At 51.9% G+C, this 71,163-nt stretch overlaps 1 protein-coding gene and 1 long non-coding RNA gene across 5 annotated transcripts; one reads left to right on the top strand and one right to left on the bottom strand.

The window, feature by feature from the left end:
- Positions 1 to 27,479: 27,479 nt before the first annotated feature.
- Positions 27,480 to 59,748, bottom strand: STX2 (syntaxin 2). Of its 4 annotated transcripts, none has more exons than XM_059408174.1 (11): positions 59,668 to 59,748; positions 50,797 to 50,871; positions 46,953 to 47,052; positions 40,736 to 40,810; positions 39,004 to 39,077; positions 38,307 to 38,415; positions 36,403 to 36,476; positions 36,161 to 36,298; positions 34,622 to 34,646; positions 34,025 to 34,135; positions 27,480 to 29,574 (listed from the first exon to the last, which is right to left on the bottom strand). In XM_059408174.1, exons 1-11 carry the CDS (start codon positions 59,695 to 59,697, stop codon positions 29,321 to 29,323), a joined length of 1,065 nt encoding a protein of 354 aa, XP_059264157.1. In that variant the 5' UTR covers positions 59,698 to 59,748; the 3' UTR covers positions 27,480 to 29,320. The 4 variants fall into 4 exon arrangements, with proteins under 4 accessions (XP_059264157.1, XP_059264158.1, XP_059264161.1 ...); XM_059408178.1 differs by having other exon boundaries at positions 29,400 to 29,513; XM_059408175.1 differs by lacking the exon at positions 34,622 to 34,646 and having other exon boundaries at positions 29,333 to 29,513.
- LOC132023786 (uncharacterized) lies at positions 54,764 to 56,920 on the top strand. The gene is made up of 3 exons (XR_009406038.1): positions 54,764 to 54,920; positions 55,531 to 55,660; positions 55,797 to 56,920. It is a non-coding gene; the product is annotated as an uncharacterized LOC132023786 (long non-coding RNA).
- Positions 59,749 to 71,163: the final 11,415 nt, after the last annotated feature.

The raw sequence follows: 71,163 nt of genomic DNA, 5'->3' as shown, positions 1-71,163 counted from the left end.
CCTGTGGCATAATTTGATTCATCCCTTGAAAATCTATGCACCAAGAATTAAGACCCTAAAGTGACACCCTATCAGAGTCTGAAAATCACCCACAAGGAGAAATTCCTGGCTTTAAGCAACAGACCAGCTGATGAGTGGTCTAAGGGGTAAGTCGAGAAACCACGGCCCATGGGCTAAATCTGGCCCAGCACTTGTTTTTGTAAATAAAGTTTATTGGTACATTGCCACACCCATTTGTTCATATATGTCTGTGGCTGTGTGGACGCTCTAATGGCAAAGCTGAAGAGGCTCTATGGAGACTAGATGGCCAACACAGGCTGAAATATTTGCTCTTTGACCCTTTACAGAAAAAGTTGGGGGCACCTGGCTGGCTCAGTAGGTGGAGGGTATGACTCATGACCTCAGGGTGGGGAGTTCAAGCCCCATGGTGGGCATGGAGCCTACTTCAAAAAAGAAAAAAAGAAAAATGGAAAAAAAAAAAAAGTGTTTGCCATTCCCTGGCCAAAGCTTTCCAAACAGTTTGATCAGTAGTGCCCTCTTTTTTCTTTTTAAATATTTTGCTTATTTTTCTGACAGAGATCACAAGTAGGCAGAGAGGCAGGCAGAGAGAGAAGGGGAAGCAGGCTCCCCGCTGAGCAGAGAGCCTGATGCGGGGCTCGGCCTGGGATCATGACCTGAGTCGAAGGCGGACGCTTTAACCCACAGAGCACCCAAGCGCCACCGACCCATGTACTCTCAATAGAAGGATGAGACAAAAGATACCCACACAGCTTCAAAACAATGCCCCACACATTCCTTCCTACTTACAAAGGGCACAAGGGGAGTGTCAGAGGAGAAGATCTCCGGCAGACGCTACCTTCCCCACGAAGCCAAACATCCCCACAAGCAGAACAGACCCAAACCCCATGCGCCCTGGCATGACGCCCTGAGAAGAGTTCACAGCACTGTGTAGTGACCGCGCCAAAAATGCATAACCAAATCCACTCTGAGGAGACATCGGGCAAAAGCCAAACCACGGGACAGTCAGCAAAATCACTGACCTGTATTCCTTGCAAACATCAAGGGCCCAGGAGGCGAGGAGGGGCTGGGGTCCATTCAGGATTGAAGAGTGCAGAGAAATGAGAACTTGGGTCAGTGCCGGACCAGGGAAAAAGCAGCAAGGCAAGACGTTACCGGGCGCTTGAAAAAAAGTGGCATAGGGACTGCAAACTTGGTAAGATTTTTTTCCATCCGTGTTAAATTTTCAGATGTTGATCACTGTACTGTGACTCTGTAAGAAGATGTCTTTGTTCTTAGAAAAATAAATATTTAGGGATAAAAGGGCAAAGTAGTTGCAATTTACTTTCAAACAGAAGGTTCCCGGGGCAAGCATCTCCCTCCTCCTCTCTCTCTGTGCAGGATACACCGACAATAGACTAGATAGGTCAATAAATGAGGAAGAACTTGGGGCCATTTATAAACAATAGATGAATCCAGTTAAAGACCACAAAGGAGTTCTGTATGCGTTCTTGCTGTAGCGTTAAATTATATGCAAATAAAGGTTTTAAAAAAAAAAAAAAACTTTTTTTTTTTTTTTAATTTAGAGAAAGATAGTGTAGGGAGGGGAGAGGGAGAGAATCTCAAGCAGACTCTTCACTCAGCACAGAGCCTGACCCAGGGCTCGAGGTCACGATCTTGAGATCATGACCTGAGCTGAAATCAAGAGTCAGATGCTCAACCAACTGAGCCACCCAGGTGCCCTCCAGATAAGTTTTTTTGAATGCCGAAGTAGAATAGTATAAAAATCCAAGTAAAAGTAGAAAAATCCCCAAACGACCCCAAGGACAGAGCTCTTGTCTTGGAATCACTCCTGGTGACCCAAGCTCTCCTGGTCCATTTGTCTACAGGGCACTCATGCAGAGAGGACTTACTCCAAGACACACAACGGAGCCCTCGGGCTCTCATTCCATCCCCAGCGCTGACTCCTGAGTGCCCATCCAGCCCAGCATCCCTGGGTACCTGCTGCAGGGCTGGGCTTCTCGGTGGAACTCAGGACCTTGGGTTTGGCAGGGGATAGCCTTGAGGAATGTGCGCTACTGGAGGAGCAGAGGAAAAATCGCTCTCCTAAAACAAAGGGAGATGTGCACAATGCATCTGGTGTGGCATACGCTGATCCTTTCTGACGTGCATTCATCCCTTTTTCCTACATAAGCAGGATACTGATTAATTGCGGGTGGCAATGTACTGTTGGAGTTAGCAGAAGCTGAGTTCTACCGTTCCGGCCGATCAGCTATAAGCGGACATCTGATGGGTGTCAGGAGGGAGGAGTTCAGGGAAGTTTTCTTGCTTTCTTGATGACAGGAATAGATGAAGTTAGCGTTATCCCTCTTTCCCCTATGTCCTGTCCTGAATACAGATGTGATGGCTGGAGCTGTGGCAGCCATTTTGCAATTATGACAGAAAGACCAAGAAAAGCATAATGACAGCCCTGATATCCTTGACCCACGAAATCATGGCCAGCAGCTGCCTACATTCAAGCTTCCTCTCATGCGAAAAAAGTAAAGCCTTATTTGTTTAAAACACTGTTATCTGTGTATTGTTTAAAAAAAAAAAACCTTTAAAAACTCATTTTTAATGGATATAACAATTTTTTTTCCTTTTTTATCTTAGGCTTCAGAAAAGAGTTGTGCTAAAATATACTTCATTATATTCTCTTAGGGTTCCTCCCTGTTCTCTCTCCCACAAGAAGGTACTTTTCAGTTAAACTATGGACTAATTCTTAAGCCCTCATTCAGACAGAACTCCCATCGGGAAGGTTCTCTGCATAAAGCTGATGATTCCTGCTTTCCATCCCCAAACCGAACGTTTCCCACGTCTGTTTAATTATTAATATGCTGCAGATATATTTAAGATGCGACCCTAGCATGAAGTATATTTAACACTCTGGCGAGGATTTCCATTACACTGATAAATAAAGGATGAGCTGCTCCAGCCCGCCTTCCCTTGACGGCTCGGCTGCTCTCCCACACGCTTCTCACCCTGCTGGCAGCTCACCGCCTGGTCTGTTTGTCCAGCCAGCTGATAGTTTGTAATAAGGATCACACTCAGGAAAGTCACGAGCCCGGGGCTCTGTGGGGAATAGCCAGTGTTAACATCAACGAAGCAGCTGTGCATGAGGTTTGCTTGTCAACACAGGTCCAAGAAAGGAAGGCTGCTTCCTGAAGCAGTGTCTCCAGCCTATCTCTACATGGGGCACCGGAAACGGCTGAAGCAGTGCTTGCTGATCACGCTAGAGCCTAGTTCCTGACCCAGGAACAAGAAGACTGGAACAGAAGCCTCCGGACTTCTTGGAGCAGAAACGGCCAAAAGCAACAGGGGGGAGGGGGCACCACCAGAAGCCCCCCGATGAAACGTCGGTGCAAATGTGTCTCATTCAACAGCTGGTTTCTCGTGGGTCAAAAATTCTACCACTCAAGGGTATTCTTCTGGGTTAATGTATTATGATCCCCCAAAGCCCAAATAATTGGAAATTTATCTAGACGTAGGAGAAAAATGTCAGGAACTTCTAGTGCTTTCACCAAATAAGGCACAGAGCCTCGTGGAGGAATGGCATACGGAATGGCCAAATTCTGGTAAAAGTGGAAAAGGGACTGGCGTATGGGGTGGGGGAGGGCTCATGGCACAGAAGCTCCTGTGGCACCAGAGGGATAGGCATCACTGGCAGAGGTCTGGGGGCGGGTGAGGTTATGGGGACAGACCTCACCAAGAGACCCTGGGGACGCCAGGGCAGCGGGCCTCCCTGACAGTAACCCTTGCAGCAGCAGGGGCTGACCAGATCAGACATGTGAAAGGTGCTTACCAGCTGAGCCTCCTGCTCTGCATCTTCTGTGCCGTCCTAAGAGGACCATGCCCTTGATAGCAGCTTTGCCTTCAGCCCGTACCCCAGAGAGAGGTGACTGAGCCCTCTGTGAACCCCGAGCATGAGCCAGAGCCGTTCCTGGGCGGCCAGCCCGTGCCACTGACCTTCAGCCGACCTCCACACCCTTAATCTGAAATCAGATCCAATCTGTGACCGCTGGCCACGCGGCAGCCCCTACCCGGCACTGGCCCTTCCTTGGAAATGAGCTGCCCATTCTGGGGAAGGGGACGGAGAAGTCTCAATCGGTGCTCAGAACAGCAGCCCTACTTGGTGCCTCTGGCTTCTGTCCACCTGTAAGAGGCAGAAAATCATTACGTGGTAATGCTAGAGATGGTACGCTCCACACTGCGATTTCCCCCAGGCATGGCAGTATACTTTCATAAACTAAATATCTGTGTGTGTCACCCACATGTGTCTGCAAACAGGAGCTGACGTGGCAACATGCTGTTCGTGGATTTACTGCACCTGTGCGTCGTGGGACCGCGGGGACACCTCAGCCTCACGGGGGGCTGGGTCCTTCCCTAAGGTCGGATGGACCACCTCCAAAACACATGCACAGCCCTGTTGTCTCATGTCCTTTATTTGGGAACATGGACTCAGGGATTTGTGAATTTTTGCAACTTATTTATATGGGCCACCTCTCTGCACAGGCAGGTCTCACTCTGTCTCAACAATTCCTTCCTGGACAAGTCAGAAGCTCTGTGTGAAACTGCCCCCACCCAAGACCTATTCCCCATTATTTTACATAGGAAAAGCTAGGATATGCTACACACCAACCCAGATGCCCCAACCAAGTTCCCCCAACATAACTAAGAATCAGCAGAACTACCACATACGTGTGGCAGACTGTCACGTTCGTAGCCAGAAAATCATAAAATGTCACTCCCGACGATCAGACGATTTCCATCAGTGTTATTACTGTTGGCCTGAAAGCAGTACCTCTGGGGTATCTGAGGGGCTCAGCCCTCTTGCCGACACAAGGCAGCCTTTCTAAAACGTCGACAGACGACTTTGAGGTTCTGCCAATTGGATTTTGAGTGTATTTTGAGACTGTGTACACGTATTTTCCTTAAAATGTTAGATATTTTCTTGCTATATACACATTTGAGGAATGATTTATTTCCATCAGGTGCATGTATGTCAGATAAAAGTTGGCATTAAGTCCCAGCAGGTGTGCTTTCGGGAGCATCCTCACTGGCCAGGTGCTCTGGGGGCTGTGACGGACCTCACTGGCTGGACTCTCCCAGCACCAAGTGTGAGCCCCGTGACCTCCATCCCCAAAGTGTGCTGTGCAGACAGCTTCCTCTTGTGGAAAACAGAAATCCTCACTGTAATAACACATGGCATTGCGAAAGCTCAGTGAGATAATGCGTCTTTCCCGAAGTGCGTGCCTCCCTTCCCTTCATGCCTCTAGGGACTTGAGCAAAGCCACGTGCCATGCTCAGGCCAGGACTCTGGGAGGAGTTCTTCCATGTCAGTGCCGGGGAAATGCTTCCAGGGCCCACATGCAGCCTTCCATGATCTCCTTCCCTGGTCACTGCAACCACAGACAGATGGCAGAGATGGTGTTCCTTCAGCCCAGGGGAACTGTGATGGCCATATGACAGGAGGGAGCAGTCATCATATTTTTAAGGCGCTAAGATTTTCAGAATGCTTGTTACAGCAGCACAAGCTAACCTATCCTGACTGATTCCACAAGACTCATGTTCAGCGTGCACTGAATTCTAGCTTTGGGTAACCCTCCCAAGGTCTTTCAGGCTTTAAAGGATTCCATCCCTCCTCTGCCGACAACACCACACCTGCCTGCCGGAAACGAGATACAGCAGCATGGGAAGCATGTTCTGGAAATGACGGCAGTAATCGGAGTTGCTATTACCATCATCATCATCATTTCAAACATATTCCATGAACATTTCTAGAACTGAGCTGGCCTAGAAGTATCTGTTTTTATTAATGGAGAAAAACTCTATCCCATTTTTTCTGAGAGCCCCAACCCATGCATCTCCAGCCCCGAGCCCAGCTCCAGGTGCCCGAGGGGCCCTGCCCCGTGGACCGCACCTGTCCCAATGCTATCCTTGTTACGATCACAGTTCCTCCCAGGGAAGGGTCTAGGCCAACCAGGTCATCTCTTGGTTCTCCTGGGTTACTCTTCTTTCCCCTTGGCAAACAGAGCTGCACAAAATCCTTAGCAAAGCTATCCACAGTTTATCTCCACCAACCACTTCTCCCTCTTCTACCGGGTCGCTCTTCCACCGGGTCGCACAAGCCTGAGACTATCCCATTTCCAAAGGCAGGCAGGGGGTTATAAAGCCGTCGGTGCACCCAGGTACGCCTCAAGGTAACACTTTGTCCTCGCCTAGCTCGGCATTCCCCTGTGCTGGCCCCACCGCCGGCTCTACCTGCATCACAGGGACCGGGGACCACGCCCACCGCTTCTCACGCACCCCGCCACTCACGCAGCCTCCCCCTCCATGAGGCCCACCCCTTGAGAGGATCACTACCCTCTAGCACGGATCTGCTAATTCCCCTCCCCCTCCTCCCAAAGCCTCCTTGCACTCAAAAATAAGAAAAAAAAGTTTAGACTGAGCTGCTTGCATTCCCCTTGACCTCAGTTATGGGAGTGGGGGGACGGCATCTGATTCTTAAGCTAATCCATGAATGCACATCCACTGGGGAAAATACCAACAAGCCCAAAGAGAGGCAGTAGCTATGCCCCCCTCTCCCCGGAGAGCCCCACTTGGAAATAAGGCCTGTTCGTATTTTGGGTACCTATCTGTCCAGTGTGTCGCATTACATGTGATTATTTTGCCCAGTCTAAGCAAACTCAGTTTACTACTCTTAGTTTCTATACGTAATTTCTTACTATTCGCAGTTTCAGTAAGACTATTGCTACTTTGTTTCTCCTAGATTCTGCTTTGTAACCTGGTATGTGCTACTTGACACTTCCCCACAGCACAAGTTTTTCTGTGGACTCACGGTGTTTGAACACTGTCATCCCAGAAACATTCCCAGAATATCGCGGAGCCCGCAGGCAACATCCCTAGAGGTAAAGTTGGCGGCAAATGCTTCTCAGCAACGAATTCCTAGCAGGCAACTGACGGTGGCCTGTGACTCTTGCCTCACTTGGCCTAACTGCCTTCCAGCATGTACCAATTTGCATCTGGAGAACAGAGCCTGTTCCCCACACCTGCCCCGACATCTGGCATCGCTGGGTCTTAGAACTCACGGCCCACTCATATGTCAGAGATGGGTCCGTTTTCTTCCGTCTGTGCGGGACCCTGGTGAAACCCAGCCACCCACCAGCCCTGTGGCCTTGGGCAAGCCACCAGAACAATCCATGCCTCGGTCTTCCCGCCTGTAAAACGGGAGAATGGGTTTCTCACAGGTTGGCAACAGCCGGAGAGGGGTCTGTGCGTGGAAAGCCCCGAGACCCGGGCCTCATGTGTAGCACCAGGGGAACGTCTACCCTTCCTGGCATCCGTCGGGAGTGAGTGAGGCATGTGGGCTCTCAACGGCCTGCTTGGCGGGGCTGGTCTGTCACCGTGACCCACAGCGGCAATGCTGAAACCATATCGTTGATCTGCAAGCCTTGGGCCCTGTGACACTTGCGTTGAGGGAGACAGGATCCACATTTGACCCAGTGCAGTGGGAAACACGTTAGGGTGTTACCATGAGCCAGCAGCTTTCAAGCGTGGGGCATGTTAGAGTCTGAAAAGCTGTTTTTGATTAATATAATAATAATATAGTTATAAGTAATTATATATAATAATATATAACATAATTATATATTATATAATAACATAATATATAATAATAATAATAATATAATAATAAGACAAAGAATTCAGAGACAGTGGGATGGCTAAGTGATTAAACTTATGCGAAAGCATAAGTTTAGAGCGAAGTACCCGTTGCAGAATCTAGAGGGTGGGTGTTATCCGTGTCCCAGATGATGCTTTCACGTGTTTTATACATTTGAAAATTACCATCAAGAGGGTTGAACGGGGAGCCGTTTCATTTCTTTGTTCTCTGATTCCAAATGTCAGGGGGCCTGGCCCTTTATGAATTGGCTTCCTTCAGCAGGACCACTTCTCGGGGGGGCTCCAGCCATGCTGTCCTGTCACAGTGGCTTCCTGTCCCCTTGGCGACGGCCACCCAAGCCTCTCCCACCACTCGGAACCCGCGCTGCGCCTGCAGCCCAGGACCGCCTCCTCTTCTTCCCTGCAAGGAAATGACCCGTCTTCCTTCAGCCCTGCGGTCACCCAGCCCCATCCCCCCGCCGCATGGAAGAAGAAGCAAGTTCATGCTCTTGGCCTCTCGGAGGGAGGATGAGTGATTAACCAGACGGCTGTCGGGGCATCTGGTAAATTTATGTGGCACAGATGTTTTGTTTTTGTGTTTTTAATCCTGGGAATTCCAGACTGGCTCAGACTCCCACTGGACTCCTAAATCCTGTTCTCCTGCTGCGGTCACCGACGCAGGCCTCTCCTCATGGCCCATCTCCATGAGGATTACTGGACGCCAGGAAGCATTGTGGGAAACTCCCCCAAGCCACCTTCTCAGGAGGCCTTGCTTGCTAAAGCCCAGACCCAGGCTTTTATTCCACCCCTTGGTGGGCCAGAGTCCCTGCTGTCTAGGGATCCTTTGCAGGGCCTGAATGGTCCCGGGTTGACAAAAGCATCCTCGGCGGGGATCCTTCATGCGGGGCAGTCAGACAGGTAACCATTGTTTGAATTATTCATGTCCCACCGGCCCAGACGCCCAGGCTCGCAGGGGCCGGCCTTCAGAAACGGTGATAAACAGCTCTTAAAGGGTCACACAGGTCAGTGAGAAGATGGGATTTGATTGACGCAGATTCTCTGGACTCCAAGGTTTTTAAGAAATCAGTTGCCAAGAACAAAAAGCAGCCGCATTCCACCGCCGGGCACAGGGCCTGGCCCTGGGGCTGTGGCGGAGCGCCCTCTGCTGCCCACCCCATGCTCTGCAGGCCACCAGCAAATGCAGAGAAAAGTCTGGAAGGTGTCCTCCAGATGATGCCTACCCCCAAGTCCTGTGTGGAGGGGTGACGGTGGCTTCTTGAACGCACTTCAGTATGTGGGCTGTAAAGCCCAGCTCTCCAGCACCTCCCCCGCGCGGAAAGCCCTGTCCCAGCTGCAATCTGTCCCTACGCCTCGAGCAACCGCTAATCTGCACGGGCCAGGTTGCTTTGCCGGCCTTCTAAGTCCTGAGGACAGCAGCCTCTTGCCTCTGGCTCCCTTCACTCACTGAGCATGGCCCGGCAGTCCACTCCCCCCGCTGCTGGCAGTGTCTCATTGTGCAGAGGAACCCCGTCTTCTGTAACCTGCTCCCCTGTCCATGGGCAAAGGGGGTTGTCTCCAGTCCAGGGCTTCTGTGAAAAATGCTGCCACAAAGATTTGTATCCAGGTCTTTCTGCAGATGTACGTTTTCACTAGAAGTAAATTCTGGGTCAGATAAGACCATGTTTACCCTTTTGCTGTTGGAGTTTTGTTTAAATATTTATTTGACAGAGAGAATGAGACTGACACAGAGAGAGAGAGCACAAGCAGGGGGAGCAGCAGACGGAAAGAAGCAGGCTCCCTGCCGAGCAGGGATCCCGATGCGGGGCTCGATCCCAGGACCCCAAGACCATGACCTGAGCCGAAGGCAGACACTTAACCAACTGAGCCACCCCGGTGCCCCCATGTTTACCTTTTAAGGAACAGACCAAACCATTCTCCAAAGTGGCTACCCCATTTCACAGTCCCACCGGCAGCCCTGCCTCCAGCCGACCACGGACAGAGAACACTAAGTCTGGACTCTCCCCATCCTGGGGACTAGGGCACCATCCTGAGGTTACCCCCAGTCTGCCCCACCTGTGACCCACACAAGGGAGTTTTTCTTCAAAAGTAAAGCGGTTGTTGGGGCACCTGGGTAGCTCAGTCATTAAGCGTCTGCCTTCAGCTCAGGTCATGATCCCAGGGTCCTGGGATCAACCCTGCAATGGGCTCCCTGCTCTACGGGAGGTTACTTCTCCCTCTCCTATTCCCCTGCTTGTGTTCCCTCTCTCGCTGTGACTCTTTCTGTCAAAAAAATAAATAAAACCTTTTTTAAAAAATAAATAAAGCGGTTACAACAAGGAAAGCTCACAGTAAGATCCAGACATCCAGCTTCTGAAAACTCACAGGTGCTGGGACCTGACCCCACATCGCTGGCTGGCAGAACGAGCTGGAGGTGGGGGGCACCAGATGAGGCTTGAGTCTACCCCGATCCCCGAATGCACGCCGTTCCCTGCTGCCTCCCATCACTGGGGCTGGGCACAAGCCACTTGTCCCACTGTTTTATTAGTCTTCAGGTTAGAATAAAATGACATGTGTCCCATACTCATATGTCCATCAGAACTAGGAGCAGAACAGCCCCAGAGCACTGTGTAGTCTTCTAACAAATACACATTGAGTTTAAGAAATCCAATACATGCCCAAGAAATGCACTAACAGTGGCTTGTTCCATGCAGCGGATCTCGGCGACAAAACGCTCCTGCCCCCTCGGATGGGAGCCTTGCCCAGCTCCCTCCACAGCGCTCTGCCTCCTGATTCTCCAAGGAGACTGGTTGTAAAAGTTCGCTTTGGCCAAAGGTTATTTAAATACCATGCAGTGACTTGAAAAGCTTCGTGTGTAATGATTCACGCCTTGTTCTGCAGCAACAGGACTCATTTCCGTGGACAAAAGTGGGTCCCACGCTACGGACATGTCAGGTAACACAGCCCCAAATCCAAGGAGGGGGACTGTGGTTCTCGACACCTTCCACCCCGTCTCCAGCGAGTGCTGAGCGGCCCCGGCCGAGGCGCGGGCTCACATGATCATGGCCAGCCCAGGACACAACAGCGCCAGAAGCACCTGGATTCTGGATGGGACACGTGTTGCTAATCTGTCCCTTCTTTGGGTCTGCGGGTCTGGAATGGGACCAGGGATCACAATTCCTCTCTGGTTTTTTTTTTTTTTTTTTTTTTTTAGGATTTATTTTGAGAGAAAAAGGAAGAGAGCATGAGTGACGCAGGAGAGAGGGAATCTAAAGCGGATTCCACGGCCAGCACAGAGCCCGCCTCGGGGCTCGATCCTAAAACCCCTTACCACGACATGAGCTGATATTGAGAGTCGGACGCCCAACCGACCGAGCCACCCAGCCACCCCGGGACCGGCATCTCTGACACACTCAGCTGGTCCAGAAACCTCACTTTGAGAACCACCAACATAAAGGAAAACTGTACTGTACGTGGGTTTTCCCAGCAGAGCCGGGAGGGGCCGGGCCCTGGCTTTGCCCACTCGGAAAGGGAGGGTCTGGCAAAGGTGTCCCCACAAAGGCCGGCTGCAGGGCAGGAACAAACGCACACGTCCACCAGGCACAGGAGACACGTCTGAGAAGCAGCACAGCACGGCGGGGGTGTGTGGGGCTTGGAAACGTGGTGTGGATGCCAAGGGCTTGGGGTTGGGGTCCCAGCTCTGCCCCCTCCAAACCGAGAAGCACGAGGTGAGGCACTAGGCTGCACTGTCCCCAAGCTCCCCTGCCTGCAGGATGAGGAGGACGATGACAGCACCCGTCCGTCCCAGCTTGCAGAAGGACAAAGCCATCAGGAGGCTGTCGAGCATGCAGATGTCCTCAGCACGTCTCGAGAGCTGCCGTGAGACCACCGTTCCGGGGCCAGGGACCAAAGAGGACAAGCACCAAAGGGAGGAGGCATTACGAGAGGTCCTTAACATGTGAGGAGACACTAACATCAACAAAAACACGCAACAGAAACATAGGATGTAAATAAACAAGAAAGACAAGAAAAGAAAGATGTACAAACAGCCACCAATGGGGCCAGAGCCTTGAGGAGAGAAACCAGGATTTGATAAGTTTCTCAGCAGTGCAGACAGCACACCAAACATCTTCACAATGTCCTGAAGGGGGTATAAAAAAAAAAAACAACAGAAAAGACACACATGAAAATGTTTTTTGTAGCAGTGTTTATAAGAAGGGGGGGGAGAGAGGATGAACCAGGCTAAAGAGACACAGCGAGTCCACGCAATGGGCTCCCGCACCCTCTAAAGACAACTCTGTGACCTATTTCTCAACACGGAAAGGTCTTCACAATACACTGCTGGCTGAAGTTACATGTAGCGCATGCGACGTGATCCAATTATTTTTCTAAAAGGTCTGCGAACACAGTCAATAATCCTTGACTTAGGGCAAAAGGATTTTAGACCTTACAGCTTCTTCCGTACATGGAATCCGCCCCCGTGAAAATGGATCAGTTAGTCTTCTCAATGTTGGAAAAAACAGGACCACGACGTTTCAGGGAGACAGAGACACCGAGCAATAGCCACAATGCTGAGTGACCAAAGGGACGACGGGAGATCTGCACACTTCACGAGAAACAGGGGCCCCAGGGGCGCCTGGGTGGCTCAGCGGGTTAAAGCCTCTGCCTTCGGCCCAGGTCATGATCCCAGGGTCCTGGGATCGAGCCCCGCATTGGGCTCTCTGCTCAGTGCAGAGCCTGCTTCTCTCTCTCTCTCTCTCTCTCTCTCTCTGCCTGTCTCTGCCTACTTGTGTTCTCTGTCAGATAAATAAATAAAATCTTTAAAAAAAAAAGAAAGAAAGAAAGCAACAGGAGCCCCCTGAGCAGTGGGATCTGATTTCAGGAGCCAGGGCAGGGGGACGGAGGTGCCTGGGTTCCGTGGCTGGTGCTGCAAACGCTGTGCTCTCGGCCCCCTCCCTCACAGGGCCTTTGTGCCAACATGACGTCTCTGCAAAACCCCTCTTCCTAGAGGCCGCCAGCCACGGGTTAGGACTTCATCTTGACATGATCCTGTCTACAAAGGTCTTATGCCTGAATAAGGTCATGGATTCCTCCCAGCTTAGCACTTGCACATACAGTCTCACGGTCGGGGCCCCACTTACCCCCACATGACCCCCAGCATGGGTCATGGAGGTGCTGTTGGGAGAGCGGGCAGCCTGGGGGTCCTGGGCACCACTCCAGCAGCCAGCACTCCAGACAGATCCTGTCTACACCACCAGCCGTGCCCTGTGGGCTCTCCTTACCAGGGTGTCCCCACAGCTGCCATCGGAGGTGGGGTCTCTGCTCCCGCCAGTTGAACACAGCTGGCTGATGTCCGTACAGAGCTGACACTGTGGCTTCCTGGGTCGGAGAGGACAGCTGCTGCCCGGTCCTCCCGAGATGCTCCCGTTGGGGTCCGCCCCCACGCTGTGTGGAAGCCAGGCCACACAGAGAGGCCACATTCAGGTGCTCCAGCCGGGTCCCAGCGACGGCCACCAGGAACCACCCAAGGGGGGAAGAGGTCTCTATGTGGTCCCTACCCCAGCTGTCCCTGAGAGAGGTCAGCCCCGAGTCACGAGGGTGGTGAGGACAGGGTTTCCATGGTCACGTGCTCACTGGGTCCTGGCGTGGCGCTGGGGCAGGGAGCTCTCCGGGGTCTGTTTTAGGAGGCACTAATCCCCCCATGGGACCACACCTTCCCAACACCATCACACGTGGGTGGGGTTGGGGTTCAGCACAAATGTGCACCCAGTATCCGTCCCCTGTCTTCAGGACATACGGTCCCTCTTTCCTGTGGGAACCAGCTTCTGTCGCGCTCCATCCGTGAACCCGGGGATGCTGACCACACTCCCCCGCCCCAGCTCCAGGCCGAGCACAGGATCCCACGTCCCCCTGGAATCTTCCCGTGAGAGTCAGCCCCAGAATTTGCTGCCACCATCTGGAAAAGGAGCGATCTCCACGGGCATCTACTCAGATGGGGATGCCCGCTTGAGCAGCTGCGGCCCCAGAGAAGCTGTGAGCAGGAGGAGACCCCGGAGAACATGGAGGGCTCAGGGTGGGCGGGGGGTCTGCACCCTGCACGGAGCTGGCCTTAAGCTCCAGCCAGGGCAAAACCAAAGGGGCTCCTCTTGGGGCCTCTCTGTCATGCAAGCCAAAACCTCCCCCCTCTGGCTCGTGCCCTTTGACCCCAGTGTTTCACCCGCAGAACTCTGCGTGACATGGAGCACATGGGGAAGACCCTGGGGAGGGGGTCCCGGGTAGCCTGCTCCCCAGATGACAGAGGGCACTCCAGCTGCCCATTGGCAGCCCCAGAGCAAACTGGAGAGTGGCCGGGGGAGTCTCCACATGCTGGGGCTGAGCACAGAGGAGGAGCGACCTCACAGTCCCGCAGGCCACAGGTCCCAAGCTGGGGATGGGCCGGCTGGTTCCTCCAGAGGCTCCTACTTGGGGCCCACCCCCAGCTCCTCTCTGGCTGTGGGCGGCTGCTGGCATCCCCGCGACCCAGGCACAGGGACGCATCTCCTCTGTCTCTGCCTCAGGAGCCGCTCACCCCAGGGACCCGGGCTGAACATTACCTGCAAAGACGCCATCTCCATACGAGGCCCCAGTACAGCTACAGGAGCTAGACCCTGAACTTCACTTTTTAGGGGACAGCTGAGCCCCCAACCCAATCTGGCTGCAGAATGCCAGCCTGTTCGCTTCCCCTGCTGCACCTCCCCTTTCAGAAATGACGTGCCGCCCCAACCTCTCCTTGTTCCCTCAGAGAGGAAGCGTCAGCTTGGACAGGGCCTGGTTGTATGAACCAGGATTGAAACCCCCGGGCTCACAGCTCCTCCCCTTGTGAAACAGGCCCCATGCCCAGTGCCCGGTGTGGGGACTCAGCGAGGCCCGGGGACCCCGTGTCCTGGTCCCACCACCCCAACACATGGCCCCACTTCCAGGGCTCCAAGAAAGCCGCCTCACTTCCTGCGGGCCAAGAACCAGGAGCCAAGCCCACCCGGCATCTCCTGCTAGCCTCGCACCGGCTGGGAACAGCACCCGCCCGACCTAGCACGAAGGAAGGCAGGACACGGCCTGTCCCCGCCAACCATGGCAGCCCCTCTCGCAACCAAGACGACGAGACTGGATCTGGGGACGTGGCCTTCTACGTGAAGGGCTGCTCTGGGCTCACTGTCCTCACTGGCCCTACAGCCAGCGGCTGCTCTCGGCCCACACAGAGGGCAACCCGGATTCAAAGGGCAGGTCCCACCCCAGAAAGGAGACTGCACAGACCCTGACCTTGCCTGCTGGCCCAGGAACTCCCGCCCAGCTCTGAGCCCCAAGAGAGCAGGGGGCTTCCCAAGTCTGCACAGAGAACAGCCCATCCAGGAGCCAGGGGAAACAGGCGCCCATCTCCACGTGGGTGCAGTCATTTATCTTGTGAATGAAAGAGTGAGCGGATGGTCCCTCCGGCTCTGGAGGGGTCGGCACATCTCCCTGCCCCCACCCCTCGCCGGGGACAACAGAGACACCCCAGACAAGTACCCTGAGGCTGTGAGTGCACCACACTCGGCGTATGACTGTTCAATGTCTGTCTGCACCTCCAGAGCCCAGGTTGTGAGCAACGCTGCCTGGCCCTGTCCGTCCACGGGACCCTCCAGCCTAGCCCTGGGCCTGGGAGGTGGCTGGTGAGCGACATCCCCCTGCTGGGCGGCCCACAGACCCAGCGGTCCCATCCTACTGCAGTCAGAAGCAGGATCCACCAGGGGGCACTGTCTCCCGGGGAGGGTAGCCGGAAGCAGGTGCTTCCATCAGTGCCGCGTTGGCCCCTTCATGGACTCCTCATTTCACTCCTGACGTGCCACTGGGGTATGCCTGGTGGGAGGGGTGGGCACGCTTGGGGACAGAAAGATGAGCAGGCCCCACACGGCCACCCGCACCTGCTGTGATGGCGGACGAGCAGTGTCCGACAGGCAGCTGGCCGCCAGCTGGTGCCACTAGAAAGTGGGGCTCTATTTTTACTTTACCAACCACACGTGCCACACGCGGCACAAAGCTTCCCACGGGCAAAGTGCAGGGCTGGAGGGAGGACACAGACACAGAAACTAGGAAATGCAAAGAGAAGGCTTCCTACTATTTCTGTCCGTCCATGGTCCCAGATCTCCGAGAGCATGGCCCCCGGACAGGCCCCAGCAGGTCCCGCACTCCAGGCTAGGGGACCACAGCCAAAGGGGCGGAAGCAGCACCCGCCTTGCTCCTGAGGCTTCGGTTCCAGAGGGGAAGGGAGGGCCACAGACTTCTGACTGGGAAGCAGACCCTGGTGACCAGCAGGAGGGGAGAGTGTGGTCAGGAGGGCTGCTCGGGGGGCAGGACATTTAAGCAAGACCCCAAGGATGAGACAGAACCAGACATGAATGAGCTAGACCTCCAGGCACGAGAACGGCAGGGAAGCCTTGATCTAATGGCTGATGGCGAGTCGCCAGAGGGGCTGGCCGGGGCGCCGAGCGCACCAATGCACGGTCACAGTTCTCCTTCAAGGGCCACCCAAGCCCACACAGTTCCCCCAGCGGGTGGGCAGAGAGCTACCAACGGACCAAGACGATGTCAAGTTTATGGCCAAAGGCTACGAAGTGAACTGAGTCTTCTACGGCAGTGAGCGACCGTGCAACCAGCTCTGGACACTGTTTGCACTCCTGGCTGGAATGAGAAGCAGCTACAGAAGTCTGAAATCCCTGCCTGCTGGTCGCACCCTATGATGGGAATATTAGGCCACGGAGTGGGTGCAGCACCGACACAGGCTCTGCGTGGATGGGCCTTGAGGGCGTCCCACGCTGTGAAGGAAGCCAGTGTCGAAGGACACGGGCGTGTGAGCTGACACCGGCCACCCGAAAACCCTCGGGGGTAGATTAGAGGCAGCCAGAGGCAGGGTGACAGCTGTGGGGGCTAAGACCTCCCCAGGGGGCGGGCTCACACCTGCTGGGGCGGGCTCACACCTGCTGGGGCGGGCTCACACCTGCCAGGGGCGGAGTCTTCCCCAGGGGGCCCGTGGTCCCCACACAGGGCTGTGAACACAGAGTGCGGAGGAATTAGTCACTTTTCAATGGTGAATAAAATGTCTAATTGATGGGAGTCTCCCCCCAACAAAAACAGACGTGGACTGATAGTAAGCCTGTGTAACTCCGAGTCCCCACGCAGAGTGAACAGCAGTCCTCATGGAGCGCGTGCTGTGTCTGTGCCTCCGGCAGGACTCTCCGAGGTGGGGACCGCTGTCCCTATCAGACCCCACTCATGGATAAGAAAACTGAGGCACAGGGCGTCCGGGGGACTCAGCCCAGGAGCCACTTGGGCAGCCGTGGCCCATGCGGACCGGCAGGTGCGCGGCGGTACAGGGGACAAGCCGGCCGCGGGAGGGGAGGCCCAGGGGTCTGCACACCGCCGCTGGAAAGTTCCAGAGATCTCCTCACCACTTCCCATTCTCTGCGGCGGGTCTTCGCGGATCTGACCCCACGCTGACCTGTCTTTATTACTACCTCACAGCTCCCTTCAATGTTACTTATGGGAGGGCCTTCCTTATTAGGCTTTTTTGGTCAGAAATCTCCTGTTCGCTCTTCCTAGATGAATTTGAGAATCACTGGGTGACATTTTCAGAAATATTGGGAAGAAAAAGATTGCTCCTAAGATATTTGTCTTTCTGCCCAGAATGATGGTATTTAATCTCCATCCACTCAAAAGTCCTCTTGTGTCCCCTGTCGGATCTGGATTTCCTTTTAAACAAGCAAACCAATCCCTCCCCATGTACTTAGACCCCTTCCTACTGACCCTCGTGTCAGCAAGACGGTCAAAACTGAAAAAACGATCTAGAAACGAACAAGGGTGAAGCTCCAGGGGACGGAAGACAATCCTATCCGCACATGTGAGACCCAAACCCGTCAATTCTTAGCTTTAAAGAAACAGGCATGAATCACTGCTGGTTTTCTTAGATAAATGCGTCATTTCCCACAGGTTTCTGATATTCTGCAAAGGGACCCTGGCAATGTCCCCACCCCACTCAGAGCCTAGGGCTGCTCCCCTGAGCCCCACAAATGTGACAGCCGTGAGACCAGCTATGGAACATCGGTCCCCGCACACTCACGGATACACCAGGACCTTCGCTTCTTGAGGGATGTGGGGAACTGCACATAAGCCTGGGTCTGGCCACAGTGCCTCTTGAGGCCATGACGCAGGTGGCCTGGGAGACACAGGGACACAGGTGTCAGGCCACACTTAGCTCCTCCGTGACGGAACAGGGCAGAGGGTGCCTCTCCCTGGGGTGGGCAAGCACAGGGCACTGGGGGGAAGGCATGAGGGGCATGAGGGTTGGTCGTTAGCACCTGTTCCAGCAAACAGTCTCCAAGCCTATGTCCACTGTCTACGGAGACAGGCTGGGGCGGAAGGAGCCCAAAGGAGGCCGTAGGGGCTGGAGCCCTGTTCCACCCACAGTGGCCATCTGAGCAGCTTCCAAAAACCACTGTGCTCAAACGGCACCTTCCAGAAGCAAGCCCAGGGAAGCCCACCAACCCCATGTACCCCGAGAAGGGTTCGGTGAGTTCTCTTCCCTTACCGTTGTGTTCCTGCAAGGGCTCAATGCCCCTTCTGGGGACCAGCCCAGGCACCACCAGCTCCTCAGCCTTGGGGCCTGCGGCCGAGACAGACTCCCCGCAAGGACAGTGGAAGCCGGCCCTGCATGACCGCTCCCTGCGCCATATTTCCAAAACACACACTCCAGAGTGGGACTCTCCCAGGTCAGGCACCACACATACTCTGGGGGAGCTCTCTGTGGTTCCACATGCACTGCTAGCCAACACACGGAGAGCTGTCACCCTCCCTGGGCATCGAGGACACAAAGGGGACACCGCTGGGCCTCTGGTGGGTATGACCCGTGGACAGAAGGGCCGCGGTGTGGAAGGAAGACGTGGCTCCTCCTCGACGTGCTCACAGACCAGCCAGGGAAGGCCAGCAGCGGATACAAGCCTCTCCCAGAAAACACTGGGCTGCTTCTGTCCCACGGGACGGCTGTCTCCGGGGCTACTACAAGCTTTGTTTGGCTGCAGAGCTTGAGATGGAAGATTCCATGGAAGGAATTCAAAGAACAAACAATTCCTACAACCAGTAGTTTTTTTTTTTTTAAATCACAAATAAACAAGACTTAATGTGAAATATTTTAAAAACTGTCCTACCGAGCAAAGCAAGGAAAGCTAGGATTTCTTCTTGATGAATCTGCCAGAACCTGAGGTTTTCCCAGGGACCCGTGTCTGGAGTCAATGGAGGGTCCCACATCCCCATATGGTCCCCCCAGACGACGCCTCCTCACTGTGGAGACCCCAGGTCCTGCTCTGCAGGTGCAGGGGGGTAGGGGGGCTGGTGTGTGTGGGACAGAGTCAGCTTGGGATGCTGGCAAATCCTGGACATGACGGGGAAAGGGAGGCACCGTAACAGGAATGTGTTCAGTGCCCCAAACTGTGCACTGAAAACAATGGTCATAAAGGTAAGTTTTATGTTTGTGTGCATTTTACCTCAATTTAAAAAAAAAATAATTTATTTATTCAAGAGCGTGAGAGCGAGAGAGAAAGCACAAGCAGGGGGAGTGGGAGAGGGAAACGCAGGCTCCCCACGGAGCAGAGAGCCCAACACAGGGCTCCATCCCAGGACCCCGAGATCATGACCTGAGTCAAAGGCAGAAGCTCAACCGACTGAACCACCCAGGCTCCCCTTTTACCACAATTAATAATTAACAGATAGAAAAAAAAAAAAGTTTGGCTGCCCAAACCCTTTTGTTCACTGGAGATGAGAGCCCCCACCCTTTCTCTACTTTTCAAGAAGTAAAAGTCAACTCCTAGCCTCCGGCCTTGACTCTGGCAACTCAGGCTCCTCCTCCCCGCTCTGGAATTCCCAGACGACACCTTTTTTCTCCACCTTTCCTGCCTCCCTGGTCTAGGTTGCCTTCCCCCAAACCTAGCGGGGGTTCCACGTGATCCCCCAATACGCCTCACCAGGGCCGATCTCCACACCTGCCCCCCCATGCTCTGACCCTCACCCCTCCTGCCCCCAACTCAGCCACCAACCATCCCTGAGCCCCTGAGGGCCTCCTTCCCCCCGTCCAAAATGCAAACACACCACTCAGGGCATCACTCAGACTAAGGCCTGAGATTCTCCCTCTCCCTCTGACGCCAGCAAGATGCTTCGGGCTCTATGAAAACGTGATAGAGGGGCGCCTGGGTGGCTCAGTGGGTTAAGCCACTGCCCTCAGCTCAGGTCATGATCCCAGGGTCCTGGGATCGAGCCCTGCATTGGGCTCTCTGCTCAGCCAGGAGCCTGCTCCCCCCCTTCTCTCTGCCTGCCTCTCTGCCTACTTGTGATCTCTCTCTCTCTCTGTATCAAATAAATAAATAAAATCTTAAAAAAAAAAATAAAAGTGATAGAGACGATATTCGGGATGTGTTTCTGAAAACACACACAGACGTTTTATGAACATGACAGCACGTGAGTCCTTACTATCAACCAATGATACCCAGCCCAAATTCGCATGTATCTTGTTATCTCAGAAACACACCAGTGGCTTTGGTTCAGACCAGGATCCCAATGTCGTCCACACAATGCATCTGGCTCAGATTTCTCTTGGGTCTTGTTGTTGCTGGCTTTTTCCTACAGGTGCATTTACCTTAATTAATCAGAAAAATGTGAAAAGAGCAAGAGAGCAAGAGAGCCCTAGCACCCCTAGGGCAGGAACGTGAGGGCCCTGCATGTCCCCTTGTTGTTGGCAGACATGCGTCCTGTCCCCGGGAAGGTCACGAGGACCCTGGTGCACCCTGTTCAGGTGAACGGTTGTAAACCATCACTCTCCCCAGATGCCGGGAAGTGGGGACGTCATGTGTGGCTTGGACCAGGTGTGCAGACCACCTCCCAGGCATCACAGGAGGTAAAGAGATGAGTCCATGTACCCCAGTGAGGTGGCCAAGGCCAGGGACCCTGGCTGTGTCACCAGTGGTTTGGGTCATGCTCATTCGGTAGGAGCTGCTTGAACTCTCCTCCAAAAAGGAATTCTACAGAACAAAATGTGGAAACTCCTAGAGTAGAACACATTAATCGGCCCCTCGAGGCCAGCCACCCTGGGGCATGCTTAGCCTCTGTCTCCAGGCTGGCTTCTTAAAAAAGCTTTGGGGCATCTGACTCATAATCTACTTTTTATTTTGGAAGAACTGCAGATTTACAGAGACATCGTGGCTATCGCTTTACAGGTCTTTCCTAACACCCCAGCTCCTAGGCCCTTAGAAACCTCACTAAGGCCCACCCAGCCCATGGTCCCAGTGACACGCCTCCCGTCCCCCTGCTGTCCCCTTTCCCTGGCTCTCGATCTCCCTGAGCCTCACTCCCCGTGTTTCCCTCCGCAGGTGGGGGTCGCCTTTCTCCATCTCCTTCTGCAGGGGCAGCATGGGAACCAGGCTCTCTCTAACCCAGGAATGGGGCAATGCATGTGGCCAAGGGTTGGCCTGTCCACGGAGGGGGCCCAGCCACTAACCCCAGGAACCAGGGACTGTCTAATTCCGTGCTGTTGTGTATGTTCCCAGGAGCCAGACCGTGGAGCTCTGAGGCACTTGGTCCGCAGGACACGGTCCCCAGCAGGAGGAGACCCCTGCATGTCTGCTGTTAGACAATGTTCCACTGGGACCCCATTTCCCAGCAAGATGGGTGGCAGGTAGGAGGGTGCGGGGCTCACATCCTGGGTCAGCCAGCCGCTGTGACTACAAGGAACTGTCCAGCATGGGCCCCAGCCTCAGCAAGTGCCCCGAACCACAGCCTTCAGACCCCAGGCCCATGGCCTGCACTGCGTGTCTGAGGATCTCCATACACGGCATGGGGATCTCACAGACCCTCTCCCCTGTCATCTATAAAGGGCACTGCCTAACCACCTTACTGGCCCTTTGATAGGTCCCAACACCCAAGTCAGCGTCACACTTTTGGCACATATGTCAAAGCAACTATCTACACATGACCTTCCATGCTCCTGTTTTTGGCAGAGTGAGAGCCAGAGTCCGTGCTAAGGCCCACAGGGAGCTGAGTGATAAGGTCCCCACTCCCACCCTCAGCGCACATACACTAATGTCTCTGATTCACCTCCTGCCACTGGCACCCAGGGCAGCCACCTGTCACAGGGCCTTTGCACATGCTGCCTCCCCAGCTTCGAAACTCCTCCCACAGAATCCACATGGATCCCATGCTCCCCTGTTTCATGCCACCACCTGGGTATCACCTTCCAGTCTGATCTTCGGGACCACCTACATGCCAACTCATGGTGTCCACACCCACGCCCCTTTGTCCCCCTCTGAGACGTCCCCCACACCCAGCACACTACACTGTCTACCTCACCACTCCTCGAGAAGATGACCCTGTCGGTGCCGGCCCTTTCCCAGGACAGCTCACCACTCTGTGCCCATCCCACAGAACGCTGTCTGGCGCACAGGGGTCCTCTAGGTACCGGGAGCAAACGTGTGGCTTGTGTCATGAAAACAAGGAAGGGGGAGCGTGCCCACATCTTTGTTGAGGGAGGAGGCGGAACAGCCCTGTTTCCCACGTCAGAACACAAGCTAAGGGGTCAGTAAGCAAACCACACACAGGCTGAGACAGAGGATCAGAGGCTGAAGCTTGGACAGAAGGACCCCAAACGCCATGTGCACAGCACCAGGCAAGAGCTGGGGGAGCGGGAAAGAGCAAGGGCCCCGCCCTCACCTCCCCTGCAGCCTGCTTGGAGCCCGTCCTCCCCTCCCCCTGCAGATCACCATCTGAACGTCCCCTACATGGTTCAGAAGCACACATGTCCCCAAATCTTCTCCAGAAAAGTGTCTCCTAAAGATGCATCAAAGTGAGGGCAAGGGTGGGAGAGGGATGCCCCAATCTGCCCTCAGAGTCCGGATCCTGCTGCCCACCTCGAGCCCCCAGCTCCACTCCCTCCAGGATGTCTCAGCATCGCAAGGCACATGCCTGGGGCCCCAGTCCAGGGGCACATGCATCCACAGCCCCATGACTCTGCCTCTTGGCTGCGACACGGGAAGATTATGTTGCCACATCCTCCCCCTGCACTGCGAGGACACCCCAGACGGGGGCAAGCAGACCCTTGCCCTTCTCCACAAGTGGAAACCCAGCACAGATATCCCTTCCAGCAGGGTCGACACCAGAAGCAGCCACAAATGTCCACCAACCCAGGGCCACCCCCAGCTCCACTCCCGGCGCACACCTGCGGGCTCGCCATCCTGGGGCAGAGGCTGGGCTGGGCAGCATGGGCCTGGCACCGCCCGTCTCCCTTCACGGTCCTGATGCAGCGCCCGCACAGCAGAGGGCTCGGCCCTGAGCACAAGACGGCCCCTGCAGGAGGAGAGAGGGCACCTGCTCCTGCCCAGCCGCACCCCATCTGCCATCTGCTGGGTCTCCGCCGCCCAGCTCCTGACAGCAGCCTGCCAACGGGCCAGAACACCTGCTCCCGGGCGTGTGCTCACCAGAACCAGGGACTAACTGTTGGGTTTACACACTTACACACTCGGCAATCTTTTCTAGTTATGGACGATCCCATTTAGGAATTAATCACTGGAGGGAATGTTTTTGTTTTGTTTTCTGTTTTTCCCGTCTGGGGGAAATGACTTTAATAGGCCTTTTCTTAAATACAAAGGTAAAGCCAAATTCCTACTCCACAACGATGAGAAAGTTCAACTAACCAGAGCAGAGCCACGTGTAATTAGCACACACACTCACTATGCGTCAGGTACAAATCCAAGCACTGCACCCTTATGACGCATTTACACCTCCTAGCCATCCCCTTTAAGAGACAGGAAGTGGAAACACAGAGTGGGGAAGTAACTTGCTCCAGGTCACACAGCAAGTGAGCGGCAGGGTGAGGATTCAGACCTGGGAAGTCTGGCTCTGAAGTCCGAGATATTGACGTTGACACTGAATCAGCCTTTAGCTCACAAGTAGGAAAAAGTTCCTCTTCACTGTGGGAGGACGGACATCACTGGGCTCACCCCTGGGAATGGGGGCCTGCACTGCCTAGGCCACAGTCAAGGGCACTTCCACTGGCAATTGGTAAACGAGCCCCCACAATGGCGGCACCATGGGAAGCAGAGTGGCTACCGTGTGGACCCACCCCATGGCCAACACCGCCCCCCAGAAGCCAGGGCCAGATCCAGCATTTGTAAAATTCAGCCCCTCGGGGGGCCCAGCGGGACATGCACTCCAGTAAGGCAGGCAAGGTGACGGACCACATGGAGCAGGGGAGTGCGGCCTGCGGGAAAGCCCAAGCACATCCAAGCTCAGCTCCAGCGGCCGGCCCCACGTGCCCAGACCTTCAGGGGTGGACGGGGAGGAGGAGGAATCTGGCCGTGTGAAAATCTACCAATTTGCAAATGGAGATCATTTTTTTTTTTTTTTAGAAAATCTAAACACAGACTCTGACAAAACAAAGCTTACCGAGAATATCTCAACAAATTGAAGAAATCAGATTTTAACGAGGAAAACAAGTCACCAAGGAATCTGTGCTGCTGGGGTCTAGTGCTTGCTGGCGTATAAAGGGTCCTGTCCCATGTCCTTCCTATATCCTCACTCCTGCAATCCCCACGGGAGGGAGGCCCCTGCGGGCTCCCCTGCCACCGTCAGAACATGACCCGGTACGGGGTGCTGGCAGCCGGCCCCCGGCTCAGTCATGTTTCATCAAAGCCAACCATTCCCCGTTAGGCTGAGTAGGAATGGGCATGTGTCCAATTCTGCCACTGAAACACTGGCGAAGTCTCCAAGGGCAGGGCTGGGGAGGCCTGGACATTTAGTAAAAAGAGACATTGAGGAAAACCCTGTGGACACTGGGTATCAGTCTATGCCTGGATCCCCGGCAACCATCTTATGGCCGTGAGGATAACCAGCCTGAGATACAGACTCAGAGGATTCACTACATCTGGAAATGTCCTGTCTCCAAATGTCTTACTCAGTGGAATCCTAGATTTTCCGTCTTCCAGGCATTTCAGCCACGTTGTGTATCGCTGCGGCTAGGAGTGTCCTGGACAACAGAGTGGTTCCTCCTCCTTCCACGGGGAGCCTTCCCAGGGCCTTCCCGAGGCCTTCCCCGGCCTCACCTGCTGGCGCCTCCAAGAACTAACAGAGCAGGGGTCGGAGGTCAACTTTTCCAACCCCCGCATCTTCCAATGAGCAGGACAGACCTCGAGGTCTGAAGGCACCACCATAATCACCTAGAGGGTAAGTGGCAGAGGCCTGGTGAGGAGCCTCTCCCCCCCCCCACCCCCCCGGACTCTCCACTTTCAGACGTGCCAAGTGTCCGGCTACCAACAAGGTCATGGGCGTGAGTGACAAAAGTGAAGCCCAGCCGCCCCCGTTTTAAACGCGCCGCAGGCCCGAGTGGCCGGCGCGTGAAGAACGGTCTGGGACGGCCAGGGAGCCCCGAGAGGGTTCCCGTCCCGCAGCCGCCGCGAAACGCCGGCGCAGCCGCAGGGAGGCCGCCCGCGGCACCGGGGCTGACGCTGCGACGGGAAGGCGGCCGGCACCGGTGTCCCCGAGGACGTGCGGCCTGGGGTCCCTGCACGTGGCGCGGGGGCCGGGGACCGACGGCTCAGCCGTTCCGTCGAGTTACACGTTCGCTGAGCCAGGCGCGTCCCCGAGAGCAGCGACCCTTCGGAGCCCCCCGACCGCACGCCCCAGCACCGGGGGACAGGCGGCGCGGCGGCCGCCCCACGCCACCCCGACGCCTGCCGGGGGCCCCACGGTGCCCTGGGAGGGGCCCGGCGCGCCGCGGGCGAGCGAGCCCGGGGGGCGGGGTGTGGGCACGCGCGCGAGCGTGCGGGCGCGTGCATGTGTGCGTGCATGTGCACGTGTGCGTGCGTCCGTGCGTGCGTGCGTCCCCCCGCGCCGCCGCGCGCGCTCCCCGTCTCCCTCCTGAGGCGCCGGCCCCCGCAGCCTTTCCTGGACCCGGCCGCGTGAGGAAGTCAAGGCCGAGCCGCCGTCTGAGGTAGGAGCGCGCCTGGTCCCGGCCGTGGCCCGGGTGCGCGGTGAGGACGAGGCCGCAGGCTGTCCGCAGCCCTGAGTCCAGGTGCCGGGAGACAGGGCCCCGCGCTCAGCCCCGAGCCGCTCACGTCGCCCCCGCGCCGGCACACGGCCCGGGCGAACCCCGGGCGCAGCGGGCGCAGCGGGCGCAGCCTGGCCTGGAGACGGCCGCAGGGGGGCCCGCACGCGCGCACGCGGCCCGGCCCGTCGCGGTTCGAGCTGGCGAGAGGGCGTGGCCTCCGCTGAGGACGCGATTCGACGCTGTGGGCAGAGGTCACGGAGAGGCCGCGACCCCGGCTGACCCCGGCTGTAGGCGGCCCCTCAGGCTCCCGCGCTTGGGGCGAGGGCGGAGGAGGGGGTGGGGCGTCCGCCAGTTCGCAGGCTCCTGAGGTGCTGGGCTGCGGCCCCTCCAGGCCCGGGCGGGCGCCGCCCCTGCCCCACCGGCCGCCGCCCGCTGGGGCCTTGTGCCTGCGTCTTGGCCGCTCCCTGCCGTCGGACGCGCGGGTTCCGGGGCTCGCGAGGGCTCAGACTAACAAAGTCCATTACCTGATCGTCCAAAGTACGCGTGACAAGTAGGAACTTGGCGCTGACTTCCGGCGCGTGCCTGTCGCGGCGGCAGCTCGAGCGCAGACCCGCTGTGCGGGGCATCAGGACACGGAGCGACGGTGGGAGCGGGCTCCACACCCGGCCTCCCGGCACGGAGAGCCCGAGCTTCCCCCAATGCGGGGGTGAATGTCACTCTCCAGTGTGCTTGGAATTGAAGGGCTGAGGGGCGCCTGCGTGGCTCAGTCGTTCAGCGTCTGCCGTCCGCTCGGGTCATGATCCCAACGTCCTGGGATCGAGCCCCGCATCCGGCGCCCTGCTCAGGGGCAAGCCCGCTTCTCCCTCTCCCACTCCCCCTGCTTGAGCTCCCTCTCTCGCTGTGTCTCCACCAAATAAATAACACCTTTAAAAAAAATAATAATTGAAGGGTTCTGAATTTAGGAAATTCCACTATCCCACTTAAAAATTCTGGGGGCGCCTGGGTGGCTCAGTGGGTTAAAGCCTCTGCCTTCGGCTCAGGTCATGACCCCAGGGTCCTGGGATCGAGCCCCGCGTCGGGCTCTCTGCTCAGCAGGGAGCCTGCTTCCTCCTCTCTCTCTCTCTGCCTGCCTCTCTGCCTACTTGTATCTCTGTCAGATAAATAAGTAAGATCCTTTAAATAAAGAAAAACAGAAAAATTCTGAAAGAGGATTAAGAAATAGAGGATGGGACGCCTGAGTGGCTCAGTGCTGCCTTTGGCTCGGGTTGTGATCCTAGAGTCCTTGGATCAAGTCCCCTGTCAGGCTCCTTGCTCAGTGGGGAGCCTGCTTCTCTCTCTGCCTCTGCCTGCCGCTCTTGCCTACTTGTGCTCTCTCTGACAAATAAATAAAATTAAAAAAAGAAAGAAAGAAAGAAAGAGGATAAACAGCTCAGAGCACTGGGGGCACAAGGACATCCCCGCCCACCCGTTAACAAAGGAGACTGTCGAATGGACGTAAGCACTGGAAGTCAGTAACTCTGACATGTACCCTAAGTTCCCTGAATTAGCATTTGTTGTGAGCAGCAAGAAAGACAGGCCCTGAGACACGAGTCACAGAGGCTTGTAATAATGACACAAATAACCCAAACCTATCAAAACCCCTAACACCATTAACTCACATTATGATATATAATAATGGCCACAGAGGTAAGAGTAGTTTTCTCAGGAGAACAATTTATTAATGGATATGCAATAAAGTATGTCCCCAAAAATCTTTCCAGAAGTGACAAGACTAAAAGTAAATTTGTTTTCAGTTCTCTGGCAGTTTTTTTTTTAATGTAAACATAAAATATTTGGAAAAATGATAAAAAGTAACAAGTGAATCTGTAAATATATTTTTAAAAATCCCATCTCAAACAGGTGCTTGAGGCTTACACATACAGACGTGCTATGTGATAACTGGATTATTTATCTAAACAGAAATCAAAAGGCACTTCTGTAACTTTGATGACAGCAGCACACATTCAGTCAGGCCTTCAGAGGAGGGAGGATGACCTGAATGAGCAGAACCAGAACCATGACGACACAGATGGACACACGGACATAATTATACAAACAGGTGCCCAAAAGCTATATGAATACAAGCATGATCGCTAAGTATTTAAATATCCCTCGAGGCGAGTCTCGACGTAGGCACACAGCAGTGAGCACACTCCACTGACCGGCGGTTTCAAGACTCTTAAAAACACGTGATGGCCAGAAGGTTCCTCTCGTAATTCCAAGAACACAGCAGTGATCAGCCAGCAAATGCAAATGCATTCAGATCTGAGTGTAAGCTAAGCCACCGCATGCATAAATTGGGAACAAGTGGGATTCATAATTGTAGGACACAAAGAACACAGTTCCAAATCGCTCAGCATCATTCACACTTACTGTGTGGAACCAAGAACGTCTCCATCTGCTTCCAGCCCAACGTCAGAATACAGACATGCTGACACGGTCACAGACGGCCATCACCAGAGTTAGCGACATTGTGACCATCCTTCACGTTCATTTACAGTTTGCCTAGCTGCTACCTTCCAGAAGTCCGCTCACTAGTGAGACCGCGTACACTTTACAAGTCAAAAAAACAACCGTATTATTATACTAAACAACATGAATAAGCAATAAAAATCTTTAATGAGCGATCCCTGTAAACGCTGGTAATTCACTTCTATAGTTCAGCAGAGTAGTAAGTACTTAACAAGAGCATTTGAGGACTCCGTACAACAGTTTACATCTAGAAGAATTAACGTCTGGAAATAATTTCCACGAGTTTAGGAAGTACTGAATCCTGGTCTTCTCAGCATCCTAAGCTCAGGCCTTAGGAATGTAAACAGGGACTCATAAGGTTTATTTCTAATGAACAAGCAAGAGGCCGTGGGCTTTCACAGTGCAGGAACTGATTTATTATGTCGAGCCGTGGAGACGAGCACAGTAACGGGGACTGTCCTGGAGGGTGTCAAGGGCACTGGCGCCCTACACATCGCTACCAACAGAAGGCACTTAAAGGCATTTCGGGGCCTTGGCACCCGACGTGGACTTTGCTGAAGGCAAACAATGGTTGTAAAGGCGGCTCTGACGATGTCGTGAACGTTCTTTCAAAAGGCGATATTAAATATATAAAAATGGAGCGAATTAAAATGTTAATATATTAAACAATTTATAAACATTAAAAGTTATCGATATCTTACAAAACAGCTGTGATGATAAACATTTTTGTTGCAAACAACAAACAAACACAAATTAAACACAGTACAAAAACATCTCTTAATTAGAGGGTTAGCTGGGAGGGGTGGAGAAGGAAAGCTCAGACCTCAATCTACTAGCTTCCTAACACAAAGTATTCCTAATTAAACTTCACATGTATTTTTAACACTGAAATATAAAAAAAATTGAAATTTTCAATAATTCCTTATTTTAAGGCCACTGAAGAAAGTTTCACATTGTTACATTGTTGTGATGTGCTGTTCAGAGTCCAGGGCTGTTCGGGGTAACTCGTCACACCTATCCCACTCAGACTTTCCCTGAATGATGCATCCTGTTGAGATATGCCCTCTCCTTCACTAAGAAACGGTCAGCACCCAGCGCCACAGGTCGCAGCATCTGGGGCTCAGTCATGGAACAGGAGGCGGCAGACTTGCTGCAGGTGTGGTCTGACTCCGAGGAGAGTGGCTCTCGGGACATGGTTGCTATGACAACGTTGTTGCTAGGACAATTCCAAGGATCACAAGCAAAACAATTACACAAATAATAATGAACATCATTTTCTGCAAGATAAAGAAAAACATTAATTAATTTGCAAAGTATCAAAAGAAAGAAATCACTAATGTCATTTAACAAAATATGAAAGAGTTTAAAATACGAGTCCCACAGGTCTCAGAAAAGGACGGAGTTCGGAAGGAAAGCTCCAGGGGCGAAGCTCTGAGCTACACACACGTCTATTAAATTAAGGGGATGTAGCTAAAATGGTTGTTGTTACAACGACACATGCTCCTGGAGGGAAAGGCAATGTCTACTCGGCACCGTGCGGGTTCTTAACGAACACTCCCTAGTGGTTAGACGGAAACAACAAACTTATTCCTGGACGCACTGCACATCTCCAAACCTTACCTGAATCTCTCGTTTGCCAACCTCTGACCTCCCCATGTTTTCACACTGAGGTGTGTGCACATGCGTGAGAAACTGGAAGCTGTTGACCCTTCCGCCTCATCTGCAGCACAGAGGCCGGGCTATGAGCACAGCCAGCTTTGTTCTCAGCTAACAAGCATTCCTGCACAAGCTAGCCCGCCCTTGGCTTAGGGCATCTGGTCTCATCCAGGGGACTCATCTGGGGGAGAAGATAGGAAGTCACAAGACTAAAGGCACCTGGTCCTGCATGACTCTGGGTTCCCTTTGTGGACGGCAGACTCATCACCTGTACCGCCAGCTCGCACACACAGGCCACACCGGTGCCTAAGAAACACGCCTATGAAGAGGGCACGGCTCTGAGCCAGCACCGGCCTGTAGCAGCTCCGTCCACACTTCATGCCAGGCCCACAGGCAACGTTCAGTCACTCCGAGGGCAGGGAGTGCCACCTTCAGGTCCCCATGTTCCTGGCATGAGGACTGCAGCCCCAGCCACATCCCACCATACGCCTGTGAACTCTGCTCAGCACAATGATCTGATGACAGCCTTTCCTCTGCCCTCTGGTCCCTTCTTCCTTCCCATCAGCGGGCACCCTTCAGCTCCAGCACCTACTGCCACCACTTGGGGCCCCTGGGAGACCCGGCCACCCTGCACGTGAGCTTGGACTTTCTGTACCCCGGGGCTAGCTCTGCGCACCTGTCTTTCCTTTCCCACCGGCTCGAGGTGGCGCTCCTCCGAATTCCATGATAGCTGAACTCCTGCGCTCCAGATCGAACAACCATTCTTGTCTAACACCCCGCCAACAGCACAAACCACACGTGGGCCTTCTCTCAGTGGGCAGAGCACACCCAGGGCGCCAATCCTGTTCTGAGTTCTGAGTTCTAGGCCTGGCTTTCCCAACTCATAGACACAAACCATGGGCCAGGCACTCTCTGCCTGTGTCCCTGGACCAGGAATCAAGTGCCCCCCCCCGCCCCCCGTGCTGCAGTGTTACTTCCACAAAGTGCCTACAGTCTGGTGCCTGGCCCCCCGGAGGGCTCTGCTGAAAACATAAATTTTCAGAAGTATAATTATAGACATCAACTACTGCATTTGTATAAAAGAACTAATTGTTGACACGCACTCTGGGGTGTTTTTATTAATGAGGACTGTTCTGTATTCACATTTGAAGACACTAGAGTAAACTGGGCCCAAGGCTCACAATAAGCCCACTGCTCCTCCAAAAATCACACTGAAAAGTCTGCTTTTACCCAATAGCATGACCAAACAGCATCTCTAAGTCCAACCTAAACATTAATTTTAACCTTTAGCGTAACCATATTCAAACAACCATATTACAACCAACGGAAAAAACTAAGAAAATATATATTTTTTAAGTAATTATAAAAATATTTTTAAATGCAATTATATTAGCAAAGAAAATCACAGACACCGTGTTAGCTCCAGCAGAGCTAACAGGACAGCATCGTGAAGATCACATAAATGTCTCAGTACAGAGTGCTAAGCCTCCTTCCTTCTGAAGAATGACCTACGACCAGCTCTGTGGCCAGAGCCTCTTCTGAAACCACATCCCGTGTGATCCTGGGGCACGTGGATAACGCGGGCTCGGGACCCCCAGCCCCGACGTCAGCGCGGGCCTCCTCTCCACTTGATGTCCATCCCGTGTCTGCAGTTGCCCTCCCAGCCGGAGAAGGGGCTCCCCGGGACCACCCACCATCACCCCGCTTCCGGGCGCTGCATTGCGGCCCTCGGGAGGAGGTAGCCAACCGGCCCGGGACACCGCAGCCCACCAGCCACATGCCAGCCAAGCGCCCCCTCAGGGAGGAGGGCCCCAGGTGTACCAGAGACCGGAGTGAAAACACAAAATGTACTGAAGCTTGGAGAGCGGTAAACAAGGCAAACAAATCTAGGGACCTCCATCACCATGAAGTAGAACCATATGTTCTACTCAGGACCCTTCACGAGCAGGCGGGCTGACCCGATGGCCTTTGCTTCAGCGAGGGGGCATGGGGAAAGCACCAGCAGCGGGCGCACATGAAGGACGTCCCTGGAGACCCCACTCCCACTACCCCCCAGCCCCCGGGAACCCCCGCAGTGGGGAAACCTCACAAAGCAACTTTCAGTTGTTGCAATTATTCACAAAGCTGAAACCTGGAAAGGTCCATGAACGCAGGAAGTGCCCGTTCACTGAGCAAGTGCCTCTGGGCTGCGGGTGCCCCGCAGGCAGGAAGGGGACCCCTGCCACACCTGCACACGGGCCACGTAAGAAGGCCTCCCCGCAGACGGCTGGCAGGACTGGGCAAGCTGCATAGCTGATAAGGACAGTTACTGCATGGACGAGCAGTCAGTTCCTCTCTGCCGTGCCAGCGGGGGTACACACACGGACATGATCCGCGTGGGCATCTGACGACTGATAAACCGATAATCAGAGCATTTACGGAAACCAGGGCACTGACACGGCTACAATCATCCACTGTTTCTGTCAAAGAAGAGCAAGCCAATTACATTACGGTGCTCTCCTGGGACCACGTTAGAAGACATCATTCTGACAGTAGAACCATCCCCAGGAAGCTGCTTTAAAATCCAAGTTACAGGACACCTGATAGTTTGACAGCTTTTAGTTCTTTAAAAGCGTGGTATTTAGTTGCACGAGGTGAGGCTGTTTGGAGATAAACGGTTCTAGAACTCGGGCTATCAGGTTCCATCAGTGCCAGGGATGAGGGAGGCCCCAACCCCTGTTCCAGCAGCCAGAGCTCCAGAATGAGCCCTGCCCTGTTGTTCCATGTTTGTTTGCTGTCAGCGGGGGACCCTCCGCTGCCCCTGCACCACCCCAGAAAGCATAGCACCCGGAGGCCGGCTGCGCCCGCAGGCCTTGAGGTCTGAGCAGATGCGGCAGTGGGGCGTCTGGGAACAGAGTGAGCAGTGTGGACAAGCTGTGTGACGTCAGGGGTCAGCTGTGTCACTGGAGAGGTGGGGACAGTACCGGACAGTAGCTGACACCAGACAGGGAGGCCTCCTCAGCGGCAGAATCTGTACTTAACAGGAGGCCTGCTGTCTTTGTAAAACCAACTTTTCATGAAAATTCTCACTGCACTGCTATGCTGGTTAGGCAAAGGAAGGGACCGGCCCTTGGCTAATGACCTTGTCAGACTAGTCCACAGTGTGCCTGGAAGCAGACTAAGAACTCACATGTGGACTGTACCACCTCCTTCACGCAGGAGTATTTTAAAGAGTGGTGACACAGACTGATGTCATGCTTCAAGGACAAGAGCATGCTCAGATAGGCCCCAGGAGATGCAGGCTGCAAGGAGAGCCCAGAGGGGCCCAGAGCTGCGGCCCGCGAACAGTGAGCACCGTGGCCTCTGCGCACAGACCCCAGCCCTTCCTTTCTTGTCTGCATTCTGTGGGCAGCGCATGGAAACCCCCAACCAGAAAGGCACCGTGAAGTCGCACAGCCCTCTCCTGGGACAGGAGGCAGCAGCGGGGACTTTGTGTGGCCCTCCCCACACGGGGGACAAGGACAGGAAGAACAGCTGGCAAGGACACCTGAGAAACCTGGAAAAAGCTTTCTTCTTCCTGAGTTAGAATTTAATTCCACCGTGTCGCTGTGTTCTTGGAAGAGCTTTGCTCACAACTCACGCAGGATTTGGGTACGGACAACCCCTTCACAGAGCCTGAACGGCAGCGGCTACAGAACCACAGTCCAGCCTCAGCAACGCTCTTCTTCCTCCAAACCAGAGAATCAGCAAGTAACCCGAGGGAGGAATCAAGGGTTCACAGCACAACATGTGTGACCGACAGCTTCTAGAATTCCGGTCCCATTGTATTTACACCCCCTCCAGACACCGCCCAAGACACAGAGGTCTCTGGAGAAACGTGGAGCCGCAGAACACAGAGGCCCATGGTCAACACATTTCCCTACACAACCTTCACCGTTTAGCAAACAGAATCACTTCCATTTGAGAGTGAAATAAGAATTTAAGGAATCATTTATTTCCTGGAATCCCTTTTAAGGAGGGCTACCTCCACACACCACCCTCAAAGCCAGCACAACAGAAGCGTGCACTCGAAGTCCGAGGAGGCAGACTCACCCGTCTGGCTCTGCTGCGGTACCTCACGGCTCTCTTCGTCTCCTCTTTTGCGCGCTCCACGTAGTCTGTGGCGTTCATCACGTTCTTTTCTATGTTGTTGATCATTTCGCCCTTAAGACAGAAAGTTCCAAGCTCAGAGGACACCCCTGAAACACCTGAGCGCATATCTTACAACAGCCACGGAGCACAGACAAAGGCTTCACGGGGACATAATGTGCACGTAATAGACACCGAATGTTTTCCAGGTTTACAGACAGATGAAACCACTGTACACATGCCAATACAAAATGATCAGAATTTATGTTTTAAAAAGAATGAGCACAGATGAGAGGGGTGGGCAGCAAGGCTGAGGGTGATGAAAGGCACGTCAAGGACACTCTGAGATGTGCTCTTGTGTGCACGCAGCCCAGCGCCTTCCTGACACGCGCACACACGCGATGTATAATGACATGGTTTGAATGAGTGGCACACTGCCATGGTCTCCTTAGAACACCAGAAAACCAAGAGCAGTGTATGTGTGACACTAGGCTGATGAGCTTGAGGAAGTGTGTGGGGCGAGGCGAGCGCAGGGAGGAGCGAGGGGAGAGGGGTCGGTACCTGCTCTCCGTCCATGGCAGACAACCTGCAGCAACGCCGGCAGCAGTGGAAAAGGACGACCATTACCTCCCATGCTCACTAGCATCTCTGACTACACACATAGTCTGAGCTCGAGGAGCCGACATAGTGTTACTAACACTCTTCTACAAGGAGACCATGACACAAAGGTGAGAACACAGCCCTTTCTTAACGGACCTTGATGCAACACATCTGCTGCAGAACCATCATAGTCGAAGGTGCTCTGAAACCTTCCATAATTACAGAAACAGTGTAGTGTCCTTACTGCAGAATCCTCCCTGAAGACAGGAAGCTGGCAGAAACTTCTAGTGTGGGAAGGCAAGGGCCCCACCCAAGCTAAACAAGAGTGAGCCCACGACCCACCCCCAACGCCCCTCCCCGGGGCTGTTGGGTTTTCCTGCCAATCACACAGTACCTGAGCTTTCCATGTTTTATGATAAACGTCCTCAAAAATAAACAGTGTTCTTCCAAAGGTCAGGGACACACATGGAGAATGAATCCCATACAAGGATGGACTTCCTGTCACCCCTCACATAATCCAGAATATAAGCTGGTCAGGTTCGAAACCTCTCACCAGACTGCTCCTGCCAGAGCAGACCCCGAAACCAGCCTTCAAAGGCATGAGGACGCGATCTACCAAAGATGGGTGACATGGACCCTCCCACGGTAATGGGTGTCACCAGAATCCTATCCCCTGAATCAACGAGCAGCCGCGTACAGGCCTCCTTCCATACTGGAAACATCAGGGAGGGCCTGATTCAGGTCCCAGGAGTCAGAACACACCAGCCTGTATTTGACACTGGATTTTACATTTTGTAAGGAACTGTCTACACTCCTTCCACCCTCTTCCCTGGGGTGGCCTGCCCTCCTTACCTGTGTCCTGGACAAACCAAGAATTAGACCACCATGCCGTGCACACAGGCTTCTGTGTGTGTCACAACAGTACCCTAAATTTAGGGCTTATTCTTTTAAACGTTTCTTCCCCTTACGTGCTAATACGTGCTCCTTGTAGAACACTTGAGAAATACATGGTTTTTAGAGAAGAAAACTAAATCCATACAGTCCCATGTTACCTTACTTGGTAGATCTCCTTCCTTCTGTGAACACTGTTGTGCAGAGCTGCATTCATGCCATGTACACACACGGGCGTGCGTGCGTGCTACTGGATTATGCTTACACAGATGGGTATGTACACACATAAGACTTTGTATCTCCCTCTTCATTCACAATTCCAGCTCAATATTTGTACGTCTCACTAAAAATCCTCCTGAACCAAAGTCTGCCCGGGTCTGCTTCGCCGGCTGTCCTGTGCACACACAGACTTCAAGTACGAAGCCAGTCCCTCTCTGTTGCAAGCTGAAGCGGTCGCCAGCATTCCTACCTCACAGTAATGCTGCAAGCCTCTTCTGACTTTTGAGACTGGACCCACAGCTCTGGCTTTCTCAGCCACGCAGGACTCTGCTAGGAGATTCCACAGATGCCTGCTGTCCGTGTGGGAGACAGGGAGCTGTGTGCAGTTACCTGGGTCTCCACGAACATGGCCATGTCCGTGAACATCTCGTGCAGCTCCCGGATGCTGGTCTCCAGCTTCATGATGTCCTTGTGACGAGACTCAATTTCATTGAGCGCTTGTCTAGTAATTTGAGAATCTGATATGATCTTTGAAAAACAAACACAAAAGAGAAATACTGATGAACTCAGGGCCACTTCGGGAGTGAGGCACAGGCAGACGCGTGTAGGCGCGTGGCCTCCCGGGCGCTCACGTCCGCCGTGAAGACTGAAGGGCTCCCGCTCTCCAGCATCTCCTCCAGCTCGTCATCCGTCGTGGCTCTTCCAGCTGCAAGACGAACACAAACTCCACTCAGGACGCGCCCACATTTGTAAACGACCCTCTCAGCCATATGTCACCAACTACCACTCGAGTTTACGTTTTTAAAGGCTTTTCAGACCTTTCAAATGTATCTTGTTAAATGAGTGTTAATGTTGAGAGAAACTGACCTAAGACTAAGAAACAGGAAAAATTGGAAAACTCTCAGAAGAACCTCATAACTGGAATGAATCATGAAATCTAACTTTAGTAAGAATGAGAAACAACTCTAAGGAGGACGTCATATGTATCTGGAAACACACGTGTTTCTAAAAGTTTACCTCTGGCTCACAGATAAAGGGTGTGCTATCAGCATAGACTAAAAGATCACAAATAAAGACTGAACAATTAGAAGCAGGGGCTTTAATACTCGCTATGTGTTAGTTGATGGTATTTTTTCCTTGAGTTAAATGTATTAATGCTCTCTAAGAAATACATCCACAGGTTTTCGAAAACACGCAACTGATAATTCTTTTTTTTTCAATTTGTGCCATGAAAGACAAAATTAAATGAACATCATAATAATGAAAATCTCATTTAAAGAGAAAGTTGACGGGGCGCCTGGGTGACTCAGTGGGTTAAAGCCTCTGCTTTCGGCTCAGGTCATGATCCCAGGGTCCTGGGATCGAGCCCCACATCGGGCTCAGCAGGAGCCTGCTTCCTCCTCTCTCTCTGCCTGCCTCTCTGCCTACTTGTGATCTCTGTCTGTCAAATAAATAAATAAAATCTTTAAAAAAAAAAAAAAAAAAAGAAAGTTGACAACAGCATTATCCATATTGTCATCAGGAAATGACCCAAACGTCCATCATCAGGGCCCCAGAGAGACACAGTGTGGCCCATCTGCACGATGGCACCTGAGCCAGCAGGCCGCGGATGGCTGCATCTCAAAAAATCTGTTTTAAGTGGAAGAGGCCAGTCATAAAAGGGCACATATTGTGAGACTGCACGTATATGAAGTGTCCAAAACGAGCCAGTTGGTAGAGGTCGGTGGCTGCCTAGGGCTCAGGGAAAGAGGGCCGAGGAGTGACGGAAGTAGGTGCACATCTTTGGAGCGAAGATGTTAGGCAACTGGATTTGTGACCCACTAGAGCCACTGACCTGTACACTCTGCACATCACTGGCATGGGATATAACTGAGTATAAATACGATGAAATGCTGTTTGACAAAGTTCACACTCGTGGCTATCCTGGGCTCCCCAAGTCCCTGAGAAGGTGCACAAAGCCCACAGCCCTGGTGGCCGCCGCACCCATCATGAGCTCACGCCACAACTGAGGAGGTGGTCTTCTCTAACGGGGAGCAGGCACAGCTGACTGACCTTTAAGTGGTCAGCAAGGTGCCTTCTGCCCGGAGGAAAACCGGAGCCCCACCATCCCAGGCTGATGGCAATGCACGGATCCTTGCAAGGTAGGCTGGAGCAAAGGGCTGCCCGCACTTGCTTGCCAGACACACAGCCCTGTGAGGCCCTCTGAGACTGTCTCCCCAGATGGGGCACAGAAGGTTGGGGGCAACAGAAAAGTCCTTGGGGAGATAACGGCTGGAAGTTTTCCAAATCTGATTAACACTCTAAAAGTAAAACTGATTAGAAAATAATTTAAAGTCCACTCACCAAGGATTTTTCCAAAGGATGTAAATAAAGAAAAAGTTCTGGTGATTCAATGAACAGGAAGCCATGAAAAGGTTTTAGGTTTTGCAATATTGACAAAAATAGAGATGGAATAACTCTTCTGAATTAGAGTACTTTGATGTCAGACATTAAAAATAATATGTTTTTAACAAAAATAGCATTTTCCTCTACTCACTTATTTCTAGCTGACGTTGTATCCGTCCTTTGCTCCGCTCCCGGAATAGAGTCTGTGCCTCATTATATTCTGTCATAACTTCCACAAATTTCCGAGATAGTACGGAATGCTATTAACACAGAAGAAATTAATATATAACGACCATTTCTTCTGCTGAAAGTGACATACAAAATATGACACCAGGAAAACTAAAGCCGTCATGAGAGTCCTTCAGACAGAAAGTGAGAGGACCAGCCAACTCTAGGACAGAACTCATACCGACAGCTTCCTGTGTGCCACCAGCCCGGACCCTCTGGGACCCCCACTGCATGGACGTGGATGCTGGGACTCCAACTCACCCACGGTTCCCGCCTCACTGGACGCGGCCGGGCCTGCACACCAGGCACCCCCTCGTCAAGCAGAAGCTAGCAGCCTGGACACCACCGTCCACACCACAAACCTTTAGAAGGTGTGGACCCCACCCCCCACCCTCCAGGGACTCAGATAATTCAGATAATACTATTCTTCAGAGCAGAACCCTGCTGATGGACAGAATACCCTTTTCCTCATAATAAGGAGGTCATCTGTAGATCACCCCCTTGTATGCAGAGATGTTGTAAGGATTAATGGACATAAAGATGAACGACTTCAAATCTGAAAGCAGTAAAGAGACCTATTCTACACATTGCTGCCATCTGGGCGAGGCCGACAGGCAAACCTGGGTTCTCCGGATGCGAAGATCCACCGAAGCCCGGCTCCCACTCTCATCCTGATTGACACTGTGCTCAATCGCTGGAGACAGACAGGGAAAGAGTCACCTCTCAAACTGAAACACAGAAGTTTCTCAAGCCAAACTTCTAGCTGCTTTTCTTTCTTATCTTTCCAATTCCTCATAGATGTATGGGTCTTAATAATGATCATCCGTCAGTGGTAATACCACCAAATAAAACCACTTATTCTATCTTAACATTTAAAAGAAAAACAAGCAAAAGAAATCACCTGACTCTGATGGAGTTTGGAGAACTTAACCATCCGTCTACAGGAGATACAGAGCTTTCAAACCCTGAAGCATGGAAACTCTGATGGACAAATGTCCTGGTTTCTCCAACCAAAAGAAAAAAGAGAGGAAGATGGAAGGAGAGTCTGAGTTTTAAAAACTTTAAGTGACACGCCACCAATCACAGGGTATGGCCCTCATCTGGAACCCAGTTCAAGCACACTGTAAAAAGAAACTCAAAGAACACTGGGGAAGCGTAAATTCTGATGGGATATTTCCTAAAAAATGTGTTTTGGGGCGCCTGGGTGGCTCAGTCATTATGCGTCTGCCTTTGGCTCAGGTCATGATCCCAGCATCCTGGGATCAGCCCCACATCAGGTTCCCTGCTCTGCCACATCCCCTGCTTGTGTTCCCTCTCTCATGGTCTCTCTCTCTCTCTGACAAATAAATAAATAAAATCTTTAAAAAAAAAAAAAAAAACAAACCTGTGTGGATATATATGATCATGGCACATGGTTGTATTGGGGGGTGAAAATCCTTCTGGTTTTCAATACACTGACATATGTGCTTATGAAGCCACCAGGGCAGGTGGAGCCCTACGGGTGCAGAGCTGAAGGGTGTGGCCACAGGCTGGGGGCAGTCATCTCCCTGCCCCAACCTGTCTACAATGTGCCAACAAAAGTTCTTTCTGATCTGTGAAGATTTCCTGGGTTTGAATGCTCCTTTGTAACAGATACAAAGTGTCTTCCTGGCAGCCCTGTTTATGCCCAAACCTCTCAGAAACCACCTCTTGGAGCTGAACCCGAGCACCACAAGCTAAACTCCTACAAAGTTAAGAAACTATTTAAGAACTAGAGATTCGTGGAACACCTGGGTGGCTCAGTTGGTAAAGCAGCTGCCTTCAGCTCAGGTCATGATCCGAGCGTCCTGGGATCAAGTCCCGCATCGGGCTCTTTGCTCAGCAGGGAGCCTGCTTCTCCCTCTGCCTCTGCCTGCCATTCTGTCTGCCTGTGCTCTCTCTCTTCCCCTCTCTCTCTCTGATAAATAAATAAATAATTTAAAAAAAAAAAAAACTAGAGATTCGTATGGAAGGCTACTCACCTTCTGAAATACCTGTAATTCAGCAAAAATTGTCATAAAAATAGGCCTCAATGAGAGATTAACAATTTATAAGCAAATGTTTAATTAATCTTGATGAATACAAACTAGTTGTTCTATCCTGAATTTGCAGATTAACACTGTTAGCTTTAGCTCCCTGTGTGCAGTCCTTAGAGCCAGCAGCTAAGAATTCTAGAACAATGAATAATGCAAAGGCCACTACCCCAAGTTCATACAAATTAAAGTGCTCACACTTCCGACTTGAAAAATGTCAAGAATCAGAGATTATAAAGGAAACACAGATTACCCACATGTCCCCATCACCCATTACATGCAGCCAAAGCTGTAAACTCACACTTCAACTTGGCTCGGATTTTGTTCGCAGTTTTCTTGATTTCTTTGTTCAGATCTTCAAGTTCTTCTTTTATTTCTTTAAAATTAAAAAAAAAGGGGGGGGGACATCTAAGCTATAATACACAATTAACTTAAATGGAACGACATTCCTGGTAAATATTTAAGTGTTTGGGTCTCAAAGTGGGACTCCCAGACCAAGGAGCCTCAGCACTAGGTGGGGTCCTGGTAGAAATGCACATTCCTGGGCCCCACTCAGACCGACTCAAGGTGGGACCTGCAGCCTGCAATCTGACCTAACCAGCCCACAGGTGACTGTGAGGGAGGAACTGGGTGAACATTTGGGAAGAACTGGGTGATAGCAATTAACTGCTGAAACTGACTCTGTTGCTAACACCTAGACCTAAGGAAGGAAGCAGAAATTTAACCATATTCTGGAAAGGAGTTCTCCCATGTGTTTGATTTCCTTTGTGCTCATCCCTGCCTGATTGAAGCAGGTTCCTCACGGAAGTGGCTGTCCCTGCACTGGGAAGGCTAAGCCCCCAGACACAGCCCCTGGGTCTGGAGAGGGAGAGCAGTGCAGGAGTCGACAGGAAAATGCACTCGGGGCAGAACATGTGCAGGTGTGCAGCCCAGCTGAGGACACGGCATGGCAGACTTGGGGAACAGCTACGAGCCGCGCTGGGGGAGGGGGGGGCACCAAAGCCTTTGTAACTGAGAATGGAGCCTGGAGCCTCGGTTGGGTCAGAGCCCCGCCCCCAGCTGGTACTCCCCAGGAGCACCCCACTCTGGATACGAAAGCCCTGGGCTGTTCCAGGACGGATCCCGGACTCGCCGCTCACACAGGCAGGCAGGGGCTCAGGTGTTTGTGAGGGAAATGGAAGAGGCATGACCAGATCTGATCCGTTCAAGGGACAGAGAAGAGCCATAAGCTTATCTGTGGCAAAGGTGGCATTTCAAACCACTGGGGAAAGGATGTGGCACGAGAAACACTCCTGCTAAGAACCATCAGGAAAGCTGGACAAAATGTGTTTTAATCTGCTTGAAGGTATTTAAAGCTAACAAGGCAGGTAAGGAGATCCAGGAAGACACCCGGAGGGGGAGCCAGCGACTGGAGCGGCCTGAAGCTGGAGGCAGGGGAGAGGAGGGGAGAGCTGCAAAGCTCCGGAGGAGGGACCGTGACGCAGCTCATCTAAGCCTCCCAAACTACACCCAGAACTGCTGCTGCCCCTGGCCGTCTGTCAGAAATGTTTAAAAATCATCTTCTAGAAAAGGAGGACTCAAATTACTGCCACAAGCTTTTATGCACAAAACGCAGGGCCCAATCCCAAAGAGCCAGGCACACAAAGAACCACAGTGGAGGCACACAGACGCCAGGAGCACCAGGGAGTGGCTCGTCAGATACGGTGGGATCATTACATCCAAAGGGGTGAAATGCAAGATTAGGAATTTTGTCAGAAAGGAACGAAGTGAAATTCCAGGACTGAAAATATCTCACCCAGAAATCCCTCAACGGGTAAAGAGAGGTCTGCAGATGAACCGCAGACAGACTCCCCAGCAGGATGGTGAGACGGGGGGGAGAACAGAACAGGGGGTAGGGAATCACGGGCACAGGGAAAAGGCCCTGATCACACAGACTGCAGGTCTCCCAAAGAGGGAAGGTAGGAAACGGACCAGGGACAGATCATGAGGACAAAGTGGCCCAGGCAGCCATAGGTGCAGACCCAGGGGCCCAGGAGGCTAACTCAGGAAAAGCAGCGCAAACAAGAGAAAACCGCATCCAGAAACAGCAGGGCAAAATCGCTAAACCAAAGACCAAAGACCAAGTGTCTTAAAAGCTACAATTCAACAGCTGACTTAAAAAAAAAAAAAAAAGAAAGAAAAGGCACTGTAGAGATTACTTCAGAATCTTCAAGATGGTCAAAGAAAATTACTTTCACCACTCAATGAACAAGATTATAGTTGGAAAATTGCAGATAACTGCATGTTCCCTACTAAAAGCAATAAAAAAGAGTGCTTTTTTTTTTTATTAAAGATTTTTTATTTTTGGGCGCCTGGGTGGCTCAGTGGGTTAAGCCGCTGCCTTCGGCTCAGGTCATGATCTCGGGGTCCTGGGATCGAGTCCCGCATCGGGCTCTCTGCTCAGCGGGGAGCCTGTTTCCTCCTCTCTCTCTCTCTCTCTGCCTACTTGTGATCTCTGTCTGTCAAATAAATAAATAAAATCTTAAAAAAAAAAAGATTTTTTATTTTTATTTATTTGACAGAGAGAAACAGCAAGAGAGGGAACACAAGTGGGAGGGTGGGAGAGGGAGATGCAGGCTGAGCAGACAGCCCGATGCAGAATTCAGTCCCAGGACCCTGAGATCATGACCTGAGCCGAAGGCAGACACTTAACAACTGAGCCACCCAGGCGCCCCCTAAGAGTGCTTTTTAGAAAGAAACGATCTCAGATGGAAGTTGTGAGACTCAAGAAAAAATAAGGAGCACTGGTAGGGGTATGCACGTGGGGGGATCCGAACGGGCATTCATGGTACAAACGTTTACATTACTTTTACGCATCACGTATATACGATGACATGTGCATGAACAGATGTGGTTAAAGTTTCTAAGGTCCCTGTGTCTGGAAGTAGTAAAAACACAGATTCCTATTGGACCTTAAGTCAAGAATGCACGCTGTACTGCAGAGGACAGCACTGCAACAACAGAAAATAGGACTCATAAACAAGCTAGCAGTGGAGGGGATAAAATTCTTAAAACCTAAGCCAAAAGAAAGCCTGAAAAGAGAGAGAAGTAACGGAGAACAAGCAAGAAAAATGAAAAACAAACATGATTGTGAATGTCCACCCCAATATGTCAGTAATGCTTGGTAACAGCCTACAAGCACGTAGAGATCAAAAATGACCAGACTGGAAAAGTGACAAACCCCATAATACTGTACGTATAAAAGACGAGAGATACACATTAGGCACACGGCTATGGGAAGATCATCAGAAAGTGGCAGGGAGGGATGCCTGGGTGGCTCCATGGGTTAAAGCTTCTGCCTTCGGCTCAGGTCATGATCCCAGGGTCCTGGGATTGAGCCCTGAATCGGGCTCTCTGCTCGGCAGGGAGCCTGCATCCCCCTCTCTCTCTGCCTGCCTCTCCGCCTACTTGTGATCTTTGTCAAATAAATACATAAAATCTTTTTAAAAAGAAAGAAAGAAAGAAAGTGGCGGGGAGAGCGATCCCACAGCCACGAATTAAGGCAAACCAGGGAGCTCTGTTCACGTAAGCAACGTGGCTGCAAGGGCACAGAGAGCGTCTGTCTGTTCGTGGCAGTGGGAGGGACGCCCCCATGATGAAAGGCCCAGTGCAGCATGAGACCCTCCTCCGGTTGTGAAGGCCTTAATCCCCAGCTTTCTGTGCACATGCGTCTGGCCCCGCCCTGGAGGGAGGGAACGGCTGGCTACAGAGGGTGACACGGGACCAGGCTTGGGGTGGGAACAGGGCTGCCCGTCAGGCAACAGCACTGAGTTGGTGTGACTGTCCCCTGCCAGATGAATAGTGCCAGCGAGCAAGAGTGTCCTTCGGAGCACCCCAAAAAGGTCACTCTGAAAGGAGTCAGCACGAATAACAGCACACATGGAACACACGTATCGCATGCGACAGCACGTACACTGTGTGTCCGTACAGGCACACACACACAGGTCAGCGTGGCCAATGTGGACAACCGCTGAGGCCCACGGACCATCACTGCAACCTTCCCGTCGACTTGAAAATGTTCACACTGAAACTGTGGAGAACATGTCTAATGGTGCCAGTCCCTTGATCCAGCAGGAACAGACCCAGGAACGGGACACCAGGGTGCGGCCAGGTGGGCCTGGGCAGCCCGTCCACCCATCGTGTATCCCACCAGGGAGCCAGGCAGGGAGAGCGCCGAGGCACCCCCGCCTGCCAGGGGCCGGCAGCCTGTGCATCGCCCCAGGCTCCCCTCTCCCAGTTCCACAGAACATGAACTTATTTTTCTTTTCAAGGGTCAACTAAGTAGGCACTAGGACAGTGCCTCCCACATTTTGGTTCACACTCTGTCATGAAACAGACAAAAGACCAGAGCGATAGTTTTATTCAGAGCCCAGTAGGGACTACTGGGAAGCATTAAGAGTTCTGCCTGTGGGGCGCCCGGGCGGCTCAGTGGGTTAAAGCCACTGCCTTCGGCTCAGGTCATGATCCCAGGGTCCTAGGATTGAGCCCCGCATCAGGCTCTCTGCTCAGCGGAGAGTCTGCTTCCCCCACCCTCTCTCTACCTGCCTCTCTGCCTACTTGTGATCTCTGCTTATCAAATAAATAAATAAAATCTTTAAAAAAAAAAAAAAGAGCTCTGCTTGCATTCAAAGGGTAGTGTTATCCACGTAAGTTCTTTGGAGGTAAATTATCCAAAAGAAAAAGGAAAAAAAAATGCTAATATTCAAATTCAATTTTCCCCAAGAATCAAGATATTAATAGATGTTACATAAAAAGTTCTGTGGGAAAATAAGTGTGTGGAACACAATTGTAAGGTAAACAGGACTTATTTATGCCACACTGGTCAGGGTCTTTATTACTGAGGACATCAACTTCCCATGAGGGGATCTGGCATGACGAGGTGCCATAGCTCCTGTTTCACAGGCTAGTGATGACATTCGGGAAATGGCCTTCTAAACCATAAGGTAAGGCACCTAGTGAGGGTCAAATAATTATTTTACGAGACATGCAAAATCTTAAAATTAAGAACATGCTGGGGTTCCTGGGTGGCTCAGTGGGTTAAAGCCACTGCCTTCTGCTCAGGTCATGATCTCAGGGTCCTGGGATCGAGCCCCTCATCAGGCTCTCTGCTTGGCCGGGAGCCTGCTTTCCCGTCCCTCTGCCTGCCTCTCTGCCTACTTGTGATCTCTCTCTCTCTCTGCCTGCCTCTCTACTTGTGATCTTTGTCTGTCAAATAAATAAATGAAATCTTTAAAAAAAAAAATTAAGAACGTATTCATTTTCTGTGTAATATCTTTATCTTGTCAACGTAAGGCTATATACCAAATAATTCTCTAACAAAAAGTTGCTTTGAGCTTTCCTCCGAGGTTGAGAACAAGAGGGGACCACCACTTCCACTTAACCCCGTATTGGATACTTAACCCCGTATCAGAGGTCACAGAAGTAAGTCCACTAAAAATCGCACAAAGGAAGGGAAAAGCGTCATTATTTGCAGATCACATGACTGGGCGCAGAGCCAACCCAATACAATCTACACAGAAATTAACCGCATTAATAGGTAATTAGGCGAGATAATGGTCAACGTCTAAGAACCCACCGTACTTCTAGATGCAGAAACAAACAGCGAACACAACCTGCGGCAGGTATGGTCACACTGTTCACACTAGCCACCTCGTAAGAAACAGTGCAGGCTGTGTGCAGTCCCTACACCACACCCTGTGAGCACAACTGAGTGAGATCAAAGAAATGAAAATTGTAGAGGGACAGACCCTTTTATGGATTAAAAGATATAATATTGTAAAAATACCACTTCTTCCCCAAGATGATGGATGGATTTCAAGTCACAATCTCTGGCTTATCCCAATCCATCTTACCTTTATTTTTTTTTAAGATCTTATTTATTTGTCAGAGAGAGCACACACACAAGCAGGGGGAGCAGCAGAGGTAGAGAGGGCAGCAGACCCCCAGCTGAGCAGGCAGTCCGATGCAGGGCTCGATCTCAGGACCCCGGGATCATGACCTGAGCCAACAGCAGATGCTTAACCAACTGAAGCACCCAGGTGCCCCATCCATTGTACCTTTAAAGTTTTCAGGATTTATCTCTCCAGATCAAGCAAACACTCCCTTATAATTACCAAGGTCCTCATTCCGGGTTAACTTAAAATCACTACTTAACAGACATCCAGAACAGCATACTCCATACAAAAAAGCCTTTCCTGAACACTTAAGATCACCCGTAAACCTGCCCTAACAAATGCTGCTTTCCAACTCAGTCTCTTATTAACTTTCTTCTGTTTAAAGATCTACTTTCTCTTAGAGAGAGTGAGCGTGAGCAGGGAGAAAAGCAGAGGGAAAGAAAGTGCGTCCGAATGGAGGGGCAGCCTGCCAACTTCCAGGATCCGGACAAGTTCCCTGCGCCACCGCGCGTGCAGTCAGGGCTGAGGCCTGGTTCACAGGCAGTGAGAGAGAGGGGAGCACAGTTTTTAAAGCCAGTGACTTACTTCCTTCTGGGTTTGGTGCAGAAAGTATGATGCTGTGGTTTTTCTTTACTTCTTCAACGTACTGAGCTATTTTAGCTGTACTGTTCCTGATCTCCTCAACCTAGGACAGATAAAAACAGCCATCACTGTTGTGGCCAATTCCAATTTGCTACCCCTTCCTATTACCTAGAAAGGGAAGGAAAAAGGAAGGAAGATAACAATCACATCAAGAAATACCAGCCTTTTTCAATTCTCACATTGATAATTATTTATTTTAAAGATAAAGAAAATTACTGTGTTAAGATCCATACTCCCATGACTAAGGCGATATCAACTAACATTCACTAACAGAACTACCAGGTGGGAAAAACCTCAACGATCACAGCCAAGCGTCTGCACAGGTGCCAGTCACTGGAGGCACACGGCCACGCGCCCAGCGCTCCGAGCAGCAGAGGGGGAGGCAGCCACGCCTCCGTGTGGGGAGGTAATTGTGGTCCACAGGGCCAAGCCTTCATAGTCACGTTTTCACCTCTCATGATCTCAACTAGTCAACGCTTATTTCAAAATGTAAGGTACTCACCGGCGAGATTTATCCCAATGGATCCACGCATCCATAATTAGTAGCACACCGGAAAAATAGCTTAAATGTTTACTGATTCGTTTTAGAACAGTAATTACAAAACCACTGCATGTTGTGGCAGTAGCCCACATCCCAGTCCCGTGAGTGTCCCCTTACAGGGGACTCTGCGGATGGGGCCGAGAGTCTAAGATGGGAAATTATCCTGGACTGTCTGAGTCGCCCCCAAGCAGCCACAGGACTCCTCAAAAAAAGGAGGCGGAGGGTCAAATCTAGAAGACGAAGGTGTGCCAACTTGAGCAGCCTCTTCCCTAGAGCCTCCGGAAGAAGCCAGCCCCGCCGGCAGGCTCGTTTCAGGTCCGGCCGGGACCGCTTGATGATGAATGCATGTGAGGGAAGCCACTGGGCTGTGCTAATTTGTGACAGCAGCGGAGAGAGACTAAGTCCACGCACACACTCATGAGAGAATCGGAGGAAAGGAGGACTTCGAATCGCTATAAAGACGGTCTGGACCACATGGACTCCGTGACAGGGTCTTGGCTTCCCCAGAGGCCCCAGGGCCCAGCTGCAAAGCACATCTGGAAAATCCAAGTGTTGGAAGAGAGGGTAACACAGAACGCTGCCTCCCGAGAAGGGTGAACGGCCATACTGCGGGGCCTGGAGGTGATTTCCAGCCACACATAATTTCTGTAGGACTTTACGGACTTCGTGCATGAAAACAATTAATAAAATAAAAGCTGATTCTTTTAAACATCTGCTAGTTCATGAAGGTGTAAACACATGCGGCGATGCTCTGGGTTCAGTGCAACAGGCAGGCAGCCCCACCAGCGGCCCTCAAAGTGCCGTTTCTGCTGAAAACTACAGTCATCAGGAGAAAAAACACCGTTTGGCCCCCTACAGAGTTCTGCAGTAGACACCTCCTCAGCCTCTCCAACAGCGGCCCTAGTGTAGCCCAGAAAGGAAAGGAGGCTGTGATGCTCCCTGCATAGTGCCAGGGGGCAGCAACGCAGTCACGGTGGTGCCCACTCCCACCGACAGCCAGGAGGGACACGGCGTGGGGTCTCTTTCTGTCCCTTACAAATCACCTTCACAGGGAGGGAGGTTGGGAGAAGGGGGTGGGATTATGGACATTGGGGAGGGTATGTGCTTTGGTGAGTGCTGTGAAGTGTGTAAACCTGGTGATTCACAGACCTGTACCCCTGGGGATAAAAATAAATGTTTATAAAAAATAAAAATTAAAAAAAAATAAATAAATTTAAAAAGAAACAAAAAAAACAAATCACCTTCACAAAGGGGATGTTCACTGGCCACCCAGTAGGGCACCATCCCAAGTCCTTCACCAAATACCAGCCAGGTGCGAAATCCTATCTTTTACAATGTTCTGTATGATGTTTAAGATCTGAATGCCGTTCTCTAAAAACAAGTTTGTATTAACAATATCGTTGTCTATATGTGTAAGAAGTCACTCCACAAAGCTTAACTGTGAAATGAAACAACTATTTAACAAGTGAGAGTCTGACTTGCGCTGGGTTCTGCTGCCCCCGAGCCCACACACCATTCTCACACTTCTGGGGTGCCACAGCCAAGCTGGGTCAGCACATCGTTCCCAGAAACCAAGAGCCAGGTCTGCGATATACGAGTCTTCCGTCAGATATAACAGCAACATTTCATTAACACCAGGAGAGTCTTTAAGAACTACATTTTCACAAGGAATTGGCATGGAAGAATTAAGCAGATAAAGGGGGTAAAATATAAAAAAAAAAAATTTCACAGAGTAGGTAAAGTCAAGACAATACAGAAGGTCTCATTTCCAAAGGGAAACCAGGACATGCAATATCGTAACTGCTTCGCACTTTGAAGTGAGTCCCTGTATCAAACAATGACTTTCATGCTTTTCCCACTAGGTACAATCAGGAGCTAACATCATAAATACCGGAAACCCCATGGCTACGCTAATCCCAAGTATTCAGCAAACTCTCAAAACTGCTAACTTTTCATATATTTGTATTAAAACAGTACACTTTTAGGACTTTATTCATATTTATTTGAGAGAGAACGAGCATAAGAGCATGCGTGTGAGCAGGAGCAGAGGCAGAGGGAGAAGCAGGCTCTCCGCTGAGCAGAGAGCCCGATGCGGGACGCGATCCCAGGACCCTGGGATCAGGACCTGAGCCAAAGGCAGACACTTCACTGAGTGAGCCACATAAGCACCACAATATATTACCTTTTTTTTTAATCAAATCTGCACATTTATAGGCCCGTTCAGACTGTCCGTGCATTCAAGAGTCAATGACACTATTAGACCAGGTTTACACAACCACAGCAAACCATGAAAGGGCAGTTTTTATCATTAAATAATGATAATGGACATGTTTCTTCATGTTTAACAAAGTCAAAATATTTGTTCTGTGACTCAAATTCAAAAACGTGAAATCATGGAAAATTTGGTCAAATATGACTTAGGTTTAAGCCCAGAACCACCCTTGAGGAGCTACGAGGGAGAGGAAAGGTCCTGCAGCAAGCCCGTGAGAGCAGACAAGGGTCGCGGTCAGCCCCAGGGAACATAGTCCCAGGCTGCTGGGCCAGGCAGACACCTCGGAGAAAGGCCAAGCTGACGGACAGCAGTGTTCCCACAGTTATATGCCTGTTCACACATTACACTTTTCAGAAGAGGAACTGAAGATGCATTCAATGATCTCAGAAATATTTCTGAGTTATGAGCTCTTGGACACATACGGTCATCATCCGGGGACCCACTGCTGTTCCAGGAGAAACAAGAGAAGTAGCATCCTGTGCGCGTGTCAGCCAAGGGGCACCCCTGCCCCCAGGACTGGCATGCCATTCTCTAAGGATGAGGGGGCCCTCAGTCTGGAGAGCACCAGCGGTCCTGGGGTGAGGACCTGTGAGACACAGGCCTACCACAGGGCGTGGCAAGTCTCCCAGAGGCAGCCTAGCTAGAGGAGCTATCTCCCGGCCCCAGCTCCACACTGAGAGAAGCGCCACCCAAGGCGGGAGTGTAGAGCTCCTCCTTGGGGAGGACAGGGGACCTGGGGCTCCACAGCTGCAAACCACCACTCCTGGCAGCCCCTCCCCAAACCTCTTACCAGGAAGAATGGCTCAATACAACCAGGTATGTTCAGGGCATGAAAAATTCTAGGGAACCTACGTCAACAGAAACAACTTTTGCAAATGTTACATTTAGTATTATTTCAAATTTCACACACACACAGTTACACTAACTGTGTCTAAAGAAGAAAGTCTAGCTAGGCTTCATCGAATGGCTCTTACCTGGTGGAAGAAATCATCCATGAAATGATCCTTTTCAACAACAACACTTGTGTCCCCATCGTCATCTTTTCTACACTAAAATGGAAAATATAAAAAGGAAAATTCAGATTTTAGAGATGTTCATGTAGGCCCACAAGGTCAAAGAGAAAAGCGACCCGCTGGAGCGCGAGGTCTAACAAGCCCGCGCTGTCTGCGACAGACTGAGGACTGGCTGGTGGGGCAGGGCGGAGGCAGCGGACAGCCCTGGGGGAAGCACGGCCACCTCCTGGAAGCAATGGCAGGGCTTCCCAGAACTTGGCGACGAGGAGCTGCTCATGCACCACGGAAGTCAACATGACACCCCAGGTTTTATCCTCAAGAAGCGAACCCCTCATACCGCATATTTTCTATAAAGATGAAAAATGCTGACAGCACAGGCTAACTTTTCTAAAGCACACAGTTTTCAAGGAACTTGCACCTGTAGCAGCCGGCGGTCCTCATTGTTCCCTACGTGAGTGACTCCCAGGGGCGCCCACAAACACTCAGTGGCACTCTAATAAGGAAACGCTGACTAGGAAGAAGGAAAGCACTGTCCTGACCACTGGAAAGAGCTGGGGATGCTACACCAGCAACCAGGCTCTGAATGTTTAAATCCCATCCGAGAACATTCTAGGGCAGTTCTCAAACTTGAGGTGCAGAAGAGTCGTGGGAAGTCTGGGTCTCTGACTCGGCAGGTCAGAGTGAAGCATTCTGAGCACTCTAGTATGTCAGACACGGTCTCCTGCTGCTGCTGGACCCGGGACTCTGTGTGAAGAGCCACTTTTCAGGGAGGCGAAGCCTGTACAGCGGAAGCCAGCCCTGGGAAGGCAGCCGTGCACGACACATGCCCAGAGCACCGCCAGCCCAGGGGACTGCTCCGTGGCTCACCGCGGGCATCAAAGTCTTGTCTGCAGCATCCCCTAGTGGGGCTGGCGGGACTGCAGGACAAGGAAAGAAAACCTGCCAGAAAGTCCATGGCGGGGAACGGCTCTGAACCATGTGCCTGAGGACACAGCAGATGAGCCCTGCAGAAGCCGAGGAGGCCGTGGGTTTTGGGAATTCTCAGAACCTTAGCATAGTGGAAGTCATTATCCACTCCAAGTCTGCGCTGCAGCTTTACTGATCTACAGCCTAGGAATAACTTGCAGACAAAATTCTACTAGAATTTAGCTAAGAAACATCTGAAAAGTTCATAAATGTTTAAGAAATCATAGGAGGCCTTCCCTCTGCACCATCTGGAGCCCTCACAAAAGCCAGGAGATTTGGCCTAACAGTCACCAATACTCTCCCACCGCCCTGAGATCATCTCTGGAGGTCACCTCGCTCAGCCTGGGGCCTCTTCTGGGCGAAGATAAGCCACATCTGTTGGCAGAGGCAAAGGGAAAAGAGAGGTTTCTCTATGATAGAGAGGAAGAGCTCGCTCAGAGGAGCAGCTTGCAGGAGGAGAATGGGAGGAAGCCCTAATCGCAGGATAACACAGTGCTGAGGACCAGAGGAGTGGGGCGGGACCAGCACGACAGGACCAGGGGGGCAGTGGGCAAGGGGAAGCAAAAGCCCCACCGGCACAAGCCTGCACATACTCTCTCGCTGGAGGGACCCACTGGCACCTCTCAGACAGGCGTGGCCGCACTGATGACCCTATTTGTTCCCTGTGCCCTGACCCCCCTTAGTGTCCTGAGTCACACCACCTTGCTCTCACATGACAACAGCTGTTGAGAAAGACACCTGGATGAGGGCTGCTGACAATGTTGGGTTTGTCTGCATTAGCAGGACAAGTGTTACGAGTTGAAATGCGTCCCTAGGAAAGCAGACAGAGAAGGCCTAACCCCAGACCTCTGCCTGTGAACCTTGGTGGGGACGAGGGACACAGCAGGAAAGCAGCATCCCCCAGATGTGGGCTCCAGACTGCTCCCCATCAGCACCTGAACCTCCGAGGTCTGCCCCCTGGTCTGTGAACCATGGGCTCTCCTGGCCCCATCTCCTTCAGAGACAGGTTGTAAGCACCTCTGTCCCCCTGTGTGACCGAAGGGGTCTCTGTGTCACAGGGCTGTGTCATCAGTTCATTCTAGTCTCGGCTGTGAGCAGAGCCGCACTTGAGCCGGGCACCGGCAAGCATGTCACCACAACGGACGTCAAGGGGAGCCACGGGTACTTCTAACCCCACCAGGTGGGCCCGGCTCACGGAGACAGAGTGCTGCTGCTGGTGCACCCAGGGCTGCAGGAAGCACCCTCGCCAACCACCACCCACGGCCCGGGTCCACTGGAACACAAACCACACGGTGAAGGGCTGTGCTCAGGTCCTCAGAGCTGAGCAGTCCTGGGCCAGCATGTGCCCCCGCCCCCATCTGTCCCACTTTACAAAGCTCACCATCAACAATTCCCCACGCTGACTCTGGCCACAAAGAGCTGTCCTTCACCGCCAGCTCCAACACTTGGCCAATGGTCCCATTTACTCTGCTGTCTCCATGCTGCCAGGAAGAGGCCGAGGACAGAGGGGCTGCCCTTGTCGATTTGACTCTAAATACCCTCACTCTTAAAAATTCTCCATCCACGCCTCAGAGGAAGGAGCTTCCCCAGAGGTCGTCTGTCGGCTACCACAGGCCCTCCTCCAGACTCCTGGCGGCAGCCTTGCCCCTGGCTTCCTAGAGTGTACTCCGCACCCCACTCATCCTGACTTGGCCCTGTACCGCCCCCTACAGTAGCTATCCGTCTTCCCTTCTCCAAGGCGGGGTCTCAGCAGGAAACAGTTATGTCACGTCCCCCTCGAGTCAGGAGCAAGAGTGAAACAGCATCACGCAAGCAGCTGGCTTCCTGTGAACGGACGTGAACTTGACTTAGGAGTGAGCACGGTGGTTCCAACTGTGGCCCGGGGCCAGAGAGATGAGAAAGGCGTCCGCCCAACCCGACTCTAACAGGGCCGCTCCCATCTCTCCGCTCTGAAAGTCACTGCAGACTCACACAGGGCGCTTTGGTTTTGCCTGCTGGGGAACGCTGGGGAAGGCTGCAAAGCGGCGCAAGGAGAAGGAATGCGACAATGAGCCTTGGGTGCATCCACCACATGGTTCAACCACCACCTCCCTGCAACCAGTCCTGCTTCACCCGCACCCCCCACCCCCACGGCACTAGGTCACCCCAGGTGAATCCCACAGAGAACGTGCAGTGGCTCCACGCTGCAGAAAACTCCAGCTGCCACTCCAGCCCACTGCGGTGCTCGGGGACACAGTTCCCAACCTCACGCCGCTGTGGGGAGCATGTCACATCACCGCCACACTTCCACGCTGGGCGCTGACTGCACCCCATGCACAGCGCCCACCAGCAAACCAGATGGAGGAAGCCCAATGCTGCCGCCACCCTCTGACCCGCACCGCACCCTTGATCTCCGGCGAGCCCTATAGGCAAGGGGATGCTCTCTCTGCCTGCAACCGTGAAAGAGCCAGAGGACTTGGAATGCATTTTCTCTACCGTTTCCTTTCTTTATCCTTGATTCACAACCTTTACCTCTACTTCTTATCTCTAAGGGGAATTCACAAAGCTATCAGGTAGTTGGAGATGGGCTCCATTGCTGCCTTAGGTCCTCCATTCCTAAGGAAGGGAAAGGGGAAAGCGAGACCCCGCAGACAGAACACTGCTACTCACTGGAGGGCCTCCCCTAGTCCCTCCCGCCAGGACAGTGGAGTCCAAGCCCTGACCCAGCCCTGGCCACAGCTTTACCCTGAATAACAAAACAACTCATGGCAAAGCACTTATTAAAAGCAGTGGGAATACTCTCCAGTGTGACGGGCTTGATTTCCAAAGTGTCAAAGTGCAAGATAAACACTCAAACATCAACATTCCGTTTCTGTTAAATTTTAAAAGAGGCCTCCCTCAAAGCGGCGTATAAAAAACAAAATTCTCCGTGAGTGGCCACTGTCAGGAGCAGACACAGAGCAGTGCCCACGCTTAAGGGCTCCTCAACAGACACGAATAATCTGCCACTGGAATGCTGTTTAGATTTCAACAGAAGCTGAACTATCCCAAGTTAGCAGAATCCGGACTTGGATAAAACACTGGCTCCTTTCTCCAGTGCAGAGACGCGAGGGCCTTGCACAGATAGTAACTGTGGGCACGTAAGTTACATTTTCTTGAAACACATACAACAGTGGTACCTTTGATGCTAGAGAACGTTAACTCCGATCACTTAAGTAAAAGCAAAGAACGCCTGTAACTGAACACAGGGAAAGCCGTCTACTGGCGTCTGTATGAGACGCGCCTTCCCGCTGCGTTGACGTTACCCGGGCTGACGCCCTGCGGCAGAATGTCACCGCGGTTCACGTTGGTGTATTTGCCTGAGCGCTTGTCTCCACTCTGAATACTACACAGACCTTTCACAGGTACTTGGACTTTACATCAACAGAACCCTACTGCAGAGACGTTTCTGCAATTTGACTCTTTTCTCCCCATGATCCGTTTAAAGGTTTCTCCTTATCTCTCACCTCGACTCTGACAAACCAGCCCTCCCTCTGTCCTGCACACCAACTTGTCCCCACCTCGAAGCCTCGGGGCCTGCTGTGCCTTCTGCTGGCCGCACCCCCGGGGCTTCTCCTTCTCAATGCAGCCCCAGGGAGCCCACCCACAGCCGTCCTCCAGGCTCTGTTTCCCTCAGAGCAGGAATTTACTCACTCCTGCCTGTCCCCCACAAGTGGCCTGGCAGCAAGGACACCATCTGCCTTCTCACAGCTCCTGCACCAGGTTCCCATTCAGAGGGATCAGCTGAGCAAACGAACAGAAGGCGGAGGAGACTGAGGGGCAGATGGGGAGGACAGAGGACACAAGCAGCAGAGAAGCACACAGGGCTGAGACAAAGCAGGTATGACCTGGGCGGGGGCATTACCCGTGGTCCCGGGTCCGGCCCCCCAGCCGGAGATCAGGTGGCACGTTCTGCCCTCCAGTCCTCAGGCACCACCCTCCTACTTTGAGTCAATCTCCTCCCTTCTCTGTTGCAGCTAATGGGTTTCTGTCCTTTGCACCCCAAAGAGCCTTGAGGACAACACATTCCTCTGTTATCTCCATTTTCCTCACCGTGGGATCTTGAAACGGAAACACACCAGTTCAACCCGACAGTTCCCAGCACAACTGCCCACACCAGTCGGCCCTGGAAAGGGTGAAAAGTCTGGAAGAAAACAGGACTGTCGGTGCTCAGAGACAGGAGGACAGCCACCTCTGGGGACATGAGAGCAGGACAGGAAGACTTCCCAGGGGTGATGCCGGCATGCGCTGAGACCACGAGGATGTGACAGGCGCTGAGACCACGAGGACGTGACAGGCAGGCAGAGAAGGGGGACCTGGGGAGCAGCACACATAAAGGTAGGGAAGAGGGAGGCCACCTCGGCAAGTGCAGACAGTGCCGGGACCAAGGCGGCCCAGGGGAAGCGTGCACCAAAGAGGAAACCCTTTTATGAACTGGCTTTCATGAGCTGGTTCTCTTGGGTTTTCTATTCCTTAAATTCACAAGAGACTTGAGGTCAAAAACAAGAATGAACCCGTGTAAACATCGAAGTTTTGTTGTCTTAAAAAGACACATCATGCCTACAAATGAACATATTTATGACAGTTAAGAACAGAGAACCCATAGATTCCAACTAAGGGAACGGTTTCGACAAACGAAATACAAAAAGTTAGCAGAACTAAATGTGCCATAAAATTCTAAACTATAAACATACACATACAGGAAATGATAAATACACTATAAAATTCTTAGCATTTTAAGTGTCAGCGAAGTATTTAGGGAAAAACGTTTTATTTTACAAATGGGAATCTGAATCTTTATAACGTGCAAGCGGAGCTGTCAAAAATAACTTTCAAAATATTTACGCAGTTTTTCCTGCCCTTTAATAAACTATATTTGCACCCTAAATCAGGGATTAAAAATACTCATTTTGTCATTTCCCTTAGGTCTACTAATGAAGACACAGAATGACCATGTGTTTGTGTTTATTATCCTGTAAACAATACCCACAGTTAAAATCACAGTTTCTCTACTCTTCGCTAGGATACGTCCATTTGCGTACACACACTTTTTTGAAAAGGCAATCATAACACATGTGGGGTCCCTGCCTCCTAGAACAGGTATTCCTCCCGCCTCTGCCATGTGCCCTCCTGTGTGCTCCCGCCTCTCTGCATCCCGCACATCCCCCCCAGAGACCCGGCACTCACGGGGCTCTTGGACACATGGTTCTTTTACTTTCTAGAAATCAGAAACCGCATCATTCTGGAGTCGGAGTCTAGGATATCCTGAACAAGTCACTTAAACTTTCTGCACCCAAAGAGATTGGCTGCTCAAGAAGAGAAACATTGGTTAGAAGCAGCTAAACCTGAAGTGGATGAACTGTATTGAACACACTAATATTTAAGTCTTTTCCAAGGGGTTTTCAGTGATAATCTTCTCAAGGGAAAGCACTAACAGCTCATAAAGGAAACTTTTTGGAGGTTTCCCAAAACAACTATTTTACCAGCTTGAACAGCATTGATGAGGCATTGTTAACTACCAAATTAAAATTCACCTAGGTAGGGAAAAAACACCAACTGTTTAGAAACATGGTCATGTATGGACATTCAAGTCTTCTGTCAAGAACTTGGAGGGGCGCCTGGGTGGCTCAGTGGGTTAAGCCACTGCCTTCGGCTTGGGTCATGATCTCAGGGTCCTGGGATCAAGTCCCACATGGGGTTCTATGCTCAGCAGGGAGCCTGCTTCCTCCTCTCTCTCTCTGCCTGCCTCTCTGCCTCCTTGTGATCTCTCTCTGTCAAATAAATAAATAAAATCTTTAAAAAAAAAAAACTACTTGGAAAGGATACATTTCCTTAAGGAAAAATAAAAGTGTGACTTTTAGATCTGATGATTTTCAGATGAGCTCTTAAATATTAAAAGTTATTAAACTTTAAATATGTCGATTTTAAATTAATATTTTATACTAAATTTTAAATTAATATATAAAAATTGCTTTTTATAACTTCCAATAACCATTAAAAAGCTAATAAATATTAATAGCACTTATAATTACATGGCATTTTCTCCCATCTACTCCCAGAGTGTCACACGCAGGAGATAATTTCATGTTTCATAACTCCTTCTACTAGTAAGCAAGACAGATATTATTATCCCCATTTTATATACAGGAAAATTAAGGTTTTCAGAGTTTTAAAAATAATTTTCCCAAGATTAGACAACTCCACCAGTAGAAACTTCCAACAATCTGTTCTACAGTTACTCAGTGTCTTGATCTAGAGCAGGATGGTACTGGACTAGAGAAGGCCACTGCTAGCTCAAATTCTAGATCAAAACGGGTCCTGTGTGTTCCACAGCCTACAGCAGAGACAACTGTGTATACATAAGCTTCAACAGGGGTAAATAATTGCCCGAATTGTTTTTTGGTTAATCAAGCCAAGAAAAGCTGTTTATATCTAGTCTACTGACAGATTTTTCTTACTGTTCCCCAGTATTACATCTATTTGGAGATCTTCTGTTTGCTAAAACTGTTACAATTCTCCTGTTCAGAGGCACTCAGCATTTCTTCACTCAACAAATATTTGAGCTCGTCATGGCACAGAAAAGGCATTCTACCCGGTGAGATAGTGATAATCTGCTACTTTTAACAGGATGTTCAACTGCAGAGATCAGAATATTCCGCCTTTAACACATCGGGAAGGACAACCCCACGATGAAGAAAGGCTCCGGGAACCAACAGAAAGCATAACTTCTATGATCCCAAGGGAGAGTCATCCTTTGCCTTCCCGAGCCAGGCTTCCTCATCGGACGCACAGAACACAGGTGACGATTCAAGGGACTATCCCCTGATCTTTCCCAGGCACGACCTATAACCAGCTGCACTCTAGAAGCAAAGGAGAGAAGTTCAGTCCCTGCGCGCAATGGTGTCTTGGGCAGGGGGCCCAGCGCAAGGCAGGGGCTCTCCCCTGCAGTGGGATACAAGACGTAAGCCACTCGGCCTGGAGGACTTGCATTTTTAAAGAAGAAAAGGTCATAATTAACTGTTGGCCTCCCACATTCTACGAACACCCAGTCTGGTCCCACCGCCGCCGTCCCAGTCCCAGAGCAGTCGAGCGGCCGTCCTGAACACGCGCCTCAAAACTTGCCCGGCCCCCGAGGGAGCTCCCCGGGCTCAATCAGTCAAGGGCCACTGGCCGGGGGCGCCACGCTGCCCGGAGCCGGAGCGCCGGCGGCTGAGAGAGGGCAGGCACCGGTCCCGGTTCTCGGTCCCGGCTCTCGGAAGGCCGGCTCCTCCCTGGGGAGCCGCGGGCTCAGTGCCCGCCCCTGCGCTCACCCCGCGTCCCGGCTGCCCGGCGCCCGCAGGCAGGTGGCCTCGTGTGCCTTCCTGCTTCCAGGACGGGGTCCCGCGTGAGACCCCGGGTCTCAGACCGCGGGCACGGCACAGCCCCGCTCTCGGCGCTCACACCCACCCGCGGGGCGCGGAGGGGCACCGACTACAGCTCGGCGGGCTCCGGCCGTCCCAAGTGCGGCGCGGGATGCCCTGAAGCGCCGTCAGCCTCGGCGGCAGCGAGCGGCTCAGGGAAGCGGCTTCGAGGCCCGGCCGCTGCCCCGCGCCCCCGGCAAACCGCGCGCTCGGACTCAGTTTCCCCATCTGTCCGCGAGGGGACAAGCGCTCCCGCCTCTCGCTGGGCAGCGTCCGGGACACGGTGGGGACAGCGCCCCCCGCCCGCCTCCCGCCAGTCCCGCGCTCCCCGGGGCCCCCGCGCAGTCCGGCCCTCCCCGGCGCCCCCACCCCCACCCGCCCCGCAGGCCGCCGCGCCTCCCCGCCCCGCCCGGCGCGAACCGCTAGCCGCCGCCCGTCCGCCGCTCACCGCCCTCAGGTCCGGCAGCCGGTCCCGCATCCCCACCGGCCCGGGCGCCTCGCCCCGCCGCCCAGGCCTGCCCGGCGCCGCCTCCGGCCGCCGCGGACTCCCAGGGGCCGCGCCGCCTCAGCCCGCGGGTCGCCGGCTCCGCGCCGCGCCCTCCCACGGCTCTCCCCGGGGCCGGCGCTGCCACGGCAACCGCGCCTGCACGCTCTGCGCATGCCCGGCCGCGCCGCACCCCGGCCCACGCAGGCTGCGGGAGTCCTGGCGGGGAGACCGCGGCCGGAGGGGCGGGGCCGGGCCGCGAGGGGCGGGGCCGGGCCGCGAGGGGCGGGGCCTGCAGGGAAGGCGGGACCTGCGGAACCGGGAGCTTACGGAGCGGGGCGCGAGGGACGGAGCCTGGGTGGGGGGCGGGGCATGAGGGGAAGGTGGGGCCTGCATGGTGGGGAACACAGTGGCCTGGCGGGGAGGGGGCGGGCCTGAGGGGCGGTCGGGGCCTGCGTGAGGAAGGGGGCGGGGGGGGGGGGGCGGGGCCTGGAGAGGGGGCCTGGGGAGGCGGGGCGGGGGTCTGTTGGGGGCAGGGTCCTGGGGGCCGGCAGAGTTGTACACCGACGCGTCTTCGGTCACCCAGATGTGCCTTTTGTCCCCTCTTGATTTGCTTTTTTGTTTCTGAGCTTTCACACTCATTATTTTTAAAGATCGCGAACATTTTGGCGAGCATTTCAGCTAGGCTGTGGAAGAGGGCTGGGTGCAGCTTTGGACGCGCGCACCCTGGAGGGGCTGTCTCCTCCAGGATGCACACCGGGGATGGACGCGGCGCTGGAGGAGGGCCCCGTGGGGCAGCCATGCGCACAGGCCCGGGGCACCGAATGACCCTAACAAAGACTCTTCTGGAAGCACCTCCTCCATGGAAACCTGCGGATGTCCCCCACGAGTGCCCCTGGATCCCCAGTATGGCACCCGAGCGTCCAGCGTGCACGCTGCCTCGGAAACAGGCAGGCCCACGGTCAATCCTGATCAAGGCATCCCAAAGGACAGGAAAAGGTATCCACAGCATCAGTCTTAAAATCCTCTTTGTATGGTTTCCCATGCTGGGTGTCTCATGCCCTGCGGTTCCCAGAAACCCGTGGTCTCTGCACCCCTCCGGGACCACCGCCTCCTGGGCCTCCAGGGGAGTCAGCAGTACTCTCTCAGGCTCCGGGGGCTAACCGCTCTCCAGCCAGTGCTGGCCCTGCCTCCTGTCTCCTCCCCGCCCTCTGTTACTCCTAAACACATCACATGGGCAGCAACTCATGTGATAATGTTGAATTGTCAACCAGAGCTTTCTTCCCCACCTGGGAAAGAATGAGGTGTGGATAGTACATACTCTGTCATCGTTGTCTCTGTCATGTACAAAGATAGGCAGCGTGGCCATGGTGACAGGTTATGGACTTTACCAGATTATGGGGGTGGACCTAGTCTCACCACCTGACCCCTTGCAAGTGAAGGGCTTTTCTCCAGCGGGAAGAGAGGACGACAGAGAGTCCCCCACTGTGGGATGGAGTCTTTACTCCATCGCTGGCTCTGAAATGTTGGGTTCACATACAAGGACTGAAGACAGACTTCTAGGAGCTAAGGGAGGATGCCAGCTGCCCCCTGACAGCCATCAAGCAAATGGGGAAGTCTTGAACTACAGGGACCTGTGCTGTGTCAACACGCTGCTTGAGGTTAGCGGCAGATTCTTCCTGGTGCCTCCCAATGACAGGTGACCCCCTGACACTTTGGTCTCAGCCTTCTGAACCCCAAAGCAGAGAATGCAGCCCAGACTTCTGACCCCTAGAACTGCAAGCCAATAAATACGTGTCGTTTAAAGAAGCTCTAGATTTTTATAATTTGTCATGGCAACAGTAGGAATCTAATAGTCATTGACTGAAATCAGAACTTGAGTCCCTGTTGGATGGGGCATCTATGCTGTTCACATGTCCCTTTTCAAGGACAGCCTAACACACAGTCTCCAACTTTCTTCTCTGTAGCCTAGAAATTTCCTCTAAGCCACTGCTTTTAGTTTTCATGACTCACTCCTCCCTTAGAAACTGTTGCTTGGGGGCGCCTGGGTGGCTCAGTGGGTTAAAGCCTCTGTCTTGGGCTCAGGTTGTGGTCCCGAGGTCCCGAGCCCCGCGTTGAGCTGTCTCCTCAGCGGGAAACCTGCTTCCCTTCCTCTCTCTCTGCCTGCCTCTCTGTCTACTTGTGGTCTCTGTCTGTCAAATAAATAAATAAAAATCTTAAAAAAAAAAAAAAAAACAGTTGCTTGCAGCATGTCTGATTTTTCAGTACACTGAAATGTAAGCCAACACTCAGAAGGTTACAGTACATCAGTAACAACAGATTCATGGGACAGTTTATAATTTTTATATGTAAATTATCACTTGGAGTAAAAGCCAGAGTCCTCCCAGTGGCCTGGGAAGCCCTGCACCATCTGACCATCCGCAGTAGCTCCAGAGTCTCATTTTCCAGTGCCTTTCCCTCCACTCACTCCCAGCCAGTCCCATTTACCTCAGGATCTTTGCACTGGCTGTTCCCATCTGAATGCTCTCTCCCTAGGTATCTGTGGAGCTTGGTCCCTCACTTCCTTCAAGACTTTGATCCAATGACGTCTTTTCAATGACCCTGTTAAAAACTGCACCCCCCCATCTCACACTCCAAACCCCCTTACCCTTTCCCCGCCCCCCCATAACACCTACAACCCTCTAATGAGGTACATCTTGTGTATATGTATTTGTTTGCTGTTTATTAACAGTCTCTTTCCTCTGGAATGTCCACTCCACTGAGGTCAGGGATTTTTGTCTGTTACCCCCTAATTATCTCCAACACCAAGAATGGGGCCCAGCATATGAGTTGTTAAATGAATATTTGTTAAGTGAATGAAAAAATTATGCCACAAAATTTGCTTAGTGCATATACCCATTATAATCTTCATTACTGTGGTGGGCAAGTTATGGCAAAGTACAGGGTACCTAACTTCAGGCCAAAGAGTCTGGATTTGAACCCAGCAAGGTTCCTGCCTGTTTTAAAATTCTGTGATTCTAAATTAATGTGCCTTATTGGACTTAATGACCTACGAGGGGAAATTTTAAAAACCATTCCAAGTCAGATTCCTGAAGAAGGACTGTCCGTTGACCCTAGAGTGCTTGCTCTGGTCATACGTTAAAGAATTCACTGTCTCCGCTTGATCCTACAAATGCAATGTCACTGGAAACGAGGATAGGCTTTTAGGTATTTGGAAATGCAGTTGCCTTGTTTAATTGACCATTACACTAAACTTAGAATAGGCTATCCTTGGGTGTCTGGGTGGCTCAGTGGGTTGGTCCTCTGCCTTTGGCTTGGGTCATGATCTCAGGGTTCTGGGATCAAGCCCCACATCGGGCTCTCTGCTGGGCAGGGAACCTGCTCCTCCCTCTCTCTGCCTGCCTCTCTGTCTGCTTGTGATCTCTGTTTGTCAAATAAACAAAATCTTTAAAAAAAAAAAAAAAACACACACACACATTTATTATCTTAATTTTGCAGGGCCAGATGTCTCTCTGGGCTCAATTTGGACATTCCTGGGGGCTCTGGGAGAGGGTCTGTTTCAGCCCCTTTCCCGCCTCCTAGGGTCACCACTCACCTGAGGGGGGGGGCGGCTCTTTCCCCTTCCACGTAGCACTCATACCTCTCCCACCTTCCACGTTTTGCCCACGGTCAGTTATCCCCCTCGTGTCCCTCTCAGAGTCTGTGGTGCTGGTCACCTCTGCAAGGTCCCTTTCGGGGACTCTGAGTCACAGGTGAGGAGGCTGGAGTGCAGATATCCCTGGGGGCCGTGACGGTGCCCGTTGTGACTTAGACTTGGCCTGTTTTTCAGAGAACTATTTGATGCATTCCTTTCTGTGAATGGAAAGGAAACAGGATGAAATGCCTTCTAGCTGATGACTAATGACTTTGTTTGGTACTGATGTCTTCCGAGAGAAGGGCTACTATCACCAGACCAGTCTCTTCTGACCTGTGGGCTGAAACACCAGCCCACGGGGAGGAAAAGATGCACATATCCCTGATCACCAGGAAACGCTGATTAAAACTGCAGTGCGACGGGTGCCTGGCGGGCTGGGTCGGAAGAGCCAACAACCCTTGATCTCGGGGTCGTGAGTTCAAGCCCCACCTTGCAGGGAGAGACGACTGAAAAATAAAATCTTTTAAAGAAAACCGAACCAAAAAAAAAAAAAAAAAACTACTGTGTGATACAATTTTCCCAATGTCTAGGGAAAGCAGAAACAGAGGTACACATCCGTTTGACCTACTAACTCCTCTTTTTTTAAAAAAAGATTTTTATTTATTTATTTGACAGAGAGAGAAAACACAAGCAGGGGGAGTGGGTGAGGGAGAAGCAGGCTCCCGGATGAGCAAGGAGCCTGATGCGGGGCTCAATCCTAGGACCCCGGGAGCATGACCTGAGCCAGGACTCCAGCATCATAAGCTGAATCAAAGGTAGATGCTCAACAACTGAGCCACCCAGGTATCCCTGACCCACTGATTCCTCTTGAGAAATCTAAACTTGCTATAAAAGTCCAGGATGCATAGATGAATAGATAGATAGTAACTGCCGCATGGTTTTAGTGGCAAAAAAAAGCTAAAACACATGGGGTACCTGGGTGGCTCAGTGGGTTAAAGCCTCTGCCTTTCACTCAGGTCATGATCCCAGGGTCCTGGGATGGAGCCCCACATCGGGCTCTCTGCTCAGCGGGGAGCCTGCTTCCCCCCTCTCTCTCTGTCTGCCTCTCCATCAACTTGTGATCTTTGTCAAATAAATACATAAAATCTTTTAAAAAAGAAGGAAAGTGGCGTCTCTGCCTACTTGTGATCTCTGCCGGTCAGATAAATAAATAAAATCTTTAAAAAAAAAACCAAAAACTAAAACACACCTCAACTGATCTATCAAGGCTGGAAGGTTACTTATTATGCGAATCAGACAGTAATTCGGGAAGACACCCAGTGCCGCCACGCCACTTCCCCGGCCTCCGTGTGAGTGACCTGATACACCTGGGCAGCTCTAAGACACGCTGTCAAGACTCCAGCGAAGAAAACATCATGCAACCGAGGCTTGTGCCCCAGTTCTGAGCATTCTACCGAAACAGACTGTGGTTCTACAAAATTTTTATAAGCCCTGCGTTAGGGTTAAATTTTGTCCCCCAGAAAAATACTCTGAAGTCCTCACCCCCATACCTGGGAACTTATTTGGAAACCGGTCTTTACAGACATCAGCAAGTGAAGGGGTGTTGTTGATGGGGGGAGGGGTGGGGAAGGCATCAGAAGAGATTAGGAGGAAGAGCCTGAGTGGCTCAATTGATTAAGGGACTGCCTGCAGCTCTGGTCAGGATCCCAGAGTCTGCTTCATCCCCCCTCCCTGCTCATGCTCTATCTCTCTCTCTCTAATAAGTAAATAAGTAATCTTTAAAAGAAGAAGAAGGAGGAGGAGGAGGAGGAGGAAGGAATAAGACACAGACCCACAGAGGGAAGACTGTAGGAAGCTGTGTGATAGCCCCTGGGACCGCAGGCTGATGGCATCAAAAGGCAAAGATGGCCAGGGATTGCCACCAATATCAGAAGCTAAGAGAAAAGCCTGGAATAAACTTGCCCCTAGAGCCTTCAAAGGGAGCGTGGCCCAGCCCACACCTCGATTTCAGGCTTCCATAAGTGTGAGAGAGTCTGATTCTGTGATTTCAAGGCACCTCGTTTCTGGTCTTTTGTTACAGGAGGAGCCCCAGAACCCAGTAAACCCTGTCATTACCTTATAAATAGCACTGTTATGTGTCAGAGATTTGCACGTCTTAGAAGAGCCAGTTAGTTCAAAGTCAGCATTTAAAATGTGCCACAGGGGTGCCTGGGTGGCTCAGTGGGTTAAAGCCTTTGCCTTTCCGTTCAGGTACTGGTCATGATCTCAGGGTCCTGGGATCAAGCCCCGAATCGGGCTTTCTGCTCAGCAGGGAGCCTGCTTCCTCCTCTCTCTCTGCCTGCTTCTCTGCCTACTTGTGATTTCTGTCAAATAAATAAATAAAATCTTTTCAAAAAAAGTGCCACATGGGACGCCTGAGTGGCTCAGTTGGTTGGACGACTGCCTTCGGCTCAGGTCATGATCCCGGAGTCCCGGGATCGAGTCCCGCATCGGGCTCCCAGCTGCATGGGGAGTCGGCTTCTCCCTCTGACCTTCTCCTCGCTCATGCTCTCTCTCACTGTCTCTCTCTCAAATAAATAAATAAAATCTTTAAAAAAAAAAAAGTGCCACAATTTTTGAAACCCTGAAAAACATATATACTGAAATTTTAAATAGAGGTATTCATTTAAAGATACACTGTGACAAATCTATACTGGAATTTTTCATGTATATACTCTAAAAGTTGCAGGTATAGGTATCCATATATAAATACTGATATAGCTTACGGATATAGGTACCAGGTACTGTCTCTATATGGACAGAGATGCTGCCTAGCTACTAGGCCACCAGGTATGTAGATGCTAGATCTCAGTCTCACCATCTGAAAGCAAATGACAACATGTGGAGTGTAGATGGCTGATGTCTAGATAGAGATGCAGATGTGTAGGTCTACGGTGGGCTGGAGGGTCCCAGGCCTGTGTCAGCCTCTGAGAACTGTTTACTTCTGTTATATATCTGTGGGTTTTTTTTTTTTTTCAAAGATTTTATTTATTTATGACAGAGAGACACCGCGAGAGAGGGAACACAAGCAGGGGGAACCCCAGGCAGAGAGAGAAGCAGGCTTCCCGCTGAGCAGAGCGCGATACGGGGCTCGCTCCCAGGAAGCTGGGATCATGATCGGAGCTGAAGGCAAACCCTTAATGACTGGGCCCCCCAGGTGCCCCATGTCTGTGTTTTTTTAAGGCCTTTTTTAGCCTCTTTCTTGGTCCAGACTCCCCTAAAGTGACATGGGACACAGAATGAAAGTTTCTTTCACAGAGAGCATTCTGTCCTACCGTGGACTGTCAACGAACGGCCTATTTTGAAGGTTCCTCTTGCAATAAAGAAGCAATCATTGCTCTTAAGACAAGAGGCTCCTTGCTCGAGTTCTGAGATCTGAGTTCACGCAGAAACATGGTCAGCGCGGGGATCCCACGTCACCGCTGCTCCTCCGTTCCAGACACATGCCTCCGTGCTGTCCCTGACAGCTCCAGGCAGCCTTCCACCTCAGGGCCTTTGCACTGGCCATTCCCTGTCCCCAGAATTATCTTTCCTCCAATATCTGTGTGACTTCTTCCCTCACCTTCTACAGGCCTTTACTCACATGTCACTATCTTAAGGGAGGCCTGTTGGTCCCTCTCCCTTTGCTCTGACATTCCGTATCTTCTTTACCTGCTTTGTTTCTCACTTAGCAATCATCACTACGTTATATACGTATTACTTCCTTACCAAGTCTTTCCCCTGTTTCTTCTTTCTAGGATGGAAGCTCCGGGAGTCCAAGACCTCTGGAGTCTATTTTGTTAACTACTCCAGTCCTTAGGGAATGGCTGGCACATAGTAGATGTTCACTAAGTATTTGCTGAATGAATGAATGAGTGGTGTATTTTTTCATCTCAGACTCACGAAACCAGAGGCTTTGAGTGCAGGTCCTGCAGGGCTCAGGGGGGTGCGTGAGTAGAGCAGGATCAGTGCCAGGTGACAAGGGCCCACGGCAGGCCTTGGGACTGAGACACAGTAGGGACTGGCAGAGCCTGAGGCCAATAGCAGTGTTCGCCCGTCCCTGGGAGGCAGGGGCGAATCCAGGTGCCGGTGGCCACACAAGAAAGCAGGCTCAGTGACTGCCCATCTTGATTCTCAAAAGAAACCAGACGCCTGGATTTTTACGTGAACTACCCTTGTTCCTTGTGCTGTAGACCTTACCACTCTGCAGGACAGATCACGTCAAAAGTTAGTGTTTGAAACAGCCGCAAACAATAAATCTCACGTGCTTTCCAGGAGTCGGGATCCAGGACTGGCTTCACTGGGAGGCTGTGACTCAGTCTCTGGAAACTGCAGGTAAGATGCGTGCAGGAGACCGCAGCCAGGGAGGCGGGACGGGGGCTGCGAGAGGACTTTCTAGAAGGCTCCCTCTCAGCCAGCAAATCCCCCTGGGCTCCTTACAAGCCTCTCAACTCCTCCTCACTAGAACCTGTCCATGGGGCTGCGCTCGTCCCTGCAGTACGCGGACTCTCCCAGTGAGTGCCCAGAGAGAGCATGGTGGAAGTCACCAGAACCTCCAGGACTTCAGTCTCCAAAATCACAGGCTGTCCTTTGGGACACACTCCCATTGCTGGAAGGGAGTCGCTCCGCCCCGCCCACACACAAGAAGGAGGCTCAGCCTTTTTCAAGAGAGAAGTTTCAAGGAATTGGTGGGCTCACTTTAAACGCCATCACATTCTGAAGTGCTGAAACTAGTTTAGATACAAATCACGTGGTGATCCACCCCAGGAGAGGACAAATACCACAGGAGGGTGGGACTGAGTTCATTCACTGCCTGATCATTGCATGGAGGAGGGGATGGGTCTCTGGCATGAATAAATGACAAAGCTCTTGATTTTGCAGTCAGGGAAAATAATTTCTGCGCTAATGCTAAGGAGAAACATGTAATCTGTGCCTCAGCGCGCTCCTGGTGTACAAAACTGAGTGTCTAATAAAGGAAATATTTCATTTGACAGATTATTGATATCCAGCTGGATTGATGAATGAAGTAGATCATGGAATCTTGAAGAATTCCTTCCTTATTGGTTTGCAAAGTCAAGGAAGTTGATGGAAAGTGCACAAATAGGAAAGATCGGCAATGTTTTTGCTAAATGTTTGTTACTTGCTTAATGATTAGGTGGTTTTTTTTTTTTTTTTTTGACAGAGATCACAAGCAGGCAGAGAGAGAGAGGGAAGCAGGCTCCCTGCTGAGCAGAGAGCCTGATGTGGGACTCGATCCCAGGACCCTGGGATCATGACCTGAGCCGAAAGCAGAGGCTTTAACCCACTGAGCCACCCAGGCGCCCTAATGATTAGTTTTTGACGAGAAATAGCATATTAAAATTCTAATAAGCTTCTGTATGTAAGTCACTGTTATTTTATTAGCATATGATGGTGCTGTTACTGTATTCAGATGGTGTTAAGAGTAATTCACTCAATGATTCAACATGTATTTATTGAGCACCCATTACAAGCCAGGCACTCATGCCAGGCAATGTGCTTTCTTTATTCTAGTGAGAGAAAGAAAAACAGAAAGGTAAACATACGAATTATTAAGCAAGCTATATTCAGTTAGTGGTAAGTGTTTTGGAGAAAATCAAGTGGGGGCTGAGATGGAAAATGGGCTGGTACAGTGACACTATTGTAGAGAGGGCAGTCAGGGTGGGCTTTCTTGAGGAGGTGACATTTGAGCTGCAGTCTGAAGGGTGAGAAGGAGGCAAGAATGTGGAGGAAAGCATTTTAGGCAAAGGGACCAGTAAGTGCAAAGGCCCTCAGGCAGGGACAAATTTGGCAGAGGTACGATTCAGAAAGGCTCATGTGGCTACACAGTTACAGGGAAAGAAGCTGGAGATGGGGTGGAAAAGGAGACACAACTTAGCTCACGTGGGGCCTGGCCATCCACAGGTGTCATGTATGTAAGTGAGCTGGCAAACCGCTGCAGTGTTAGACAGCCCAAGGAGGGTCTGAACTCTTCTACGAAGGTCAGTTTATACTCCTAAAAAAAAGATGCACTGAGAAGGACATCACCATTTCTGAGGTATCCCAACCCAAACTGTGTCACCCAAAACCCATCCAGAGGAAATATCCGACAAATCCACAGAAGTCCGGTCCTGCAGAGTCAAGGTCATGGAAGATGAAGTTACTGCTGTGGATCTAGGAGTGTGACTACACCGACCAAACAGCTGAAGGTAACATGGCTTCCTGAACAGATCCCGCACCAGCTGTAGGACGGCGGTGAGACCCGTGGCATTCTGGTCTGTAGGTGAGACCATCGGACTGCAGCCGGGTTCATTTCCTGATCTGGGTAACTGAGCCGTGGTTCCGTAACAGAATGTCCTTGGTTTTAAGAAATACATACCGAGGGACATCTTGCTTGCTGCTTACTCTCAAACATCCCAGAGGACAAAAATCCTATAGATATATATTAAAATCATATATACGGTGAGATCGATACTGAGGGAAGCAGAGGAGGACCTATGAAATGAGGAGTGCTGATGTTTGAGGAAATTAGAGGCAACAGCTGAAATTCCTTGTACTGTTGCTGCAACCTTTTTGTAATTCTGTTGCCTCTCTGAGCATGTGATTGCCATGTTTGAAACCACAGGGCAAGCATGGGTTTGCAATCCATGCTGGGTGGGGAAGACAAGGAAGTACCCCGGTACCCTGCAAAGCCACTGGTGAATGGAAGAGCTTGGGCAGTCTCACTGGGGAAATGTGTTATCGGTGCCAACCAGGGTACATTTTCCCATTTTCAGTCTGCGTTCTTTGAGATGATCCTCTTCGGAAGTTCTGGGACAGGGCCAGGGAACACCATCTGCAACTAACGTAAAGAAACCAGACCACCAGGAGGGGCGCCTGGGTGGCTCAGTGGGTTAAAGTCTCTGCCTTCAGCTCAGGTCATGGTCCCAGGGTCATGGTCCCAGAGTCATGGTCCCAGGGTCCTGGGATTGAGCCCCACGTCCGGCTCTCTGCTCCACAGGGAGCCTGCTTCCTCCCCCCTCTCTCTGCCTGCCTCTCTGCCTACTTATGACCTCTGTCAAATAAATAAAGAAAATCTTAAAAAAAAAAAAAAAAAGAAAGAAAGAAAGAAAGAAAAGAAACCAAACCACCAGGAGCTCCTGGAACGCTGTGTGAGAACAACGGATACCCTTGGTTCAACTTGGCTTTTCTTGCAGGAAGAAGTATTTTCAAAAATGCCAAAAGGTAGAAACACTGGTGTTCTCACCATCCTAGAGTTTTACAGCGGCTAATATGTCGTCCTATTTGCTTTAATTACCTTCTTTTAACAGAAGAAAGGGAACCTTGATAGCCGCCTTTGACCATTCTGCCTGTTCCCATCACACCACTCCCTACTGCCTCTCAAAACAACAGCCTCCGAATTCAGCCTATATCATTGTAGTCAATTAAAAAAATTTTTCTACGTACACTTAAGACTTAATATGGTTTTGTGTCTATAAAAATGTCCATAGATGGCATTATACTATACCGTCTCTATAAAACATCCTGTGGACTGTATAAAGCTATCATCACATCTTTCTTAACTTCCTTCTTTTCTCAACATTACCCTTTGAGACCTAACCCTGTTGATACAGATGAACTTGCTTCCTTTTAGATGCCACACCGGAATCCAGGTTAATACGTGTATACATTTTCCTGTCAATGGATATTTCTGGAAGTTCCATTTTTTGTTGCTATTGTGTTGTAGTGAGCGCAGGCAATACTGTCTGCCTGTGCATATATGGGGGTTTAACTCCAGGCACTCTCTCTAGAAGTGAAAGTACAGGCTCAGC

Source organism: Mustela nigripes, chromosome 8 (genome assembly GCF_022355385.1).
Source record: "Mustela nigripes isolate SB6536 chromosome 8, MUSNIG.SB6536, whole genome shotgun sequence".
In the NCBI taxonomy this organism is placed as follows: domain Eukaryota; kingdom Metazoa; phylum Chordata; class Mammalia; order Carnivora; family Mustelidae; genus Mustela; species Mustela nigripes.
This window is presented reverse-complemented; position numbering and strand designations above follow the sequence as displayed.

Excerpts from the sequence above, each read along its gene's own strand:
- STX2 (XM_059408174.1), bottom strand. The coding sequence starts at position 59,697 with ATGCGGGACCGGCTGCCGGACCTGAGGGCG. Across the intron at positions 50,872-59,667 it reads GGCTGCCGGACCTGAGGGCG|TGTAGAAAAGATGACGATGG; the intron begins GTGAGCGGCGGA and ends TTTCCATTTTAG. Across the intron at positions 34,647-36,160 it reads CCATGTTCGTGGAGACCCAG|GTTGTCTGCCATGGACGGAG; the intron begins GTAACTGCACAC and ends GCGTTGCTGCAG.